At 44.4% G+C, this 72,089-nt stretch overlaps 2 protein-coding genes, 1 long non-coding RNA gene and 1 pseudogene across 3 annotated transcripts; 1 reads left to right on the top strand and 3 right to left on the bottom strand.

Moving 5' to 3' along the window:
• Positions 1-17,408: 17,408 nt before the first annotated feature.
• On the bottom strand, positions 17,409-20,444 carry LOC125519821 (uncharacterized). The gene is made up of 2 exons (XR_007288327.2): positions 19,880-20,444; positions 17,409-19,671 (listed from the first exon to the last, which is right to left on the bottom strand). It is a non-coding gene; the product is annotated as an uncharacterized LOC125519821 (long non-coding RNA).
• A 7,704-nt stretch (positions 20,445-28,148) lies between these two features.
• On the bottom strand, positions 28,149-30,830 carry LOC125524294 (ethylene-responsive transcription factor 1-like; annotated as a pseudogene).
• Positions 30,831-38,167: 7,337 nt separating this feature from the next.
• LOC147960754 (uncharacterized) lies at positions 38,168-38,551 on the bottom strand. Its single transcript, XM_087533531.1, has one exon. The coding sequence runs from the start codon at positions 38,549-38,551 to the stop codon at positions 38,168-38,170; it is 384 nt and encodes a 127-aa protein (XP_087389657.1).
• A 12,457-nt stretch (positions 38,552-51,008) lies between these two features.
• LOC147960753 (uncharacterized) lies at positions 51,009-63,218 on the top strand. The gene is made up of 5 exons (XM_087533530.1): positions 51,009-53,094; positions 61,205-61,269; positions 62,240-62,516; positions 62,602-62,682; positions 62,950-63,218. Exons 1-5 carry the CDS (start codon positions 51,009-51,011, stop codon positions 63,216-63,218), a joined length of 2,778 nt encoding a protein of 925 aa, XP_087389656.1.
• Positions 63,219-72,089: the final 8,871 nt, after the last annotated feature.

The raw sequence follows: 72,089 nt of genomic DNA, 5'->3' as shown, positions 1-72,089 counted from the left end.
ATACGAATCTACACATAGGTTTTCATGCTGGGATTTATCCATAAGAATTAGAAACATAGAAGTAGCATATGCAAGTAAGTTTGCTTCTTTACCTCTGGTTACAGGGAGGAGGGGAAGAGCAGAGACTCAAGGCGTGCTCCTGCTGCTCGAGGTGGATGGGGATGGAGGATGCGGGCAGAGGTGGAGCTCCTGCATCTCGAGGCGGACCTGGGGGCGGTGAGGCTCCTGCGTTGGCCGTTGGCGGTGGTCGACAAGGGGCAGCGCCGGTGGAGAGCAGTTGGGCGGAGGACAGAGAAGACGGAAGAGGAGGCGGGCATGGGTGGAGCTCCCGCGATGGTGGTTGAGGAGGGGCCGCGCCGGTGGCCGGCGGCGCCATCAAACCATAAATCGCGAGGAGGCCTGCTCGAGGAGGAAGCGCGCGAGGATGGTGGCTGCCGGTGGAGTGGCTCGACGACGACGGTGGTGCTCCCTGTCAAACGGGTGCTCGACGACGCTGCTCTGGAGTGGGGCGACGACGGTGGTGGCCGGGGGTAGTGGAGTGGTTGTTGGGGCGGCAGAGGATGGTGGAGGGGCTACCATGATGGGGGCGACGACGTCGGTGATTTGGTTGGAGGGCGGCAGGCGCTGGTGGTGGGAAGGTTTGGGGTGGCGGCGGCGGTCTGGTGGAGGGCTGAGAGAGATGTGAGATTGGGGATCGGGGATTGGGGATTTTAGTCGGGGGAGGGATAGCAATGGCCACCACCTAGCGGTGCGCCATAACTTTTTTTGGATAGCAATGGCGCACCACCTAGTGGTGCGCCATAAGTAACTTTTTTTGGATAGCAATGGCGCACCACCCAGCGGTGCGCCATAAGTAACTTTTTTTGGATATCAATGGCGCACCACCCAGCGGTGCACCATTAGTAATTTTTTTTATTTTTTTTATTTTTTGTTGCACCTAATAATTTTTTAGGAAATTAATATGAATATGAAACAGTAATAACTTCTTATAAAAACAGTAATAATTTTTTATAAAATATCATCAAATTTGTTATTTGAAAATATTTATGAATATGAAAAAATATCATCAAATTTGTTATTTGAAAATATCATCAAATTTGTTTTTTTGGATTTTTAGTTGCATTCATTTGTGAATTGGTAAAACATTTATGAATATGAAAAAATATCATCAAATTTAAAAAACAAATTCATGAATTCAAAACGTGCCCATGAAATTTAAAAATATTCATGAGTTCAAAAAATATTAACAAATTCAATACTTTTTGTGAGTTAGAAATTCAATACCATAATAAACATAAATAAATATTCATGAGGACTAGAAAAGAAGAAATATCATTTCAATATGTCGAATTACAATCAAGAAATGAAGACTATGATTTAAATACAATCGATCTTAGCTAGCTATCTTTTCAAAATCTTCTTACCCTTCTTTTTCGCAAATGGAGTTCTTCTATGGAACGGACGTCCTTTAGGTAGGGTGGTCCTGCTTCTTCTTCTGGTGTATGGCACTTCATTGTCGTCGTCATGTTCCATCTTCGGGTCGCCGTACTTGTCAAAGTCTTGCTCATTGGTGACTCCATCCATTCCGATGATCTTCCTTTTGCCTCTCCTCACGACAACACGATTGGGCTTTGACGGGTCAGTAATGAAGAAGCATTGGTCCACTTGGGAAGCCAGTACCCATGGCTCATTTTTCGCGGTGACGTTTGCGCCCGCGGTCTTGGATTTGGTTTCGGGTATAACCATGGTGGTGAAATACTGGTCTTCTTTTAGGACGCTCTTGGCCCATCTGACACGGAACATCGGGACCTTCTCTCCAGCGTAGCTCAGCTACCAGATCTCCTCAATCCTTCTGTAGTATCTGTCCTTGTCATTATCGGTGCAGGATTCCATCGTTACCCCGGAGTTCTGATAACCATCACTCTTCATGTCCTTGTCCTCGGTGTAGAATGTGTAGCCGTTGATATCGTACGCCTCATAGGACATCAGGTTGTGCTCGCCGCCCTATGACAAGGCAAATATGAGTTTTTCTTCCGCGGAAGAATCCTCATGTAAAGGGTATGACAGAAACTTCTCCTTGAACCAACGTGTGAAACATGAGTTGTGCTCTTTTATTATATCTCCGTTCGTCCTCTGTTGGCCTCGGTCATTGTACGTCTTCTCAATAAAGGTTTTGTGCTCTACCACCCAAGGATCGACCACGTCTATGTGTTATAGCGCGACTAGGTTTGCTCTTTCAAAGTGGGCGAGTCGACCCTCGAAATCGACATGCATTTCGCGACGACCATCGCGGTGACCCCATCCAGCGAGCCTGCCGAGGTGCCTGTTGACGGGCAGACCAATGGGGTTCTCGATGCCTAGATAATTCGTGTAGTAGGAGATGCACTCTTCGGTCAGAAAGCCCCTGGCTATGCTTCCCTCTAGACGTGACATGTTGCGAACGTATCCTTTGATGACACCATTCATCCTTTCGAACGGCATCATGCTGTGCAGGAACGTCGGCCCGAGTTGGATGATATCCTCCACAATATGGACCATCAGATGCACCATAACATCGAAGAATGCGGGCGGGAAGTACATCTCAAGCTCGCATAGTATCACCACGATCTCTTCCTGTAGCCTTCTGAGTTGCCTCACGCCAACCGACTTCCGAGAGATGACGTCGAAAAAGTTGCATTGGCCAAATAGCGTTTCACGGACGTGCGCGTCCATGATCCCACGGATTGCAACTGGAAGTATCTGCGTCATCAGCACGTGACAGTCATGAGACTTCATCCTGCTGAACTTCTGCTTCGCTAAGTCTAGGTATCTGCTTATCTTCCCCGTGTAACCGTAAGGAAGTTTTACTCCTACGAGACAGGTGAAAAACTGCTCGATCTCCTCCTGACTTAGAGTGAAGCACGCGGGAGGGTAGTCATTTCCGGTCTTCTTGGCCTTTTTGCCTTTGCGACGACTTTCCGTGTCCTGCTTCGCCTCATCATCATTATCATCATCATCATCATCATAATTAGCGTGAAGCTCCTCCCTGATGCCCATTGATTCCATGTCTGCCCTTGCTTTCGGCCCATCTTTGGTCCTCTCTGGCATGTTGAGCAGGGTACCAAGCAGACTCTCGCACATGTTATACGTGATATGCATGACATCAAGGCTATGAGACACACGGTGGATCTTCCAGTACGGCAAGTCCCAGAAAAGAGACCTTGTTTTCCATACCTTCAGCAGCGGCTCTGGCGCCTTTAGCTTCTTTCCCGGCTCCGGGCACTCTTTCTAATTTTTCAACAGCTCGTCTATTTCCTCGCCGCTCCTCGTATGCGGGCCTCTTCGGGGTTCGGTTTCACCATTGAACAGATCCTTGCATTTTCTCCATGGGTCATCATCGCGAAGCCACCTTCGATGTCCCATGAACACGGTTTTCGAATACCCGGGATCTCTATCTAGCTGGCGATACGTTGTGTAATCCATGCACCTGACGCATCCAGAAAATCCGTGGACCACATGCGTAACCGAGATAGTCGTGCACTGTCGTGAGCAGTGCAGCTCTCATAGGGAAATATTCTTTCTCTGCAGCGTCCCATGTATTGGCTGGCGTTTTCCACAGCGTGTCTAGCTCCTCTTTCAGCAGCCCCAGATACAGATTGATGTCGTTCCCTGGTTGTTTCGGAACTTCAATTAGCATACTCATGTGAATGTACTTCCTCTTCATGCACAACCAGGGGGAAGGTTGTACATCCACACAAACACAGGCCAGGTGCTATGTGTGCTTCTCTGGCTGCCAAATGGATTGACTCCATCGGTGCTCACGCCCAGCACGATGTTCCTTGGATCGTCCCCAAATTCTGGGTGTTCGAAGTTCAACGCTTGCCACTGGCTCGCATCCTTAGGGTGACTTAGCATCTTTTCTTTTTTATTTATCTCCGGATCATTTCCGTCATCTTCTCACTTCTTCTCCTCCCTATCCGTGTGCCAACACAGGAGCTTTGCTAGCTTAGGGTCCGCGAGATACCGCTGTAGATGAGGAGTGATCGGAAAGTACCACACCACTTTTAGAGGAGCTTTCTTCCTCTTCTTGTATCAAGTGACGCCGCACACCGGACATATGGTAGACTCCGCGAGCTCGTCCCGATAAATGATGCAATTGTTCATGCACACATGGTATTTCACGTGCGGTAAATCCAGAGGACACACGATTTTCTTCGCCTCCTCGAAACTGGTCGGGCACTTGTTCCCCTTGGGAAGACGTTCGTGCCAGAATGACATGTTCTCGTCGAAGCATGTGTCGGTCATTTTGTGTTTTACCGTCATCTCTAGAGCCATGAGCGTTACTTTCAGGCGGGTATCCTCGGGCCTGCATCCTTCATACAATGGAGTAACCACGTCTATCTCCAGTTGATCCAGCTTGGCTTTCTCTCGGGCGGCAGCTCTTGCATTATCCGTCTGCTTGAGAAGCAGCTCTTGAATATGAGGGTCCTGCACCCAGCCCATTGATGGTCCATCATCGTCTGCTCCGGCATCTTCATCTTCATGATCGCGCCCTTTGTCTTGATCTTTCTCATCATCATGTCCGGCATCTTCTACACGATGACTGTGTACTGCATCACCGTCGTGATCATGTCGTGGAGATTCTTCGTATTCTCGCCCGCCCTCGCCGCGCTGGTTGTCTTGCTACCCTTCCTCATTTCTTGCCCGGCCCCCATGGACGACTTCATAGTCATCTTCATCACCTTGCCACCGATATCCCTCCATGAAACCACGCAAGAGCAGGTGGTCCCGCACCTGCCCAGAATCCGGGTCCGCAATGAGGCTCTTCAGCTTGCATCTTCGACACGGACATCTTATCTCCGTCTCGTTCTTTTGAAGCATCTCGGCCTTCGCGGAGCTCAAAAACCTATTAACGATGCCTTCAGTCATCATGCGGACCATGGTCTCCTGCGGGGTAGAGCAAAACGATATTTTAGAACCAAGAAATTTTTTGGCATGACTTTGCCTAAAAAATAGGACCAAAAAGAATGCATAGTACCAAATTCTCGCCGAAACGGAAATGAATCAACATTCCGGCAAAATATTGGCAACTATCGCATTTCAAATACCGGTACCTGCAAACACAAACATATATGCAACACCACAAACAAATGCAACACCACAAACATACGTAGATCTACCTAGGCTATAAAAAGTGCATGTGCACGTTGTTGGAGGGAGAAAAAAGTAGATCTACAACATAAAGAAAGCTTTCCCCTTACTTACCTATCAAAAAAGGCAATTTAACCACTTAATTTGGGTGAATCTATGGTGCAAATGAGGTGAGGAGGAGGAGGCAGCCGAGACAAGCTTGGAGGAGGAGGTGGAGAGAATGAAGTGGGGAAAGTGAGTGGTAGGTGGCTATCCAAAATATCTAGCTGGTCTCAGGTTACTAATGGCGCACCACCTAAAAAAGCGCCATTAGTAACCCTGGTTACTAATGGTGCACCATTTAGGGGTACGCTATTACTAGTTTTGCAAACAAAAATTGTTAGTAGTGGCGCACCGTGGTTGTGGTGCGCCATTACTAGTTTGAACTAGTAATGGCACACTTCACAAAGGTGCGCCATTACTAGTTTTGAAAAAAAGTAAAAAAAAACAATTGTTAGTAGTGGCGCACAGAGCGTGTGGTGACTAGTAATGACGCACTGTGCCCTGGTGCGCCATTAATAGTTTTGAAAAAATAAAAAATAAATAAAATTTGCTTGTAATGGCGCACCGTGTGTTGGTGCGCCATTAGTAATGAGGACACTAATGGCGCACCTGTATCTGGGTGCGCCACTGCTATATAGCAGTGGCGCACCACATACATGATGCGCCATTAATGTCCATATTAGCTATAGCCCTTTTCCTAGTAGTGTCAGTACCACCCTCAATTGATGCAAACAATGACCAGCCTCACCTGGCCAGCATACCAGCCCAGACACAATTAAATCATTACAAGTACAACTAGTAAGTCACATACAGTACCAACACGTACTGCTGCAAATTCATCTTCAGAATCAACTTCAATATCATCTTCTTCAGATACAGCATCTTCAACTTTGACACGAGCACGCTTCTTCACACCTTTGTTCACCTTCGCAGGAGCAATTTTACGCTTCTTATTTTCTTTCAACAAAGAGCGCTCTGGAAGAGGAGACGAAGAAGGCTTCTTATTTCTCAAAACTCGTGGACTCCGACGAACAGGGGAGCCACCAAGTGTGCCTGGAACAATCCTCACAGCAACACTATCTCCATCAGCTTTGCTATTACTAGGTTGGGAACCAGATTTGACACGTGGGCTACGCCTTTGTGTGCCATCAGGATTTTGATCTGACATCTTCCTCTTCAAAACAACTTTCTTCTCCTTAACTGTATCACGAGTAAACACTTGCGTCAAACGAGTCTGCATCAGGTTTGTCTTCACAGGCATGTCACTTCCATGAGATCAAGCATCAACAGTTGAAAAGGCCGCGTCACCACCTTCATCACCTACACCTTTAGAAGCTTGAGCAACATCCTCATCACTTTGTTGCACGCAAGCAGCCTTTTGACGCCGTTCCAACTCCTTTCTCCTCTGGAAATCACACTTCTTCTTTCTTATCCTTTCATCCTCAAGCTGTAACTGCATAGGAACATCCTCAGCCCGAGTAACAGGCTCAGTGCCATCAACACTCTGTGACTGAGTAACAGACAACTGCAAGCTCCCATCACCATCTTCAACGTTAAGAGAATACATTCCATCATTAATATCTTTGACAACATCAGCAATGTCCTCAAGAGCACCATGGCTGTCATTAACTGCAAAAACCAATAACATAAGCACGCACAAATAAAATTAAAACACAATTAACATTGCAGAGACAAGATAAATAAAGCGCATAGCATCAGACACAAAACAAAAGGAACAACTGATGTAGATAAGATTATTTATGTATTCAAGGCTGATAAAAAAGAGCAAATATAAGGGAAACACCAGCAACACTCGCAAGTTCTTCTAGAGGATTTGGTGTCTCAAAAATAACATTCACAAGATCTGGAAAGTGTTCTGATTTGTCAGAATCAGGAGGCACCGACACTCCAACATCTGCAACAACATCATAATCAGCAAAAAAGTACATGAACAAGTAATCAGTTCAACTATATGAACAATACAAGCGCACCAAATAAACAAATATCAACCCACCATTGGCACAAAAAACTTCAAAATGACAACTCTTTCAACATCATAGTAGTTCTTCACCGACTACTATAGACTATTCAAATGCCAGGACAACAGTTCAAACTACACATGGTGATCAGTACTACAACCTGTCAGCGGGTCACATCAACCTAAAAACTATACACACCACACATTCCAGGGCAAAATTAACAGCTATCAAAATACATACAACTTATAAAGTCGATACGACAACACCTATACAACCTAAAAACCATATCTGTTAAAACATCATCCAAATTACAGGGAAAATTACCTGCATTCAACTTGTCCGAACTGGATGATGTACCCATTGAGATCTACAGACCTAAAATCTGCCGAACCAGATCTGCAAGACACATGAACAAAAATTGGGGCTCTAACCTATTTCAGAAATGAAGCACGCCATACAAAGCAAAACTCTTACCAGCAAACACAAAATCCGCCACGGAATCCAGTATCACTGTTGCGAAACGCTCATTTAAGAGCAAAGGAACCCTAGTGAATCCAGCCTGAGACAGCAAGAGAGCAATAGCTTAGAAATACAAGGAAAATTTGTACATAAGGGGACGCAAGGGCAGTCGATCGTAGAGCAAAAGGAGCAAACAGAGCACCCAGACCTCCACCCCTGGGGTTCAACCTGCCGGTCGATGCTCCCGCGGCGAAATAGGAGAAGCAACTTCTATGCGAGAAGAGAAGAGGAGGGGAACGAAGAAGGAATCGATTTGTGGAGGGGAGCGGAGTGGATCAGGGAAGAGCGGAGGTTAAAAGGTGAGTGGGAGAAAACTGACAGCTAAAGCCCACAATCGTGTCAAAGCCCACTATCTCTGAGCGGTTACTAAAGATAATAGCAAAAATTAAATACAATAAAAAATTTAATATGGAGGGAGAAAACAAACGGCTAAAGTACAAATAATAACTCACAACAGTACAATAAAAAATATCAAAAAAGTACAAATGAAATAATACTTCATAATAGTGCTGTTTTCCCCCCTAAAAAGCTAAGATAATGAGGACAAGTCATGTGACGGACTCGCCTCCGCATGCGACGTCGCAGCACGTCGGCCTCGCAAGGATGGGGGGGTCCCGACCCCCCTCCCCCCGGCTCGGCCTCGCGCTAACGCGGTAGTGCGCTCGTTTGACAGGCGCAGTGTGGTTATTCTGTTTCCCCCCACACGCACCCAAACACCCCTTAGATAGATAAAATTGGGGCAAGTCCATACAAGGAAAGATGTGTCAGTACAACTATGCCCCTTGGTGCGGTGCTGGTTTTTCCCCTAAAAAAGATAAGATAATGGGGGCAAGTCCATGCAAGGAAGATGTGTCAGTACAACTATGCCCCTCAGTGCGGTGCAGGGGCAAGTCATGTTACGGACTCGCCTCCGCATGCGACGCCGCGGCACGCCGCGTCGTCGCCTGCTACGGCTCGTTCCTGGATCGGTCTTGCCGGGATGGGGGAGGGGGGTCCTGACGCCCCCCCTCACCCCCAGCTCGGCCTCGCGCTAACGCGACAGTGCGCTCGTTTGACAGGCGGAGTGCGGTTATTCTGTTCCCTCCCCCCACACACACCCACACACCCCTAAAGATAGATTATGGGGGCAAGTCCATACAAGGAAGATGTGTAAGTACAACTATGCCCCTCGATGCGGTGCGATGCGGGGGTAAGTCATGTTACGGACTCGCATCCGCATGTGACGTCGCGACACGCCGCGTTGTTGCCTGCTATGGCTCGTTCCCGGCTCGGCCTTGCTGGGATGGGGGAGGGGGGTCGCGACCCCCTCCCCCCGGCTCGGCATCTGGCTAACGCGACAATGCTCTCGTTTGACAGGCGTAGTGCGGTTATTCTGTTGGCCCCCCACACGCACCCACACACTCCTAAAGATAGATAATGGGGACAAGTCCATACAAGGAAGATGTGTCAGTACAACTATCCCCTCGGTGCGGTGCGGGGGGGGGGAGTCATGTTACGGACTCGTCTCCGCATGCAACGCCGCGGCACGCCGCATCATCGCCTGCTACGGCTCGTTCCTGGCTCGGCCTCGTGCTAACGTGGCAGTGCGCTCGTTTGACAGGCGTAGTGCGGTTATTCTGTCCACCCCACACGCACCCACACACCCCTAAAGATAAGATAATGGGGGAAAGTCCATACAAGGAAGATGTGTTAGTACAACTATGCCCCTCGGTGCGGTGCGATGTGGGGGCAAGTCATGTTACGGACTCGCCTCCGCATGCGACGGCGCGGCACGCCGTGTCGTCGCCTGCTACGACTCGTTCCTGGCTTGGCCTGTCGGGATGGGGGAGAGGGTCCCTCCCCCTCCGCCTCGGCTCGGCCTCGCACTAACGCGGCAGTGCGCTCGTTTGACAGGTGTAGTGCGGTTATTTTGTTCCCCCTACATGCACCCAAACACCCCTAAAGATAGATAACGGGGGCAGTCCATACAAGGAAGATGTGTCAGTACACCTATGCCCCTCGGTGCGCTATGTGGGCAAGTCATGTTACAGACTAGCCTCCGCATGCGACGCCGCGGCACTCCACGTCATCGTATGCTACGGCTCGTTCCTGGCTCGGCCTCGCCAGGATGGGGGAGGGGGGTCCCGACCCCCTCCCCCCGGCTCGGCCTCGCACCAACGCGGCAGCGCGCTCGTTTGACAGGCGCAGTGCGGTTATTCTGTTCCCCGCCCCCCATACACACAAGCACCACGCCACGCACCCACACGCCCATAAAAAAGATAGATGTTCTTCAGTACATACAAAAAAATCTATAAGTACAAGAAATGCCACTCGGTGCGGTCCCTATATATCTTACCCAGATATTCATTAAAAATCCAAAAAAATGCCGAGAAAGAATGACAACAAAGAGAAAGCGAGGGAAACACACTCTAAAAAATGTCAGTTCAAGTAGGGGACAACATTCAGTACTTCAAAAAATGCTTATATTAGGCAAAAAAATCATAAAAACTAGAAAGAAAAAATGCTAAGGATCAAAAATATTGACCGCCCCAAGGGATAGGTCGGCCCAACACAGGTGGGTACTAGGACTCAAGCCAACCACGAAACAACCTAGAATCCTTTGTGAACCAGACTGCGGGGGCCACCACACCAGGAACCACAAGTGATGACAGAGGGCGAGCACCGTGTATAATGCTCAGGTAAGTATTCAAAGGAGTTCGACCAGTGAGCCTCGGCTGCGCTTATAAATAGTTCTAGAGCCCCCTCGACTAGCGAGGTGGGACTAAATGTATAGCGCACGTGCACGCCGCACTGCACAGCCGCGTGGATGAGCTATCTGGGCCGAAAACAATGATTCTGGCGGATGGCCCAACACAGTAGTTCGCCCCATTACAAAATTCCAGCCGATCACGCACGACAAAAATAAAAAATAAAATACATATAATTTTAAAAAAACCTCATAAGAAATCAGTTCAAAACAAATAATGTAAAAAGTTCAAACACATGTTAATTGTAAGAACTAAAAAAATAAATATATATTTTTTGGAAAATTAAGCGTAGAAGATTGTAATAAAATTTCCAGAAACAAATTTATAAAAAGTTCAACTACTACAATTCATAAGGTTCAAGTAAAATTAGTACTGTGCAGCAAAGATTAAATTCTTTTTATTTTAAAAAATACTAGAACTGTCACTATTCAACTGGAAAAAGAAAAATTGTGCTCTAAAATTCATGTAAAGAAGTAAGAAAAAATGCTATACCACAAAACTCAAAACCCAAAAGGGGTCCTACAAACATCATTAGCGTATATTTTCCGTCTACGAGCTATGTACATGAAAATATCCCAGTCAAAACAAAGGATGCCCATCAGTTCAACTATAATTGTTCTAGTTCAAATATAAAGAATATATAAAAAACTGTTATGCTTGAGCAAAAAAATAGGAAAAGCATTACATAAATTGTTCCAAACCATCTGATAATACCATAGAATTCAACCATCTCACATGCGTTGTTTTAAAGAAAAAAATACTGCAACATAATAAAACACACACAAATCTCACAACCAGCGTCATTTGCCACATTTATACCTACAGCACATAGATTCTGAACGTCAGAGAGTCATCTTCCTTGGAGAACATAACCGTAACCACATCACCATCCTCAAACCCAGACTCTGCCACAAACTCCTTCCACCTAGTAGTGAGGTTGATGCAACCATCAAAGTCGATGTGGTAGGCAACTTCCATCAACTGATACCCATTTTTGTCTGAAGTCTCCATCTTCAGTATCCCAAAACTAGGAGCAACAATCCTGATCCTGGGTGACATTTTCTGCAAATGGGCATGGGAGTAGAAAACAAATTGAACACCTGACATAACTGAATTTTTACACAGATCTATGAACGGTTGCATAACAAACTGAAAAGAAAAAATCTGAACCAAAACAAAAACACCAAACTAACTAGTCATATGAACTGACTAAACTGAAGAAATATATATATCAATACACCTACAGTAAAAACATCTGACAAAAAACAGAGCAAGGATTATACAAAAATGGATAAAATACTATTAAGTAATGAACAAATACACACACAAATCCCTATTGTTAAATTCTAACAAAACCAAATAGAGAATATAGACAAACTATTGATAAAACTAAACTACAGATTCAGTCCATGGGATTCAAAATGAGACCTACAAAAAGAAGAAAACAAAACGAATAGAAACACATACCCATGATTCCTTCAAGTCCCCAACCGTCAAGCGGCAAACATAGGGTGCACGAAACCCATGGTTGCAGTACCGCAGACAAGAAAGTTGCCCATGGCGCTGAGTCTCGGTGAGCTCCAAACCAGATTCGTACACACAACCGCCAGCTATGCGTGCCATCTTTGCCAGACATCCGCATGAACAATCTGAAGGAAATCTTCCCTAGAGGCAATAATAAAGTTATTATTTATTTCCTTATATCAAGATAAATGTTTATTATTCATGCTAGAATTGTATTAACCGGAAACATAATATATATGTGAATACATAGACAAACAGAGTGTCACTAGTATGCCTCTACTTGACTAGCTCGTTGATCAAAGATGGTTATGTTTCCTAACCATAGACATGAGTTGTCATTTGATTAACGGGAACAAATCATTAGGGGAATGATGTGATTGACTTGACCCATTCCGTTAGCTTAGCACTTGATCGTTTAGTTTGTTGCTATTGCTTTCTTCATGACTTATACATGTTCCTATGACTATGAGATTATGCAACTCCCGTTTACTGGAGGAACACTTTGTGTGCCACCAAACGTCACAACATAACTGGGTGATTATAAACGTGCTCTACAGGTGTCTCCGAAGGTACTTGTTTGGTTGGCGTATTTCAAGATTAGGATTTGTCACTCCGATTGTCGGAGAGGTATCTCTGGGCCCACTCGGTAATGCACATCACTATAAGCTTTGCAAGCATTGCAACTAATGAGTTAGTTGCGGGATGATGTATTACGGAACGAGTAAAGAGACTTGCCAGTAACAAAATTGAACTAGGTATTGAGATACCGACGATCGAATCTCGGGCAAGTAACATACCGATGACAAAGGGAACAACGTATGTTGTTATGCGGTTTGACTGATAAAGATCTTCGTAGAATATGTAGGAGCCAATATGAGCATCCAGGTTCCGCTCTTGGCTTAAAGTTCGATGATGGTTATATTATGAGTTTATGTGTTTTGATGTACCGAAGGAGTTCGGAGTCCCGGATGAGATCGAGGACATGACGAGGAGTCTCAAAATGGTCGAGACGTAAAGATCGATATATTGGATGACTATATTCGGACATCGGAAAGGTTCCGAGTGATTCGGGTATTTTCGGGAGTACCGGGGAGTTACGGGAATTCGTATTGGGCCTTAATGGGCCATACGGGAAAGGAGAGAAAGGCCTCAAAGGGTGGCCGCACCCCTCCCCATGGGCTGGTCCGAATTGGACTAGGGAGGGGGGTGCCCGATTCATTCCTTCTCCTTTTCCCTTCCCTTTCCTTCCCTCCTACTCCTACTACTTGGAAGGGCTCCTAGTTCTACTAGGAAAGGGGGAATCCTACTCCCGGTGGGAGTAGGACTCCCCTAGGGCACGCCATAGAGAGGGTCAGCCCTCCCCCACCTCCACTCCTTTATATACGGGGGCAGGGGGCACCCCAAAGACACAACAATTGATCTCTTGATCTCTTAGCCGTGTGCGGTGCCCCCCTTCACCATAATCCACCTCGATCATATCGTAGCGGTGCTTAGGCGAAGCCCTGCGTCGGTAGAACATCATCATCGTCACCACGCCGTCGTGCTGACGAAACTCTCCCTCAACACTCGGTTGGATCGGAGTTCGAGGGACGTCATCGAGTTGAACGTGTGCAGAACTCGGAGGTGCCGTGCGTTCGGTACTTGATCGGTCGGATCGTTAAGACGTATGACTACATCAACCGCGTTGTGCTAACGCTTCCGCTTTCGGTCTACGAGGGTACGTGGACAACACTCTCCCCTCTCGTTGCTATGCATCACCATGATCTTGTGTGTGCGTAGGAAATTTTTGAAATTACTACGTTCCCCAACAGTGACATCCGAGCCAGGTTTTATGCGTTGATGTAATATGCACGAGTAGAACACAAGTGAGCTGTGGGCGATATAAGTCATACTGCTTACCAGCATGTCACTTTGGTTCGGTGGTATTGTTGGATGAAGCGGCCCGGACCGACATTACGCATACGCTTACGCGAGACTGGTTCTACCGACGTGCTTTGCACACAGGTGGTTGGCGGGTGTCAGTTTCTCCAACTTTAGTTGAACCGAGTGTGGCTACGCCCGGTCCTTGCGAAGGTTAAAACAGCACCAACTTGACAAACTATCGTTGTGGTTTTGATGCGTAGGTAAGAACGGTTCTTGCTCAGCCCGTAGCAGCCACGTAAAACTTGCAACAACAAAGTAGAGGACGTCTAACTTGTTTTTGCAGGGCATGTTGTGATGTGATATGGTCAAGACGTGATGAGATATAAGTTGTTGTATGAGATGATCATGTTTTGTTGAAGTTATCGGCAACAGGCAAAAGCCTTATGGTTATCTCTCTATTGCATAAGATGCAAGCACTAACTAATTGATTTACTTTATCGATATGCGATAGAAATTGTTGGCGATACAACCATGTGACGACACATTGATATAGATCAAGATGATGGAGATCATGGTGTCATGCCGGTGACGATGGAGATCATGACGATGCTTTGGAGATGGAGATCAAAGGCACAAGATGATGATGGCCATATCATGTCACATATTATGATTGCATGTGATGTTTATCTTTTATACATCTTATTTTGCTTAGTTCGGCGGTAGCTTTATAAGATAATCTCTCACTAAATTATCAAGGTATAAGTGTTCTCCTTGAGTATGCACCATTGCGAAAGTTCTTCGTGCTGAGACACCACGTGATGATCGGGTGTGATAGGCTCTACGTTTAAATACAACGGGTGCAAAATAGTTGCACATGCGGAATATCAGGTTAAACTTGACGAGCCTAGCATATAACAGATATGGTCTCGGAACACGGAGACCGAAAGGTCGAGCGTGAATCATATAGTAGATATGATCAACATAGTGATGTTCACCATTGAAACTACTCCATCTCACGTGATGATCGGACATGGTTTAGTTGATATGGATCACGTGATCACTTAGAAGATTAGAGGGATGCCTGTCTAAGTGGGAGTTCTTAAGTAATATGATTAATTGAACTTTAATTTATCATGAACTTAGTCCTGATAGTATTAGCATATCTATGTTGTAGATCAATAGCTCGCGATGTTGCTCCCAGTTTATTGTGTTCCTAGAGAAAAATTATGTTGAAAAATGTTAGTAGCAATGATGCGGATTGGATCCATGATCTGAGGATTATCCTCATTGCTGCACAGAAGAATTATGTCTTTGATGCACCGCTAGGTGACAGACCTATTGCAGGAGTAGATGCAGACGTTATGAACGTTTGGCTAGCTCAATATGATGACTACTTGATAGTTTAGTGCACCATGCTTAACGGCTTAGAATCGGGACTTCAAAGACGTTTTGAATGTCATGGACGATATGAGATGTTCCAGGAGTTGAAGTTAATATTTCAAGCAAATACCCGAGTTGAGAGATATGAAGTCTCCAACAAGTTCTATAGCTAAAAAGATGGAGGAGAATAGCTCAAGCAGTGAGCATGTGCTCAGGTTGTCTGGGTACTACAATCGCTTGAATCAAGTGGGAATTAATCTTCCAGATAAGATAATGATTGATAGAATTCTCTAGTCACCATCACCAAGTTAGTAGAACTTCTTGATGAACTATGATATGCAAGGGATAACGAAAATGATTCCCAAGCTCTTCGTAATGCTGAAATCAACGAAGGTAGAAATCAAGAAAAATATCAAGTGTTGATGGTAGACGAGACCACTAGTTTCAAGAAAAGGGCAAAGGGAATAAGGGGAACTTCAAGAAGAATGGAAAGCAAGTTGCTGCTCAAGTGAAGAAGCCCAAGTCTGGTCCTAAGCCTGAGACGAAGTGCTTCTACTGCAAAGGGACTGGTCACTGGAAGCGGAACTGCCCCAAGTATTTGGCGGATAAGAAGGATGGCAAAGTGAACAAAGGTATATTTGATATACAGATTATTGATGTGTATTTTACTAGTGTTCGTAGCAACCCCTCGGTATTTGATATTGGTTCAGTTGCTAAGAGTAGTAACTCGAAACAGGAGTTGCAGAATGAACAGAGACTAGTTAAGGGTGAAGTGACGTTGTGTGTTGGAAGTGGTTCCAAGATTGATATGATCATCATCGCACACTCCCTATACTTTCGGAATTAGTGTTGAACCTAAATAAGTGTTATTTGGTGTTTGAGTTGAGCATGAATATGATTTGATCATGTTTATTGCAATACGGTTATTCATTTAAGTAAGAGAATAAATTGTTATTCTGTTACATGAATAAAACCTTATATGGTTACGCACCCAATGAAAATGGTTCGTTGGATCTCGATCGTAGTGATACACATATTCATAATATTGAAACCAAAAGATGCAAAGTTAATAATGATAGTGCAACTTATTTGTGGCACTACCGTTTAGGTCATATTGGTGTAAAGCGCATGAAGAAACTCCATGCGATGGACTTTTGGAATCACTTGATGCTTGCAAACCATGCCTCATGGGCAAGATGACTAGGACTCCGTTCTCCCGAACAATGGAGCGAGCAACTGTCTTATTGGAAATAATACATACTGATGTATGCGGTCCGATGAGTGTTAAGGCTCACGGCAAGTATCGTTATTTTCTAACCTTCACAGATGATTTGAGCAGATATGGGTATATCTACTTAATGAAACACAAGTCTGAAACATTTGAAAAGTTCAAAGAATTTCAGAGTGAAGTGGAGAATCATCGTAACAAGAAAATAAAAGTTTCTACGATATGATCGTAGAGGTAAAATATTTGAGTTAAGAGTTTGGCCTTCAGTTAAAACAATGTGAAATAGTTTCACTACTCACGCCACCTGGAACACCACAGTGTAATGGTGTGTCCTACCGTCATAACCGTACTTTATTAGATACGGTGCGATCTATGATGTCTCTTACCGATCTGCCACTATCGTTTTGGGGTTATGCATTAGAGACAATTGCATTCACGTTAAATAGGGCACCATCTAAATCCGTTGAGACGACACCGTATGAACTATGGTTTGGCAAGAAACCTAAGTTACCGTTTCTTAAAGTTTGAGGTTGCAATGCTTACGTGAAAAAGTTTCAACCTGATAAGCTCAAACACAAATCGAAGAAGTGCGTCTTCATAGGATACCCAAAAGAAAATGTTGGGTGCACTACACAACAACACTGATGTAAGGACAGAAAAACTGCCGGGAGAAGTCTCTTTAAAGGGCAAATAAACTGCCGGGACAGTAGTTCTCCCGGCAGATAGAACCGCCACGAGAACGGCTGCCGGGGATTACTTGTCCCGGCAGATAAACTTCTCTCGGCAGTTAATCTTCCATGGCCCATTTATTTGCCGGCAGTTTTACTGCCAGCACAAACAAGTTTGCCTGGCAGATAATACGCCATCATGCTTTGTTTCACCAAGAATCTAGGCTGTTCTAGGAAACACATCCCCGATTTAATTAGTATCCAATCACAATATGCCCAGGCATCGTACATCAAATCACTCAAGATTCAATAGCAGAGGCATCGTACATCATTTCACTCGAGATTCAATAGCAGACCTGAAACATATTCAAACTACAAATTCAAGATTTCAACATCCATAGATGTGTTCAGTAGCCACCAACCACATCGGTAAACATAATTTACATGTGACAATAAGATGTCATGTCTTCAAACTAAGCTACACTAACGGTTTGATCTTGACATATGGCTACAACTATGTCTAGGAAACAATGGCATGTTCACACTTGTGTATATTTCAGCTCAGCCGTTTGCCAAATGACATTGCCATTTTCATGAGATGTTCTGAATACCAGACTCGCCATCATCATGTGAAACTGCATTATTCAAAGAGGGCCCCATGTATCCAGCAGAAGAGCACCAAACTTGCAATGCTTGAAAGATCACAGATTGATAGCCTCACCCCACTTGATTGTGATGTCACTATGAACAGATGAATCACCATGTAAACATCCTAGTTCACTAGTACAACTACATGTTTCCCAGAATATCTTCCAGTGTGATGCCAACCTGAACAGATAAGATGGTACAGATGAAAGCTGCTGAATGTAATGAGATAACCATTTAAAGAGAACTTTGGATTAATATAGCCACTAAAAGCATTGAATCTTTACAACATGGAGCACTGGCAATGAATGTTTGCAATAATTGATTTCAGAGAATTAAAACGTTATATAAAGCTAACAAATTATATGTCAATTAATGTGTTTTGTTTTAAAAAATCATAACATAAAAGAAACAACATGTGTTCAGAGATGAGAACCATGTTACAAAAAATAATTCTGCTAACTTAGATCAAAGCTCAAACAATAACTCGAAAGAAAGTATACGTGCTCCTGATTCTAGTTTCCAGCTACTTCTATAAAATCTGTGCCAGATCAAGGAAAACTGTTAGTTTGATCACTTGACAGCACAATGAAGTTTCTCCCTAGTAAAAACAACAAAACAAATAAGTTGTACCTAAGAGTGTAAAATACAGTAATAAAAGAGCATTTGGTATACTTTTAATGGCGGAATTCATTAACTGGGTGATTATGGGAGGATAACAAATTGCAAAATATCATATATGAATCATGTTTTAAATATAAAATAGTGCAGATAGCAATCAGAAGCTTTAGAGTATCTTACCATTCCATAATCCATTATGATCATCAACACATAATCAGAAGGGGTCGCACCATAATTTAGATGTGCAAAATTGTTTCCATGAAACTTACTAAAATTTAATGTATCTAAGAAAGTAAACCATAGATGGTATTCAGGTACATACGTGAGATTTAAGAACAAACCAAAACATGACTTCAATTCCAGTTCATTAGACCAAGAAAGCATACAATAAATTAGATGCAATGTACAGTAGTAGATATTTATGTGTATAGATGAGGACATATTCCTGACATGTATTGATTACGGCCTCTGTTATTAGGGGAAGGCATTAGGAGATAGTATAGCAGCACGTGAATGAGTATACTTTCATGTGAGGTTACACACAGACTTGCAAGGTAGCAGAGAGTGCCCGTCTAGTTCGGTCCAAAGCTACTGTAGGCTATTACTGAAGCCACATTTTTCATCAGAAAATAAGCATTATTATTCTCTCATCTGCTCAGTTTGGACAAAATATTATTCCCTTTTTATCATAAGCGATCTGTACAATTGCAGCAATGCATAGCTGCAATAAGACATGTCATATAAAATTATAACAAATGTAAATGAAAAGAAAGGGAGATTACTTACTGTTTCTTTTACATCTACATCTACACATAACAGAAGGATGCAACTCTAGAATCAATGAACCTGCTCAGAAGTTACATAAACCAAATACTCTCAAGTATCCGCCGTCAACCTACAAAACCGTTAAGAATAGTTTTCTGAAATTATGAGAACAAGGTATGAAGTTTTTTTTAGAGAAAGCACTGCAGTCCAGTCCACAACTGAGCGTACAAATTTTACAGAAAAAGTAACCTTTATTAATCCACAACCTGTTACAAGTTTAGGCAAAATTAAAGATGGGGGTTCTTCTAGCGACCTATTCAGAGAGGAGCAGTACCTATAACTGAAAAAGACGTAAAAAATGTTTAACATGCACTGAATTAATCAGGTGAGCATGAGGAGAATTAAGATATTGAGGAACTAGCATGTATGTGCATGATGAATTGATGATAGCAACTGCCTCTGTAACTGAACCCCCCTATACATCTCATTATTCTACATACAAATCCTTCAAAGACAAACAGGGGAAAAGGATCCCAACATTCATTAGATGTCTTCAGTACCTGTAAACAGAAAATCTATGAGTACAATTCCTTTCGTGATAATTAGATCAGCTCCTCCGAGCAACCACAACAATCAATAGCAACCCAAAAAGGAATATCCTCCATGAGGAGGGCCACGGGAAAAGGGAGAGAACTGGTACAGGGCGTGCTCGGTATAAGATTCCGCATAAGGAGAGGAGAGGTTCACAGCCTTAGAAGGAAAACTCACTTGCATCTGGTTTCCACCTTGACAGATCTGAGCGGCCTTTTGTACCAGTGTAGTGAGGAGCACGCACTGCGCTCGCCGTTGGGGTTGAGGAAGCCCGCCCATGGTCGTCAGATGTAGATCAGCGTGGAGGCATGGTGGTGGCGCGACGACCTAGAGATGGTAGAGGAGCCAAGAAGCACCGCTTCCTCATGTGCTTGCCGTCGGCGGGCTTGCAACACGATGGAGGGGCTCGGTGCTGTCGTGGGATCTGGTGCTGAGGAGGGAGGCAAGCGTCGAGCACCGACGGCGTTGACCAATCTCGATGGCGGAGCCTAAGGGAGGAAGTCGATGTCCACCTCGCACACCAGATGGGTGTGGAGGGAAGCGACGTCGACCTCGATGCGCCGGCACCATTAATATTGGTGGAGGTTGAACAGGTCAGCGGTGGAGGGGGCTGTAGAGGGCGGAGGGGCTCGGCGGCGGCGTTGGTCCGGCGGGAGGGCTGGGATGGGAAGGAGGATTCGATTTGGGGCAGAACTGGTGGGGGTGGCGCCTATAATGTTTTTCTGTGAATATATTTTTAGTCCCTCGCGCGCTCTCTCGCACCAGCGGGTTTGGGCAAAATAATTTCAGTCTCGCGCCACGGGGGCAGTCTCGCTCGGGTGGGCCATGCTCAAATTCTCCCGGCAGTTTATCTGCCATTGAGTCCTTCTACCGGCAGTAACACAATCCCCGGCAGATGATTTGCCTTTAATCTAGTATTTCTCCCGGCAGTTAACTGCCCCTAATTAAGTGTTGTGGTGTAGTGGGCACACCTTCTATCACAGATCCGAAGGCAAGATATTCGTTGCTGAGAATGGATCCTTTCAGAGAAGGAGTTTCTCTCGAAAGAAATGAGTGGGAGGAAAGTAGAACTTGATGAGGTAACTGTACCTTCTCCCTTATTGGAAAGTAGTTCATCACAGAAATATGTTCATGTGACTACTACACCAATTAGTGAGGAAGCTAATGATGATGATCATGTAACTTCAGATCAAGTTGCTACCGAACCTCGTAGGTAAACCAGAGTGAGATCCGCACAAGAGTGGTACGGTAATCCTGTTCTGGAGGTCATGTTACTTGACCATGACGAGCCTACGAACTATGAGGAAGCGATGATGAGCCCAGATTCCGCGGGCTTGAGGCCATGAAATTTGAGATGAGATCCATGTATGAGAACAAAGTATGGACTTTGATTGAATTGCCCATTGATCGGCGAGCCATTGAGATTAAATGGATCTTCAAGAGGAAGACGGACGCTGATAGTAGTGTTAGTATCTACAAAGCTAGAATTGTCGCTAAAAGGTTTTCAACAAGTTCAAGGTGTTGACTACGATGAGAGTTTCTTACTCGTATCTATGCATAAGTCTGTCCGAATCATGTTAGCAATTGCCGCATTTTATGAAATCTGGCAAATGGATAAACAAAACTGCATTCCTTAATGGATTTATTAAAGAAGAGTTGTATATGATGCAACCAGAAGGTCTTGTCAATCCTAAAGGTACTAACAAAATATGCAAGCTCCAGCGATCCATCTATGGACTGGTGCAAGCATCTCGGAGTTGGAATATACTCTTTGATAAGTTGATCAAAGCATATAGTTTTATACAGACTTGCTGTGAAGCCTGTATTTACAAGAAAGTGAGTGGGAGCACTACAACATTTCTGATAAGTATATGTGAATGACATATTGTTGATCGGAGATAATGTAGAATTATTCTGCAAAGCATAAAGGAATGTTTGAAAGGAGTTTTTCAAAGAAAGACCTCGGTGAAGCTGCTTACATATTGAGCATCAACATCTATAGAGATAGATCAAGATTCTTGATAAGTTTTTCAATGAGTACATACCTTGACAAGATTTCGAAGTAGTTCAAAATGGAACAGTCAAAGAAGGAGTTCTTGCCTGTGTTACAAGGTGTGAAGTTGAGTAAGACTCAAAACCTGACCACAGCAGAAGATATAGAGAGAATGAAAGTCATTCCCTATGCCTTAGCCATAGGTTCTATAAAGTATGCCATGCTGTGTACCAGACCTATTGTATACCATGCCCTGAGTTTGGCAAGGGAGTACAATAGTGATCTAGGAGTAGATCACTAGACATTGGTCAAAATTATCCTTAGTGGAATAAGGATATGTTTCTCGATTATGGAGGTGACAAAAGGTTCGTCGTAAAGGGTTACGTCGATGAAAGTTTTGACACTGATCCAGATGACTCAAATTCTCAATCTGGATACATATTTAAAGTGGGAGCAATTAGCTAGAGTAGCTCCGTGCAGAGCATTGTTGACATAGAAATTTGCAAAATACATACGGATCTGAATGTAGCAGACCCGTTGACTAAACTTCCATCACAAGCAAAACATGATCACACCTTAGTACTCTTTGGGTATTAATCACATAGTGATGTGAACTAGATTATTGACTCTAGTAAACCCTTTGGATGTTGGTCACATGACGATGTGAACTATGGGTGTTAATCACATGGTGATGTGAACTATTGATGTTAAATCACATGGTGATGTGAACTAGATTATTGACTATAGTGCAAGTGGGAGACTGAAGGAAATATGCCCTAGAGGCAATAATAAAGTTATTATTTATTTCCTTATATCATGATAAATGTTTATTATTCATGCTAGAATTGTATTAACCGAAAACATAATACATGTGTGAATACATAGACAAACAGAGTGTCACTAGTATGCCTCTACTTGACTAGCTCGTTGATCAAAGATGGTTATGTTTCCTAACCATAGACATGAGTTGTCATTTGATTAACGGGATCACATCATTAGGAGAATGATGTGATTGACTTGACCCATTCCGTTAGCTTAGCACTTGATCGTTTAGTTTGTTGATATTGCTTTCTTCATGACTTATACATGTTCCTATGACTATGAGATTATGCAACTCCCGTTTACCGGAGGAACACTTTGTGTGCCACCAAACGTCACAACGTAACTGGGTGATTATAAAGGTGCTCTACAGGTGTCTCTAAAGGTACTTGTTGGGTTGGCGTATTTTGAGATTAGGATTTGTCACTCCGATTGTTGAAGAGGTATCTCTGGGCCCACTCGGTAATGCACATCACTATAAGCCTTGCAAGCATTGCAACTAATGAGTTAGTTGCGGGATGATGTATTACGGAACGAGTAAAGAGACTTGTCGGTAACAAGATTGAACTAGGTATTGAGATACCGACGATCGAATCTCGGGCAAGTAACATACCGATGACAAAGGGAACAACGTATGCTGTTATGCGGTTTGACCGATAAAGATCTTCGTAGAATATGTAGGAGCCAATATGAGCATCCAGGTTCCGCTATTGGTTATTGACCGGAGACGTGTCTTGGTCATTTCTACATAGTTCTCGAACCCGTCGGGTCCGCACGCTTAAAGTTCGGTGATGGTTATATTATGAGCTTATGTGTTTTGATGTACCGAAGGATTTCAGAGTCCCGAATGAGATCGGGGACATGACGAGGAGTCTCGAAATGGTCGAGACGTAAAGATCGATATATTGGACGACTATATTCGGACATCGGAAAGGTTCCGAGTGATTCGGGTATTTTCGGGAGTACCGGGGAGTTACGAGAATTTGTATTGGGCCTTAATGGGCCATATGGGAAAGGAGAGAAAGGCCTCAAAGGGTGGCCGCACCCCTCCCCATGGGATGGTCCGAATTGGACTAGGGAGGGGGGCGCCCCTTCCTTCCTTCTCCTTTTCCCTTCCCTTTCCTTCCCTCCTACTCCTACTACTTGGAAGGGCTCCTAGTTCTACTAGGAAAGGGGGAATCCTACTCCCGGTGGGAGTAGGACTCCCCTAGGGCGTGCCATAGAGAGGGCTGCCCTCCCCCCTCCACTCCTTTATATACGGGGGCAGGGGCAACCCAAAGACACAACAATTGATCTCTTGATCTCTTAGCCGTGTGTGGTGCCCCCCTCCACCATAATCCACCTCGATCATATCGTAGCGGTGCTTAGGCGAAGCCCTGCGTCGGTAGAACATCATCATCGTCACCATGCCATCGTGCTGACAAAACTCTCCCTCAACACTCGGCTGGATCGAAGTTCGAGGGACGTCATCGAGTTGAACGTGTGAAGAACTCGGAGGTGCCGTGCGTTCGGTACTTAATCAGTCAGATCGTGAAGACGTATGACTACATCAACCACGTTGTGCTAACGCTTCCGCTTTCGGTCTACGAGGGTACATGGACAACACTCTTCCCTCTCATTGCTATGCATTACCATGATCTTGCATGTGCATAGGAAATTTTTGAAATTACTACGTTCCCCAACACAATCCTCCATGGAAGACACAGGAACAGGGAAAAAACAACAGAGAGAAGAGGGAGAAACCTAGATCTGATTCTGGAAGAAGGAAGAAAAAGGAGGGGGAGACTGAGCCACACACCACACATAGATAGATAGAATTTATAGCCAGGGAGACTCGTAGATTATAAAAATAATAAATAGGCAGGTGGGCAGCCAGCTGGTAGGAAATAGTTATTATACAAGCCATGCAACATTTGACCGCAAATCTGTTCAACTTTAGATAAACCAACAGTTCAAAAGTGCACATAACAAACATATGCAGATAAAAATACATTCAGAGGTAGATAGTTGAATTAATTTAGTCATTTAAACATCTGCTCCCTCACAACACAATCTTAAAAACATAATATTCAGTACTTTAGTCATAACGATAAAAGAAACGACGCCATTTGGCCCTGGTGGATGGATGTGGAGCCGTGGCTGCTCTCGCCCTAGCCCAACTGATGATCTGAATATGGTTCCTTCCCCTGCCCTTTGGGAAAAGAAGCTCCAGTTCATTGGAGTTGCAAGTATCCATCACCTCGCGCGCAAGGCGTCTGATGAACTCTGCCTCCACTTCCTCCTCGGCAGCACGTCGTGCCATCTGCCTACGCCTGCGCCTCCTCCTCCTCCTCCTCCTCCTCTGCTCCGCTACTGCAGCCCACACATCGACGGCATCCCCCTCCTCCTCTATGACCTCTCCCAGCTTAGGATCCATCTCACTTTTCTTTGGTTGCAGCTGGTGGAATGAAACTGACAGAGGGCTCGGGCTTTTATACTCAAAGTGCAGACGTATGGGTAGGCAGCCAGTAGAAAATACTTACTCCGATGCCAACGCACAGTAATACAACTTTGACACAGAGCAGTCCAACTACACATACGGCAGCAATTGAAACAACACTGAAAAACACGCAACTTAATTACACTGTTTGACCAGATTACAAGAAATCGCAGGCTACAGTCAGCTGCCATACACCACCTCCGCCAATGACCAAATAATATGGGAATCCGGGGTAGAAACAACTCAAATAAGAAAAATTGAAAACGCAAATATTTTCATACAATCCTCATATCTCTCCCTGCAACGCCAATTTGAAAGTAAAACAACAGAAAAAGAAGAACACATTTGCATGGCGGGCGTGGAAAAGGACCAAGAACACCAAAACTTGTAATCAGAAATTATAGATGAAATTAATCTCCAAAAACTCTAACACACCGGTAATTCTCACATCCAAAAACAACAAACCGAACGTAAAATTGAGGCCTACGAACACTACGGTAAACACCAACGCCCAAAACACGTCCACCGTCAAATGCCCACGCCGTCACCTCCGGTGCCTTGAGATCGCAAAACACGACCATGTGAGCGCGCGCACGTGCGGAACCCCTTACATGTCTCCTCTGGCAACGAATGGCCCGCATCACCGCCCCGGAGAACGCCCGGAAGCTCCATGTTGCATCCCATGTTTCCGCCCGTCGTAAACGCAGGAAGATCAGTTCAAGTTGAAAACCACGCCAGTCCAACCTGTAAAGTACGTCAGTTCAAGTAGGGTAACAGAATAATATGCTGTTACACGAAACAGAATAGCCAAGATGTATATGTATATATATACACACATGTTATTCTACAGTAGACAGAGTGAGTCACACGGCTTATTAGCAGCAATCGTCTATGTTATCATTGGTCTTCGCACACATTTCTGATTACGGACCTATTTGTAGCGTATCACACACATCTTGTTCAGTTGAACCGTTTCCATTGTGTTGCTAATCACACACAGTTCATCCTAGTGAACCATATGCTATATATCACACATGCCTTCATCTGCCTGCCCATTTCTTTTGTTCCTCCTCACCCCAAATAGTTAATTGAACTGAACCATATGCCCTGCATCGCGCACGCAACTAAAATCTGAACCGTGTTTGATGCATCCGTCATCGCAAATGTTTTACACCCTTTTTGATGGGTTTTTACACCACCGTTTGCGATTATGGCATCGCACACAGTTTCGTCGAAGGGTCTCTGATCATAGTGTCGCGTTTGGACCATCCTGTAGTAGTGCTTCCTGAAGGCACTGTCTTGGAGCCCACGGTTCGTCGTGTGTGGCTTCATCTCTTCGTGGTGGCGTGCTCACTAGTGGAGCCCCTGGATGCTCTTGTAGTGCTAGTGGCCGCGTTGCTGCGCTCAACGCCTTTGTATCCCGCCTTGGGTGTGTGCGTGTTTTGTGGTGGAGTGCGTGTGTACCAGGATGTTGTTGACTTTGCTTTATATATAAAGCGGGACGAAAGCCTTCTTCACGGATAGCTAATTACTACCAGTACTTGATAGACACCTTTTTATTTTGAGCAATGGCTATCATGGCTAACTTTATTAATGGTGATTAATAGTTACATCGTTTATTGACCAAGAATGAAAGTAGGGGGATCATCGTCCCACGTACAAGAACCTTTATTGATAAAACTAAAATTTTCTAGCTCATGTGCCACCATGTTTACTTCCTTACTACAAAGTTTATACTCTACCATCTCGATTATTGTAGCTGTATCAAGGAAATCAACATGTAGTTCTTCACATACACCTGGTTACAACAGGGGCCTACTTCATGATAGTGCGCGGATAACGAAACCCAACCTCCAAGTGAGTAACAAAATTGCCTCCGTGGAAACTACATAGGTGAACCAACTTTTGGTGAATGCCATGGGATTGTCGAGTACTAATAATATAACATACTCGCCATAAGAAGGCGACGTGCATTACTAATGCCAACGTCGAATCAAATCAAAGACCTAACATGAAAGTGACATGAGACCACCAATTTGGTGAACGTTCTAGTAATAAATCAAGTGAAACTTATATGTGGTTCACATGGTTTCTCACATCAAGAGGGATTGAGGGACAATGCAATGCTTTTCTTTAAAAATGCATTGAAATGGAACAGATCCCTCAACTCATGAATTCGGCCCACTAAATGCTTATGTAAGAACTACATCGGTGAGACGAACTACACATGGAAAGAATGACTCCGTATGGTCACACATCTAGTAACAAAGAATAGTAAATCTAGTTTATTTTGTTAGCCGTAATATTGATGTTTTTTGTGTCTGCATGTTTATTTCATTTCTGCATGAGTTAGTGTCATGCAGGGACAATGCATATTAGTAGATGTATGTGCAAAACATAGGATTAATGTCTTGGCTGAAAGGCATGTATCGAGGAGTTGCCAAGGTGCTGCATGATGCGGGAGTCGTGATGTATGAAGCACATTGCTGCATGCGAGCTGGGATATGCAGTGGCACGCATAGGCGTTGAGTTAGCTAGGATGCTTTTTGACTGGACATAAAGCAAAGACATTTTATAGTTGTAATGACCACTAACACCACTAGCTTCAAGTATTTTGAAATGGCGATTAGTATTTAAGTTGTCATCATATTTGCTTTATGTCAAGTGAAATAGAGAGAAGAAAAGACGTTCGGCTGTGTTGAAGCAGTACATCCGCAAATATCTTCTATCTCCATTGGTTTGTGTGTGTTGTGAGAATCAACCAAGAGAAACAAAGTGAGTTGAGATAGTTAGCTCCAACATATTTGGCAGAATCTGAAGTGAAGAGGTATAATATAGAAGACACTCCGGCTTACCACACCCTTTTTTGAAAAAGAGGTTGAAACTTTCGGCCTCTGGATCAATATGATGCACATAACCATAAAATTACCACACGTGTACAGCAGAAATTCTGCAAGTAGCCAGGAAAATCCATATTTAACAAATAATCTTAAGCTGAAAAAATTAGAATTATAAAGTATATAGATTACTTCTATCACCAATTAAACACCCACAACTAAAGTGAAAAAGCGATCAAGCACACAAATTAAAGCAAACTGAACACAGATTCATGATGTTCACATTCAGAAATGGTAGTTATGACATAAAAGTTGAAAAAAGATAAATACCATGGTTCATCAATCTACTAAATGGTTGCCACACAGAGACAATGAACTAGGGAAAGGGTCGATTACAAAAGAGACTTGGGATGCAACTCTTTTACATCTAAGCTTGGACATAAGCATATGCTGGCCGAAGGTGACAATAGGGTGCTTCCCAATCTCCCATAGTCTTATTCCTGAAACCCGGAACAAAAAGTTCAATGTAATAAAAACATTATCAACCTCAGACTGAACATCCAAATTGGAAAGGCTTACCCTTTGTCCCGATATATAGGGTTTGAATCCCTCAGACAAATTCTCCAGAGACGGGCATGTCATCGAAGCTCCAAAGGTCCATGTTGCCAATGACATCCTGAGGCTCATCAAAATTCACTAGGCCATCAATCAGCTCATCCACATCGTCATCCATAAGATATCTCATCCAAGGTTCAGAACTGGCAGCATTATTCTCCATAACAGGAGGCACCAGTGAGTTCTAGGTGTTATTCTCGACAAGCGTAGATTATGTTCTTTCGGCAATGGTAGAAATGGATCATATATCTAGACTCTTGGTCTCATACTCCCAGCCCAAGTCAGAGTAGCCAAAAGAGTTGCTTCCCTGGTCAGAGTACATATCCATAATAGGAGCTTCAACAGGGGCAACAGAGTTCATTGCAGGAACAAGTGGCTGGATTGATGCAAAGTCGACATATCCTGTTGGTTCCTCTGGAAAGTTAACCTTGGCCTTCTTACCATAGATTTGGCGTGCTTCAGCATCATAAGCTCTTCCAGCTTCTTTAGCACTGTTGAAAGTATCGAGCCAGACACAGACACCCTTGCTAGGATCTTTGATTTCAGCAGCCCACTTACCCAAGGGGCAGTGACGGATACCCTTGAGTTGGTTCTTTCTCTTCCTTTTTGCTGACCTTTCTGCAGGACCATCAAAACCAGCAATAGGCATGGTGCTTAAGTCATCTGCAATAGAAGATCAATGTCAATGCTAAGAGGGACCAACACAGATAAATTTCTCTCACACATAGTAAATAATTTTTTCATGAATTTAAATGAAAAATATAATAATTGTAATGAACACCGAACCATGATGGGTCGGGTTCGGGTGAAAACATCATCAGTCACCAACAAAACAAATAAATAAAAATAATAATAACAACTTAATAAAAAATCCAAGGTTCTGATAAACATACCTCATGTTATAAATTTTTGACATCATTTTGCAATTATTAATCTACAAATTCATTATAGACGATGCAGAATCAAGGATATTCTTTTTCAGTCTGATTCAATGATTAGTAAAGTAATCATTTAGACTAATAAATGAACCAAGCCTAGAACAATCCTTGGTTCCTCAGCCACACCTACAACCATCTAACAAGGAAACAATTCAAGAGGCCAAGACCTCGGCGGAAATAGGCTACTAACCGAACACAACAGAGAAATGGAAAAGCCTAACCCTTCACCCAAATTACTGCATGATAGCACATCCAATATAAAATCTCTAAAAAATAGGAGTAACACCACCCAAACACAGCCTTCCAATAGCCACCCCTACAAAAAATTCTCATCCTACCCAATCGAACGACCAAACCGGTTTTGAACCAATCAGACAATCTCCTATTTCTACTACCTTAGCCCTAGTTTACTAGTCCCCCTTGTATTTTTGGTCATACTTTTTTACCATGATTTTAACCAATAAAATATAAGTTAAACGTAGCAAAAATAATAGGAAAACTACACTCAAATAAGAATCCAACAATATAAATTTTATGACATGCATTAATATTATACTAGTTAATTATGTGGTCAAACTTTGACCGAGAATACGATGGAGACTAATAAACCAAGATGGAGGTAATACATAGTCAAGCGCTAAAGGTGATGATACGTATATTAAAAACCTGTCCAAGCGACCAAGGGCTATTACCTACAGAGAGGGACCTCTTGATGGCGGCAAAGGGCTTGATCTCGACTTCCTCGTAGTCATCATCCTTCTCGGCCACCCCACCGCACCCGAGCTCCAAGTCATAGTCCCTGGAGTCGGCCAAGAACTTCTTGAAATCGGCCTCAAAGTCCTCCTCGTCGTAGTCCAGGCTGAGTCCCCTGCGCCCGCCATGCCGCGTGAAGTGATGGCCCCCGCCACCTCCTCGCTGGGGCTTCTTCTTCTCGGGCCGCATCGTGACCTCCATCACCTTCCGCGTCACCGTGGGAACCTTGACGTCGGCGAGTAATGCTCTACCAGACATGATGGCTGCTGATACCTCATCGCAGTCGTCGTCGGGGAAGGGGCCTCGTCGGAATTGGTAAATGTACAAAGATTTTAATAAGCAAGGCAACAGGTGTGGGTTGGTAGGTGGGGGTGACCAGTCCCCTATATACAAGGTGGCCGCGTGATGGTGCAAGAGGGCATGTGGTGGGCCCACGCGTCAGCGAGGGGCCGTGCGGTGGGAGGAAGGCATGAGGCAGGTTCCAAAAGCGAGCGTTTTGGGAATCTTGCATGCTATTCCCTTGAGAGAACTGCTATTTCTTGCATTGTGCCTTGCGAATGAACAGATGGATGTATGTTTGACTTTATTTATTTGGAGGCAAGCCAACATTTGTTAGCTCAAGATTGTTCTACCACACACCTGTAGTACGATTGTGCCACTATTGTCATACACTCTCCATCTGGGTTTATTGGATGGGTTCAATGTTTAACCAAAAATCGTCTCATAAATGATTGTGTATAATGCTAAGATTTTTGCAAATCACTCATGGCTTGTTACGTCATTTATTAGCTCAAGATTGTACTACACGCCTATAGTATGACTGTACTATTACTATTGCTCTCCCCTTTCGCGTCTATTGGACGGGTTCGTTCAACCGAACATTTAACCAAAAATCTTATCATAAATGATTGTGTGTAATGCTAAGATCTTTGCAAAACCAGTCATAGTTATGTCATTTATTAGCTCAATATTGTACTACACACCTGTAGTATCAGTCTACCGTTGTTGTACTCTCTTCGTCTGGGTTTATTGGACAGGTTCATCCAACCAAACGTTTAACCAATATCTTCTCATAAATGATTGTATTTAATTTTAAGATTCTTGCAAATAAATCATAGCTAGTTACAACATTTATTAGCTCAAGATTATACTACGCGACGTAGTACAACTGTACTACTACCGTCGTACACTCTCAGTCTTGGTTTATTGCATGGGTTCATCCAACCGAATATTTGACCCAAAAATCTTCTCATAAATGATTGTATGTAATGCTAGGATCTTTGCAAATCACTCATAGCTAGTTACATCATTTATTAGCTCAGGATTATACTACACACCTGTAGTATGACTCTACTATCGTCGTAGTCTCTTCGCCTAAGTTTATTGGACAGGCTCATTAAATCAAACATTTAACTAAAAATTGCCTCGTAAATGATTGTTTGTAATGCTAAAATCTTTGCAAATAACTCATAGCTAGTTATACCATTTATTAGCTCAAGATTATACTACACACCTCTAGTATGATTGTACTACTATTGTCATACATCTCCGTCCGGGTTCATCCAGTCGAATGTTTTACCAAAAATCTTCTCATAAATGATTGTGTGTAATGCTAAGATCTTTGCAAATCACTGGCTCGTTCCACCATTAATTAGCTCAAGATTGTACTACACACAAGTAGTATGACTATTGTTTCCGTACTCACTTCATCCGGGTTTATTGGGTGGGTTCATCAAACCAAATGTTTAATCAAAATCTTCTCATAAATGATTGTGCGTAACTCCAAGATTCTTGTAAGTCACTCATAGCTACTTACTTCATTGTTCTCAAATAGAAATACATTTACTCCATTAAGTTACTAGCATGTAGTTTATGTGCAATTGTTAGCATTATTATGCGATAATTGTATGAATTATAAGTTAGCATTGTAATTTTCTCATCATATTCTTGATCTAACCATGTATATGGAGATCCAACATTCGTTTTTAAAGAACATGACATCGACCTTGTATCCTACTTAATATTCAACCAATATCCCCTTATAAATGACTCTATAACTCTATGATTAAATTATACATATCTACTTACCCCCATTGACTTACTATCAAGTATGTGCAATCATTAGCATTATTATGCAGTTAGTTTACGAATCCAGATGAACATTAAAACTTTTTATAATGTGTTCATGATCTAGACATGTATATAGAGATTTTAAAAATGTGAATTAACATGGCAACATTGATTCGCGACTTTGTGCATCTTGACACCGAGAAGAAATAATTTGAGAGTAGTTTTGTTTCTTCTAATAGGATGTGACGGCCGATGCATGAATGAAGCAACAACTCTCAGCCAAAACACAGTTTTGGGTACAAAATCTACACCTGAGTATTTTATAGTCAAGTAGCATAAATATTGTGTAAACCATACATGGAAAAATTAATAATATCTCAGAACTTTCAACATATTATGTTGTTTACAACCTTGTATCCTAACTAACAATGGCAAAAATTAACTTTGTGGTGGTCTTTCTGGGTTGGTTGATGCATAAATAACGCTATGGATCAACACGTAAATTTGTGTCGCCATTCTTTGAGAAATAAAATGAGTGTAAATCGCCTAAAATCGAAAAACATACATGCCTAAACTGCATGAAACATGGAAATGTAAGAGTGTAAACCACGTGAAAATAACAAACTTCTCTTGCGGGTAGGCTTATCTGGCATGGTGTTACCTATAGTCAAGGGAGGAGCCAGGTTCACACTAGGCAATGGGCCTATTGTGGTTCACTAATATGCTATACATGTGTCCATGGATGTCACGCCCCAGATGCAGCCAGGAGGTCGGGTCCCAGCTCCGCCTTGGGCTATGATCTAAGAATATATTGAAAGCTTTAACAACATAAGCAAATATTTAACCCCATAAAAAAAATGAACCATAGGCGGTTTCAAACATTTCTGTCCTACCTAAAAATGAGAAAATGTGATACTACGGTATCTTCTACAAGACAAGGACGGAAATTATTCCTGATACTTGGATTAAAACCAGTTTCAGCGACATGGGGCCAATACCTTTGGAGAGGGGCCCTTGACGGTGATCAACGGATTGATCTCGATGACCTGGCGCAATTATCCTCCTTAGCCAGCTGGCATGACCGTCCGTTCTGATTTTGCGAGGGGGTAGAGAACTAGGGAAGGATCTGGTCAATTATATATGACATCCGGACGTTTCACGTTTTCTCAGCGTGAACACACACTATCAAGCAAAGACTCCATGCCAAAACATATCACCTGCTCGCACCGCTTAATATAGTATAGTGTAAAACAACAAATGAAGAATTCGGGTTTGCCGAAGGGGACACATGGAAAGGTACCTTTCGTGCCACATGGTACTACACATTATACTCCCTCAGTTCTAAATTACTCGTCGTGGTTTTAGTTCAAAACCACGACGAGTAATTTGGAACCGAGGGACTAAGTGCAGACGAGACGATCGACGAGCACGGCATGTAACACTTTCCCTGTTTTTTCATTCTGTCAACTGATCGAAGGAACCAATAAGTGGAACATATACATAGCGGCGAGAGCGATGGCCTTGCTCTGTGCGCGGATGATGGCCGGTGAACGGATTTCTCCGGTGCAGATGGACGTGTCGTCCTTGCGTGCTTGCGGTCGTGGGACGGCGCAAGGCACGTACGAACATAGGCACGTCGGTCGAACACGTACGTAATTTTGTTAGACTGGCGTGACTCCCAGTTGGCGCTTGCTGCTGCCTGCCACACTTGGTGCTTGCCGCCGAGCTAGCACAGCTTTGCTTCGATCGGTACGTGCAGATCCACTTGCAGTGGATAGGCTCAAGGACTGCTCACTTGGCTACCTTGGGGAGGCGTTCTTGGTTCTGAGTGTAGAGAATGATTTGATGCATTGATAATTGATTGATCATGCACTAGGCATATATATATAGGTACAAGGGATGCGACCGGTATCTTGTCTCCTAAGATACACGTACATACAAAGAGAGATAGATACTACAGGTACTGCATACAAAACTCAGACCTACGTACATGTACACATATTCAACACCCCCAGCAGTCGAAGCGTCGCCGGTGACGCAAAGACTGGACCGAAAGCCCTCGAAAGTCGAGGTGGGTAGTCCCTTCGTCATCACATCGGCGAACTGCTGATCGGTGGGCACATGTAGAACACGAACACGACCAAGTGCGACGTGCTCCCGGACAAAGTGGATGTCGAGCTCAATGTGCTTCGTCTGTCGGTGATGGACAGGGTTGGCAGCAAGGTACATCGCGGAAACGTTATCACAGTAGACGAGCGTCGCCTTGGTGACCTCACATAGCAACTCCTGGAGTAGCTGTCGTAGCCAGGAACACTCCGCGACGGCGTTGGCCACGGCCCGATACTTGGCCTCGGCGCTCGATCGTGAGACCGTGGGTTGTCGTTTAGACAACCACGAAATCAGAGAGGGCCCGAGGTAGACGCAGTAGCCGAAAGTGGAGCATCAAGTGTCGGGACACCCAGCCTAGTCGGCGTCGGAGTAGGCGACAAGGTTGGTGTCTGGCGAGGCCGTCAGGGTGAGACCCATGGCAGTGGTGCCACGTATGTACCGAAGTATACGTTTCACGAGAGCCCAATGGGTGTCACGAGGAGCATGCATGTGAAGGCACACCTGCTGGAAAGCATACTAAATGTCTGGACGCGTCAGTGTGAGGTACTGAAGCGCACCAACGATGGAGCGGTAGAAGGGAGCGTCGGACGCCGGAGAGCCCTCAACGGCGGACACCTTAGCCTTCGTATCGACATGCGTGGAAGCAGGCTTGTAGTTAAGCATGCCCGCTCGCTCCAAAAGCTCGTAGGCGTACTTCTGCTGGTGCAGGAAGAAGCCAGTAGCCCGGCGCACGACCTCGATGCCGAGGAAGTAGTGGAGAGCCCCCAAGTCCTTGAGGAAGTAGGAGGTACGCGACGGCAGGGCCCTGGTGATAGACAACCAGGGGGCATTGGACCGTGTGGACCGGAACCCCTGTTGCTGGAGGAAGGCCGCGATCCGCTGGTACCAGGCCCGAGGTGCCTGCTTCAACCCGTAGAGAGAATGGGAGAGCAAGCACACGTGGTACGGATAGTCGGTGTCGACGAAACCAGTCGGCTGCTGACAGAACACCTGCTCGTCAAGATGGCCATGCAAGAAAGCATTAGACACATCGAGCTGGTGGACAGGCCAAGCGCGAGAAACAGCAAGCTGGAGAACGGCGCGAATCGTGTCCAGTTTAACAACCGGGGCGAAGGTGTCGGTGAAGTCCACGCCGGCGCGCTGGCGAAAGCCGCGCACCACCCAACGCGCCTTGTAGCGCTCGAGAGAACCCTTGGGGCGAGTCTTGTGGCGGAAGACCCACTTGCCAGTGATGACATTGGCACGGGGTGGCCGCGGGACAAGCTGCCACGTACGGTTGCGCTGCAAGGCATCAAACTCCTCACGCATCGCAGCTAGCCAGTTCGGATCCAGAAGGGCTGCGCAAGTGGAGGTGGGGAGCGGGGACGGCGTCGAGGTAGAAGCCGCGCATGCGTACTCGGCCGAAGAGTAGCGCATGCTAGGGCGCAGGGTCCCAGTCCGAGCCCGAGTGACCACACCGGTGAGGGGTGCGGCCACGGCGACGGGAGCCGCCAAGGGAGCCGCGGTGACGGGAGCCGCAGCGGGGGCCATGGAGGGGGCCACAGCGGGGTCGGCCGAGGGGGCCACAACGACGGGGGCTGCGGCGGGGGCGGCCGAAGAGGCCGCTGCGTCGGGGGCCGCTACAGGGGCCGCAGCGCCAGGGGCCGCCGACACGGGGAGCGCGGGCAGGGCCGAACCCGGGGCGCGGCTGGGCGGTCCGCCAGAGGTGGAGGCAGGGACGAACCGCGCCGCAGGAGACTCCGAGGGTGACGGTACCTGCTGAAATGGGAACACGAGGTCATCAAAGTACACATGTCGCGAAGTGAAAACGCGGTGGGAGACTGGATCATAGCACCGGTAAACTTTGGTGTTGGGAGGATAGCCAAGGAAGATGCAAGGAAGTGACCAAGGTGCGAGTTTTTGAGGAGCGGTGGATGCGGTGCTAGGATAACAGAGACACCCGAAAATGCGAAGGCCATCATAAAATGGAACCGTACCGAAGAGGAGCTGGTGAGGTGTGTAGTTCCAGCGGGAACGACAGGGGCGAATGTTAATGAGGAGGCTGGCGGTCGCGAGCGCGTCCGGCCAGAACCGAGCAGGTACATAGGAGTGGAAGAGCAAAGTGCGGACACAGTCATTAAGCGTGCGAAGGACGCGCTCGATGCGACCATTCTGCTGTGACGTGTAGGGGCAGGTGAGGCGAAAGATGGTGCCGTGAGACGCAAGTAAATTGCGGACAGCGATGTTGTCAAACTCCTTGCCGTTGTCAGTTTGCAACGCGAGAATAGGACGATCGAACTGTGTGGTGACATATGAATAAAAGGCGGTGAGTGTGGCAAGAGCGTCAGACTTGCGACGGAGAGGGAAGGTCCACACATAATGAGTAAAATCATCCAATATCACCAGATAGTATAAATAGCCCGTGTTGCTAACAACCGGGGACGTCCAAACATCACTATGCAATAACTGAAACAGAAAGGTGGAAATGTCTGTAGACTCGCTAAAGGGAAGACGAACGCGCTTGCTAAGACGGCAAGCCTCACAAGTGTGATCGTCAACCTTATTACATGAGAAGGAAAAATTCTGAAGAATCTGACGCATAACGGTGGAGTTGGGATGACCAAGACGGGCATGCCAAAGATCGACACTGGCGGAGAAGGCGGCGGGGAGACGAGTGGTGGTGGCGCCGGAGGGATGCACTGGATAAAGCTCATCCGGGCTATCACATCGGTGGAGCACCATCCGTGTACGGGCATCCTTCACAGAGAAACCGATATCGTCAAATTCAACAGTTATAGGATTCTCACGAGCAAGGCGATGAACGGAAACAAGATTAGTGACTAAGTCAGGAGACACAAGAACATTAGACATATGCACAGGAGTGGAAGTAGAAGGAAAAGACATATGACCGATGTGAGTAATGGGTAGGGAGGAATAGTTACCAATGGTGATACGGGTGGGAGTATGAACGGGAGTGGCAGATGTGAGGTTGCCGGGATGAGCAGTCATGTGAGCAGTGGCGCCCGAGTCCATGTACCAGTCACGACCACCACCATAGGAGCTCGGTGATGGGGCGGGGTGCAGTGCAGCGAGCAAGGCCGGGTCCCACAGCGGCGGCACATGAGGAGGGTAGAACCGTCCGTAGGCCGGCGCGGGAGCAGCCCCGAAGACCGGAGCGACGGCGGCGCCATAGGCCGGCGCGGACCCGTAGGCGGGCGCAGGCGGGGGGCGGCACCATAGCCACTGTAGGGAGCGGCGTTCTGCGCGGGGAAGAGGGCCTGGTGACCCACTAGGCGGGGCCCAAGGATGCCCGGAGCCGGAGCCGGAGGGACTGGCATGGAGTACGCGTGGATGACGCCGGTCCACTGGTTGGTGTCGTACATCCATGGGGGAGTCACCTGCTGCTGCTGCTGACGAGGGCCCCCCCCCGGCGCCTGTTGCTGCTTGCGGCCGCCCCCGCGGCGGTTGCCGCGGCGCCTGCCACCCAGCTGCTGGGGGGCAGCGGGAGTCGCGGGCGGGAGGGGAAGTACACCGGAGGCGCTGGTGGCGCGACACAGGTGGGGCGGTCGGTGGAGTGGCGTCGCGGGAGGTGCCGGCGGCGTGGGCGTGGTGCTACACACGTTTCTTGACCCCCTTGATCCGGCGCTCCTCCACCCTCAAGTATGCCATAAACTTGGGGAAGGAGGGCTTCGGAATCAAAGTGAGGTTAGAGGCGGCGTTGCCGAAGTCCTCGTTGAGGCCGGCGATGAGGGTGCTGAGGAGGAGGTCGTCGTCCACCTTGGCTCCAATGTCACGGAGCTCATCCACCAACTTCTTTAGGCGGCGGCAGTAGTCATTAATGGACTGTTCATCTTGGTGACAGTCAAAAAAATCCTACTGCAAAAAAACGCGGCGCTGAAGCTTGTTGTCGGTGAAGAGGCCGTTCAGCTTGACCCACATGGCGCGGGCGTCGTCACCAGCGCTCACGACCGTGTGGAACAAGTCCTTGGAGATGGTGGTGAAGAACCACCGGATGATCGTGGCATCGATCGCGGTCCACTCGGCGTCGTCCACCATGGCGCGGGAGTCCACGGTGCCATCCACATGATCCACGAGATTGTTCTCGCGGAAGAGCAGCGTTAAGTACGTCTTCCACGCGAAGTACATGGAGTTGGGGGCGTCGAGGATCACGGGGACGTGTGCATTGACGTTGATGCCACGGATCTCGGCAGGGTTGACGGCGAAGGGGTTGGAGTAGGTGGAGGCATTGGAAGACATGGCGATGAGATCGCAGGGAGGGAAGTGGCGGCGCGGCTGAGAAGAGGCGGCGCAGCGGCGGGAAGCAAGCGGCGCGGCGGGAAGGGGCGTGATACGTCTTCAACGTATCTATGATTTTTGATTGCTCCATGCTATATTATCTACTGTTTTGGACATTATTGGGCTTTATTATCCACTTTTATATCATTTTTGGAACTAACCTATTAACCGAAGGTCCAGCCCAGAATTGCTATTTTTTTTGCCTATTTTAGGGTTTCGAAGAAAAGGAATATCAAACGGAGTCCAAACTGAATGAAACCTTCGGGAACGTGATTTTCTCACTGAACATGATCCAAGAGACTTGGACCCTACGTCAAGCAACCAACAGGGAGGCCACGAGGTAGGGGACGCGCCTACCCCCCAGGCGCGCCCTCCACCCTCGTGGGCCCCCTGTTGCTCCACCGACGTACTTCTTCCTCCTATATATACCTACGTACCCCCAAATGATCAGATACGGAGCAAAAACCCTAATTCCATCGCCGCAACTTTTTGTATCCACGAGATCCCATCTTGGGGCCTGTTCCGGAGCTCCGCCAGAGGGGGCATCGATCACGGAGGGCTTCCACATCAACACCATAGCCTCTCCGATGAAGTGTGAGTAGTTTACCTCAGACCTACGGGTCCATAGTTATTAGCTAGATGGCTTCTTCTCTCTTTTTGGATCTCAATACAAAGCCCCCTCTCTTGTGGAGATCTATTCGATATAATCTTCTTTTGCGGTGTGTTTGTTGAGACCGATGAATTGTGGGTTTATGGTCAAGTTTATCTATGAACAATATTTGAATCTTCTCTGAATTCTTTTATGTATGATAGGTTATCTTTGCAAGTCTCTTTGAATTATTAGTTTGGTTTGGCCTACTAGATTGATCTTTCTTGCAATGGGAGAAGTGCTTAGCTTTGGGTTCAATCTTGCGGTGTCCTTTCCCACTGACAGTAGGGGCATCAAGGCACGTATTGTATTGTTGCCATCGAGGATAACAAGATGGGGTTTTCATCATATTGCATGAGTTTATCCCTCTACATCATGTCATCTTGCTTAAGGCGTTACTCTGTTCTTATGAACTTAATACTCTAGATGCATGCTGGATAGTGGTCGATGTGTGGAGTAATAGTAGTAGATGCAGACAGGAGTCGGTCTACTTGTCTCGGACGTGATGCCTATATACATGATCATACCTAGATATTCTCATAACTATGCTCAATTCTGTCAATTGCTCAACAGTAATTTGTTCACCCACCGTAAAATACCTATGCTCTTGAGAGAAGCCACTAGTGAAACCTATGCCCCCCCGGGTTTATCTTCATCATATTTAATCTTCCAATACTTAGTTATTTTCATTTCTTTTATTTTACTTTGCATCTTTATCATAAAAATACCAAAAAAATTATCTTATCATATCTATCAGATCTCACTCTCGTAATGACCGTGTAGGGATTGACAACCCCTTATCGCGTTGGTTGCGAGGATTTATTTGTTTTGTGTAGGTGCGAGGGACTGGCGCGTAGCCTCCTACTGGATTGATACCTTGGTTCTCAAAAACTGAGGGAAATACTTACGCTACTTTGTTGCACCACCCTTTCCTCTTCAAGGGAAAACCAACACAAGTGCTCAAGAGGTAGCAAGAAGAATTTCTGGCGCCGTTGCCGGGGAGGTCTACGCAAAATTCAAACATACCGAGTACCCATCACAAACCCTTATATCCCGCATTACATTATTTGCCATTTGCCACCCATTTTCCTCTCCCCCACTTCACCCTTGCTGTTTTATTCGCCCTCTCTCTATCCTCCCTCTCCTTCTCTATTTGCCTCTTTTTGCCCGTTTCTTATTTGCTTGTGTGTTGGATTGCTTATTTGTCAAGATGGCTCAAGATAACACTAAATTGTGTGACTTTACCAGTACCAACAACAATGATTTTATTAGCACTCTGATTGCTCCTCTTACCGATGTTGAATCTTGTGAAATTAATGATGCCTTGCTGAATCTTGTCATGAAAGATTCGTTTTCCGACCTTCCTAGTGAAGATGCCGCTACCCATCTAAATAGCTTCATTGATTTGTGTGATATGCAAAAGAAGAAAGATGTGGATAACGATATTGTTAAATTGAAGCCATTTCCTTTTTCGCTTAGATATCGTGCTAAAGCTTGGTTTTCGTCTTTGCCTAAAAATAGTATTGATTCGTGGAATAAGTGCAAAGATGCTTTTATCTGTAAGTATTTTCCTCCCTCTAAGATCATCTCTCTTAGAAATGATATTATGAATTTTAAACAACTTGATCATGAACATGTTTCACAAGCTTGGGAGAGGATGAAATTAATTATACGTAATTTCCCTACTCATGGTTTGAATTTGTGGATGATTATACAAAAATTTTATGCCGGATTGAATTTTGCTTCTAGAAATATTTTAGATTCGGCCGCATGAGGCACTTTTATGGAAATCACTTTAGGAGAAGCTACTAAACTCCTAGATAATATTATGGTTAATTATTCTCAATGGCACACTGAAAGATCTACTAATAAGAAAGTGCATGCGATAGAAGAAATTAATGTTTTGAGTGGAAAGATGGATGAACTTATGAAATTATTTGCTAATAAAAGTGTTTCTTCTGATCCTAATGATATGCCTTTGTATACTTTGATTGAGAATAATAATGAATCTATGGATGTGAATTTTGTTGGTAGGAACAATTTTGGTAACAACGCGTATAGAGGAAATTTTAATCTAGGCCTTATCTATCTATCTATACCTATACTAATTCTTGACTTCCTAGAAATTCCTATATTAATTAGAAAATAGGGACAATTTATCTGGTGGGACCGAATTATTATGGTGTAGATTAACTCACGCAATCTTTTTTCCCTACACAATTTTTTTCTAGAGAACTCACATGATTTTCCCACGGTTGGACTCTATATGGTCTCCACGATTCCATCTAGGGAAAACACATATTTCACGGTGAGACTCTATATAGATGCCAAAAAGGATCGTTTATCCCTCTACCTGTTAGTTTCCACTAAAAAAACTAGACGTTAGTTAATATTTCAAGAAAAAAACTTCTGCGATAGATGCCAAAAGATTCCTCCCTTGATCTCCTATTCGCACGTCTCTCCCTTACCTATCTTATTCCCTTCGTTCGTTCCTATGAAACCACCAGCGATGCGCATCATCGAACGATGCTAGCCATCTGCATCAGTCTCTGCATGCCATGCATACTGCTGTGCTCAACCTAATTCTCCATTAATAACAAAAGGCAGGGCAAGGTTCAGTCTAGCATCTCCCCGACTACCTTCAAGAATCCAATCTAGGAATCTTCAGTTTCCATGATCCAATCCATCATCTTTCTCTAGCCCTGCTTAATAAAAAGAATCTCAGTATGGTTGTTGCCGCAGAGTAGGAAATCAGTCCGCAACAGTCTGAAGCACATGGGAGAAGACGAGTAGGAAATCCATCCACTACACGGCTGTATGAAATCATTGGGTCGACCATTACTACGGCAGAATCTGGTAGGTAACTCTATATATAGCACTAAATTGTCTTGAACTGGATCATCTGCTATCTATACCTATACTAATTCTTGACTCAAATAAATCAGTTTTGTATCAATGAGCATTTAGAACTGCTGCTGATTCTGTTATACCATATAGGGAGGAGAGAAGAACCAGGTGACGTTTTCTGAATCACCTATGACAGTTAAACAGATTACCTGCTGTACATCAACAATATTGAAACTCCAGCCAGCCAGTTCACTGCCATATTAATAGCTCAATGTACATTTGATTATCCATGTTGTTCTATGTTTGCCAAAGTAGTTAATTAGTTGATTTTTCAAACAAAGGCTCATGGCTTTAGTTTACATAAGTTATACTGTGTTTCTTTTGCTATATCATGATTAAGTCTTTGACAGCTGTCGGTCATATGCAAATTCTTCACTTGAGTTAAAGAATTTGTTGTGATTAATCTTGGACAATGCATACCACATGTTGCGTACAATTTCTGCAGTTCAGAGAAACCGTTAGCATGTATGTCCACCTTTCTTTGAATTTTCAATTCAGTGCTCCTGCTAGCTAGCTGTCTATATATGTTGTATAGCAAGTGAATTCATGGCTAACTTCCTTTACCCAATAACCACAAATTCCCGCATTAATTATCATGATGTGCTAAATAACTTACCTCCTTTACTGAATACGTGTGTTAAATTATGCTTAGGAGCAGAAAGTATATTAGTACCCTGTATTTTAATTTTGACCAGGATCTCTTGAGGAAGTGGGAGAGGTGACGCTAGCCAAAGTTCTGATTGCTCTTCTTATATAGATTATAGAGTACTCCAGATTATATATGCAGAAAGTATATTAGTACCATATATTTGAGTTTGGACCATGATCTCATGAGGAAGTGAGAGGGGTGACACTAACCAATGTTCGGATTGCTCCTCTCACACAGATTATATATGCACTACATGCTGCAAGAAATGCGCATTTTTCCTCATATTTAATATGCTCAAGAGTAGAATCAGTCACAAAAATTGTTGATATGTATGCAATAATTCTGCCGAACAATAAGACCATTTGATCATATAATCAAAGACTGTATCTTGAAAGCCTTGAAGAACTGGTAACAAAACTTATACTGAACGGCGATTGATTAGCTTGAGACAATAAGTTAACGATATGTCTATCTATCTATCTATGTTTTTTCGGGGGATTTATCTATATATCTACACTAATTACAGACATGCAATCCTCGAGCTGCCAAGTTAAATTATGGACCATCTATTTGTTCGTAAATTTAGTTCAACTGGATACATTGATCAACTTCTGTGCCAATCTATAATAGATCGTATTGCATACGAACTACTGTCCTCGCAGTCCTTTTCTTTTGACATGTCGTTGTCCGGATGGTTGGATCGGATCTTGAAATTTTTATTCTGTTTTTTGATGATTTATTTTTGGTTTGTGCAGGGGTGTGCGCCGACCTATGATCTATCTGGAGCTACAATTTCAGTTGCATCCCATGCCCGTGATGTTGTGGACGATGTCAATTTTCTTATCCATCTCACATGAAGGCTTGCATTTGCCTTAGTCTGCCTCCTTGACATTGTGCAATCGAAATCTGCACCCACATCTACCTCTGAACCCTGGCTTCATACTTTATAGTTGCAATCTATAATTATTCACCATCACCTACTTTATGGCACCTGACGGCCGAGTCGTTTTCACTCATCCATCAATCATACTGTCTGATAACCCAGTGCCTGCTTCTTTTCTGCAGGTTTGTGCTTGCTTTGCCCACCCATGCATTACTAGTGTGTCAAGATGCAAGTGTCCTGAGCTTTTAATGCATGGTTTTTCTTCTGCTCTCACACAACCTTTGGGGCATGTCCAGTGACGTTTATGCAATTTTATCTCATTACAATATAATTAATGGACTGGATTGTTGAAATTTTGTGGTGCATATGTTTTCATGACATTAGGCTAGATTTGGTGCAATAATTCAGTCAAATAGCAGCTCTTATTCCTTTTTTATTTCATGTGAGGTCAACTAATTAATAGAATAACAACTAGAACATTTATCTATATACATAACGTGGCTTGAATCTTTATTTGTTAGTAGAAATGATAATCTTTTATTGGGGGATGCATATGATAGACTGTGAGACACTTCAAGAGTTAACTGAAATTATTGTACAAATGGTTTCTCTCAGTTGCACAATAGCCTTTTTTTTACAACATTGGCTTGATGTTCTCTATTTATACACTTGAGAAAGAATGCCAACATTGTATTGATATTTCTTTGCTACTGTTACTGAAGGCAACAGATCAAAAAAATTCAATATCAATATATGATGTCATGGTTCATGATAGTATACTCCCCCAAAAAATCAATTCACCTGGATGGATTTGCTAAATTGGTCTATAGATTCTGGCTTCTAAATAGACATGTCTGCCGCACACTATACTAGGCTGACTAAAGTAATGCCCACCACCATATGTACTGCATTTCTTGAATGGAAAATCAATAATCATCATGACGACAAGAGTATGTCCGTGCTAGCGTATTAGTAAGTTTCTTAAAAAATTATCAATATGGCATTTGTTGGCTGATAAATTATCAAACAAATAATTTTAGCAATATTAAAACTACTTCTAATTTTTTTATGCGTGCAATATTTGGTAAACGATGACATAATTGTTTTTTCCTCTCTAACACCAGGTGAGTACTTGGTTGTTTGCAAATTTTGTTCCTGCTATTTAATTTGTAACCGTAGCTTGAACTGCTTTGTATCATATTACCTATGTAGCTTGGCCTGTTCTACCTACCAAGTTCTATCCAGTTAGACACCATCATATCATGCAAGTAGATAACGCAAAGTGGTCCCTTATTGACCGCAATTCTCTTTTATTTTCATGAGTAGCATCATTGGAATGGTCTGGGACTGTTGGACAGCTATAATTGGAAAGATTTGATACGGATAATGAATTGATAACTTAGTGTGCACCTAAATCTTCAATTATGTTTAACAGCAAACCATCTCTCAATGGAGTGCTAATTTTGGTAGAATCGAGGCTGAAGAAACCGAAGGAACACTTGCTGTGCAGTGTTGCTACATAGTCTTCTCCTGGATAATTCAGTAGTTCGGTTTTAGCATTACATGTATTTTTTTACCATAGAGTACATAATTAAGATCTTTAGGTTCCTCTCAAATGTATGCCGGCATGAACTGTTGAAAATTTTCCATCAAATTCAATGTTAAATGTGCAAAATCACTTGATAATACCAAATAAATTATTTATATAGCTCGGTTTCATTTTATGTAATTGGTGTAACAATAATTGATTCAAGAATTTATTGTCTTAGTAATATAAAAATTTCTTAAGAGTTATGAAATAGTTGAACCATAGTTGTACTTAACTAGCCCGTGCGAATGCACGGGTTGGCGACTAGTCCTAGTAATTCCTCTAATAATTATGGTAATTTCTACAAAAATTCTTATGGAAATTATAATAAGATGCCCTCTGATTTTGAATCTAGTATTAAAGAATTTATTACTTCGCAAAAGAATTTCAATGTTTTGATTAAAGAAAAATTGCTTAAGATTGATGAGTTGGGTAGGAACGTTGATAGAACTTCTATTGATGTTGATTCTTTGAAACTTAGATCTATTCCACCTAAGCATGATATCAATGAGTCTCTCAAAGCCATGAGAAATTCCATTGATGAGTGCAAAGAAAGAACCGCTAGGATACGTGCTAAGAAAGATTCCTTTATAAGAGCGTGTTCTTCTAGTTTCCATGATAATAAAGATGAAGATCTAAAATTTATTGATGTGTCCCCTATTAAATATTTGTTTTGCAATATGAATCTTGATAATGATGGGACTGAATATGATCCACCTTTACCTAGAAGGCGTTCCAAAAATTCGGAGTTTTTAGATCATGATGCTAAATTTGATAAAAGTGGGATTGAAGAGATCAAAACTCTAGATGTTAATGAACCTACTATTTTGGATTTCAAGAAATTTAATTATGATAATTGCGCTTTGATAGATTGTATTTCCTTGTTGTAATCCATGCTAAATTGTCCTCATGCTTATAGCCAAAATAAAGCTTTTACCAAACATATCGTTGATGCTTTGATGCAATCTTATGAAGAAAAACTTGAGTTGGAAGTTTCTATCCCTAGAAAACTTTATGATGAGTGGGAACCAACTATTAAAATTAAAATTAAAGATCATGAATGCTATGCTTTGTGTGATTTGGGTGCTAGTGTTTCCACGATTCCAAAGAATTTGTGTGATTTGTTAGGTTTCCGTGATTTTGATGATTGCTCTCTAAACTTGCACCTTGCGGATTCCACTACTAAGAAACCTATGGGAAGAATTAATGATATTATTATTGTTGCAAATAGGAACTATGTGCCCGTAGATTTTATCGTTCTTGACATAGATTGCAATCCTTCGTGTCCTATTATTCTTGGTAGACCTTTCTTTAGAACGATTGGTGCAATTATTGATATGAAGGAAGGAAATATTAGATTCCAATTTCCGTTAAGGAAAGGCATGGAACACTTTACTAGAAAGAATATTAAATTAACTTATGAATCTATTATGAGAGCCACTTATGGATTGCCTACCAAAGATGGCAATACCTAGATCCATCCTTGCTTTTTATGCCTAGCTAGGGGCGTTAAACGATAGCGCTTGTTGGGAGGCAACCCAGTTTTATTTTTATTCCTTGCTTTTCCTCCAGTTTATTAATAAATAATTTATCCAGCCTCTGTTTTAGTTGTGTTTTTTGTGTTTAATTAGTGTTTTCTCCAAGTAGAACCGTTGGGAAGACATGGGGAAAGTCTTGTTAGTCTTGCTGTAAAAAATAGAAACTTTAGCGCTCACGAGAACTGCTTCCATTTTTAGTTGGAAAGTGATATTTAGTCAATTCTTTTTGCATATGATTAATAGATAAATTCCTCACGTCCAGAAATTTATTTTAGAATTTTTGGGGTTCCACATCTTCCGCTAGCTACAGATTACTACAGACTGTTCTGTTTTTGACAGATTCTGTTCTTCGTGTGTTGTTTGCTTATTTTGATGAATCTATGGCTAGTAAAATAGTTTATAAACCATAAAGAAGTTGTAATACAGTAGGTTTAACACCAATATAAATAAATAATGAGTTCATTACAGTACCTTGAAGTGGTCTTTTGTTTTCTTTCGCTAACGGAGCTCACGAGATTTTCTACTTTAAGTTTTGTGTTGTGAAGTTTTCAAGTTTTGGGTAAAGATTTGATGGATTATGGAACAAGGAGTGGCAAGAACCTAAGCTTGTGGATGCCCATGGCACCCCCAAGATAATCTAAGGACACCTAAAAGCCAAAGCTTGGGGATGCCCCAGAAGGCATCCCCTCTTTCGTCTACTTCTATCGGTAACTTTACTTGGAGCTATATTTTTATTCACCACATGATATGTGTTTTGCTTGGAGCATCTTGTATGATTTGAGTCTTTGATTTTATTTTACCACAATCATCCTTGCTGTACACACCTTTTGAGAGAGACACACATGATTCGGAAATTATTAGAATACTCTATGTGCTTCACTTATATCTTTTGAGTTATATAGTTTTGCTCTAGTACTTCTATCGTGGAGTTGACACGGCAGATGTCCTAGAGCAAGGACTAAGTCGTAGGGCCATCGCACTAGGAAGCTTAGAGGGGTTGATCGGGACAAAGGACACACGAGAGAGTTTTTATACTAGTTCGGCCCCTTACGATGAAGGTAAAAGCCTACATCTAGTTGGGATTGGTATTGCTGAGGTTTCGATCTCCAAGGGGATACACTCGCCGGCTTGGTTATCGACTTGGTTGTTTTCTGCTCTAAACCGCCACCGAGTCGTCCCCTTATATACATGGGTTGACGCCTGGTGGCCTACAGAGTCCCGGCCGGCTCATAATCGTGTCCGGCTCGGTGACCTTCTTTACATGCCTTTCTGTACAAGTATTTCCTTACATACGACGTTTATTATATCAGGCCTTAAACCGGCCCCAGGCCTTTGGGCCTTCTATAAAACTTAATAAACTACAATCTTTGAATGTTTATTGGGCTTCTTGTGTAACCCGCCATTGAAGCTGACCCGGCCCCTCCTGGGCGGGTCTCAACTGATAGTAATATCCCCAACATTAGGCCCCAGGTTGACTTTGAACCTTCTTCTTTGTCAATCTTCCATACTTAGCCAAAAAATCCATCTTCTTATCTTTACTGAAATTTCCTTGTAACCCGCCATGATGTCATCTCTGGATTTTTCGGAAACTCGCCACTACGTCATCTTTTTAACGGATCTTTATCTTTAATGCCTTCCTGAAAATCGAGGCGCCTAGGTAGCTGGATAACCATGTTTTGGTCTCCTCGTTTCTCGCGCCCACTTATCAGTCTTTTCCTTATAAATAGGCACGACCTAGGTCTTTTCCATTCTCCCCCTTTGATCGTCTTCTTCCTCTCGCTGCTTCTCTGCAGCTCAAGCTTTGCCACCACCGCCGCCCCAGATCTTGTCTTCATCGAGTCAGGCCACCGCATCAACCCGATTTGACCTGAAGAAAACGCAACGAACCTCCGCTGCAACTCTGCATCTGTAAGTCTCTTTCCTCCTCGTTATTAGATCCGCATTAAGACCTTCGAGTTCCTTGGTGTTCTTCACTGTTCGTCATGAACTCTTCATAGATTTCATCACCATCGCCATTTTTGATCTTTGGATAGTATAAAACCGATGCGGTAGTTATTTTGCACTCACTTCAAATGCAAACAAATTCATTTTCCTGTTCAGAGGCTTTGTTTGGAACTGACGAACTCGCCTGTATTAGATATTTAGGTCTAGAGTATTTTTCTTTTCAGAACAACCATTTGATCCAAAATAATAATGATAGCTTGATGGAACTTGTTTATGCCAATACTTAGCTGTAATTGCTTTCCGAGGAAGTCCCATAGTCATGGCGGCTTATCTCTCCGGCTTCCTTTTCCTTATATGCCATTAGCCCTTAGTTAAGCCGCCGTTACTTGTTTTACAACTTCAACCTTTAACTGTTAATTGAACCGGCATTTTGTTTTTCCTTTTCTAGTCCCCTGTACATCATGCCGTCAAAGACACCCACCATCTCCAATTGGGTCCCCTCAACCATAACTGAGGAGCATCTGAAAGAGTTCTTCCTCATTGGATTTCTGCCTTCAAGAAACATCATGTATTCCCGTGCTCCTGACCCAGAAGAAGAATGACCCAATCCAAAAGACGGTGAAGTGATCGTCTTTACTGATCACATGAACCGGGGCTTCTCACCGCTGATACGTCCATTTTGCATCATGCTTTTATATCGATATTTATTGCATTACAGACTGTTATTTCACTTTATGTCACAATACTTATGGCTATTCTCTCTTATTTTACAAGGTTTACATAAGGAGGGAGAATGCCGGCAGCTGGAATTCTGGGCTGGAAAAGGAGCAAATATTAGAGACCTATTCTGCGCAACTCCAAAAGTCCTGAAACTCCACGGAACATCTTAAAATAAATAAACGAAAATCCTCGCCAAAGATGAAGGCCAGGGGGCGCCCCCCCTAGGGCGCGCCCCCTACCTCGTGGGCCCCCTGGTGGCTCTCCGACGTCCATCTTCTCCTATATGAGGTCTTTCGATGAGAAAAAAATAAGAAGGAACCTTTCGAGATGAGACTCCGCCGCCACGAGGTGGAACCTTGGCGGAACCAATCTAGAGCTCCGGCAGAGCTGTTCTACCGAGGATACTTCCCTCCGGGAGGGGGAAATCATCACCATCGTCATCACCAACGCTCCTCTCATCGGGAGAGGGCAATCTCCATCAACATCTTCACCAGCACCGTCTCATCTCCAAACCCTAGTTCCTCTCTTGTATCCAATTCTTGTCTCAAAGTCTGGGATTGGTGCTAGTAGGTTGCTAGTAGTGTTGATTACTCCTTGTAGTTGATGCTAGTTGGTTTATTTGGTGGAAGATCATATGTTCAGATCCTATATGGATATCATTACCCCTCTGATTATGAACATGAATATGCTTTGTGAATAATTACGTTTGTTCCTGAGGACAAGGGAGAAGTCTTGCTATTAGTAGTCATGTGAATTTGGTATTCATTTGATATTTTGATAAGATGTATGTTGTCTAGCCTCTAGTGGTGTTATGTGAACGTCAACTACATAACACTTCACCATTATTTGGGCTTAGAGGAAGGCATTGGGAAGTAATAAATAGATGATGGGTTGCTAGAGTGACAGAAGCTTAAACCCTAGTTTATGTGTTGCTTCGTAAGGGATTGATTTGGATCCATATGTTTCATGCTATGGTTAGGTTTACCTTAATAGTTTTGTTGTAGTTGCGGATGCTTGCAATAGAGGTTAATCATAAGTGGGATGCTTGTTCAAGTAAGGACAGCACCCAAGCACCGGTCCACCCACATATCAAATTATCAAAGTATCGAACGTGAATCATATGAACGCGATGAAAACTAGCTTGACGATATTCCCATGTGTCCTCGGGAGCGCTTTTCCTATTATAAGAGTTTGTTCCGGCTTGTCCTTTGCTACAAAAAGAATTGGGCCACCTTGCTGCACTTTATTTACTTTTGTTACTTGTTGCTCGTTACAATTTATGTTGTCACAAAACTATCTGTTACCACTTATTTCACTACTTGCAGAGAATACCTTGCTGAAAACCGCTTATCATTTCCTTCTGCTCCTCGTTGGGTTCGACACTCTTACTTATGGAAAGGACTACGATAGATCCCATATACTTGTGGGTCATCAAGACTCTTTTCTGGCACCGTTGCCGGGGAGTGTAGCGCCTTTGGTAGGTGGAATTTGTTAAGGAAAAATTTATATAGTGTGCTGAAATTTATTGTGACTTGTTACTATGGAAAGCAATTCTCTGAGGGGCTTGTTCGGGGTATCTTCACCCCGTCCAGTAGAGAAAAGAGTTGCTCCTCAACCTACTGAACCTATTGAAAACGAAACTCCTTTTGAATTTCCTTCGGGTATGATGGAAAAACTGCTAGCTAACCCTTTTACAAGAGATGGAACAAAGCATCCTGATGAGCACTTAATATATGTGGATGAAGTTTGTGGATTATTTAAGCTTGCAGGTATACCCGATGATGTTGCTAAGAAGAAGGTCTTCTGTTTATCTTTGAAGGGAGACGCATTGATATGGTATAGGCTATGTGATGATATGAGATCATGGGACTATAAAAGATTGAAATTGGAATTTCATCAAAAGTATTACCCTATGCATCTTGTTCATCGTGATCGCAATTATATATATAATTTCTGGCCTCGCGAAGGAGAAAGCATCGCTCAAGCTTGGGGGAGGCTTAAATCAATGTTATATTCATGCCCCAATCATGAGCTCTCAAGAGAAATAATTATGCAAAGTTTTTATGCTCGGCTTTCTGAAAACAATCGCACCATGCTTGATACTTCTTGTGCTGGCTCTTTTATGATGAAGACTATTGAATTTAGATGGAATTTATTGGATAGAATTAAACGCAACTCTGAAGATTGGGACATCGACGAAGGTAAGGAGTCAGGTATGACACCTAAGTTTGATTGTGTTAAATCTTTTATGGACACCGATATTTTCCGTAAGTTTAGCACTAAATATGGACTTGAATCTGAGATAGCAGCTTCTTTCTGTGAATCTTTTGCTACTTATGTTGATCTCCCTAAGGAGAAGTGGTTTAAATATCATCTTCCCATAGAAGTAAAAGTAGCTGCACCTATTAAAGTGGAAGAAAAGACGGTCACTTATAATGATCCTGTTCCTACTTCTTATGTTGAGAAACCACCTTTCCCTGTTAGAGTGAAGGATCATGCTAAAGCTTCAACTGTTGTTCATAAAAGTAATATTAGAACTTATACACCTCCTGAGCAAGCTAAAGTAGAACCTAATATTGCTATTGTTAAAGATCTCTTGTCTGATAATATTGATGGGCATGTTATTCAGTTCGAAGGTGAAACTGCTAGAATTGCTAAACCTTGTGCTAAAGATAAACATAGACCTGTGGTAGGCGTGCCTGTTATTTCTGTTAAAATAGGAGATCATTGTTATCATGGCTTATGTGATATGTGTGGGAGTGCTAGTGTTATACCTTATGACTTGTATAAAGAAATCAAGCATGAAATTGCACCTGCTGAGTTAGAAGATAGTGATGTCACAATTAAACTTGCCAATAGAGATACTATTTCAGCGATGGGAATTGTTAGAGATGTTGAAGTCTTGTGTGGGAAAACTAAATATCCTGCTAATTTTCTTGTTCTTACTTCTCCGCAAGATAGCTTTTGTCCCATTATATTTGGTAGACCCTTCTTGAACACTGTTAATGCTCGGATAGATTGCGAAAATAATGCCGTTACTATTGGCATGGATGATATGGTTCATGAGTTTAATTTCTCTAAATTTAGTAAACAACATCGTGAGGAAGAATTACCTAGTAAGGATGAAATTATTTGTCTTGCTTCTATTGCCGTACCTCCTAGTGATCCTTTAGAACACTATTTGCTAGACCATGAAAATGATATGTTCATGAATGAAAGAAGGGAAATAGATGAAGTATTCTTTAAACAGGAACCTATTCTACAACACAATTTGCCTGTTGAAATTTTAGGGGATCCTTCTCCACCCAAGGGTGATCCCGTGTTTGAGCTTAAACCGTTGCCTGATAATCTTAAATATGCTTATCTTGATGAAAAGAAGATATATCCTGTTATTATTAGTGCTAATCTTTCAGAGCATGAAGAAGAAAGATTATTGAAAACTCTGAAGAAGCATCGTGCTGCTATTGGATATACTCTTGATGATCTTAAGGGCATTAGTCCCACTCTATGTCAACATAAAATAAATTTGGAGGCAGATGCAAAACCAGTTCGTGATCCTCAACGACGTCTGAATCCTAAAATGAAAGAAGTGGTAAGAAAAGAAATACTAAAGCTTCTGGAGGCAGGTATAATCTATCCCGTTGCTGATAGTGAGTGGGTAAGTCCTGTCCATTGTGTCCCTAAGAAGGGAGGTATTACTGTTGTTCCTAATGATAAAGATGAATTGATTCCACAAAGAATTATTACAGGTTATAGGATGGTAATTTATTTCTGCAAATTAAATAAAGCTACTAAGAAAGATCATTACCCCTTACCTTTTATTGATCAAATGCTAGAAAGATTATGCGAACATACACACTATTGCTTTCTAGATGGTTATTCTGGTTTCTCTCAAATACCTGTGTCGACTAGAGATCAATCAAAGACTACTTTTACATGCCCTTTTGGTACTTTTGCTTATAGACGTATGCCTTTTGGTTTATGTAATGCACTTGCTACCTTTCAAATATGCATGATGGCTATATTCTCTGACTTTTGTGAAAAGATTTGTGAGGTTTTCATGGATGATTTTTTCGTCTATGGTTCCTCTTTTGATGATTGCTTGAGCAATCTTGATCGAGTTTTGCAGAGATGTGAAGAAACTAATCTTGTCTTGAATTGGGAAAAGTGCCACTTTATGGTTAATGAAGGTATTGTCTTGGGGCATAAAGTTTCTGAAAGAGGTATTGAAGTTGATAAAGCCAAGGTTGATGCTATTGAAAGGATGCCATGTCCCAAGGACATCAAAGGTATAAGAAGTTTCCTGGGTCACGCCGGATCTTACAGGAGGTTCATTAAGGACTTCTCAAAAATTTCTCGGCCTCTGACTAATTTATCGCAAAAAGATATACCATTTGTCTTTGATGATGATTGTGTAGAAGCGTTTGAAATACTTAAGAAAGCATTAGTCTCTGCACCTGTTGTTCAGCCACCTGATTGGAATTTACCCTTTGAAATTATGTGTGATGTTAGTGATTATGATGTAGGTGCTGTTCTAGGGCAAAGAGTTGATAAGAAATTAAATGTTATTCATTATGCTAGTAAGACTCTAGACAATGCTCAAATAAATTATGCTACTACTGAAAAAGAGCTTTTAGCACTTGTATTTGCTTGTGATAAGTTCAGACCTTATATTGTTGATCCTAAAGTAACTATTCAAACTGATCATGCTGCTATTAAATATCTTATGGAAAAGAAAGATGCTAAACCTAGACTTATTAGATGGGTTCTCTTGCTACAAGAATTTGATTTGCATATTGTTGATAGAAAGGGAGCTGAGAACCCCGTTGCAGACAACTTGTCTAGGTTAGAAAATATTCTTGATGACCCACTACCTATTAATGATAGCTTTCCTGATGAACAATTAAATGTTATAAGTACTTCTCGTAGTACTCCATGGTATGCTGATTATGCTAATTATATTGTTGCTAAATTTATACCACCTAGCTTCACATACCAACAAAAGAAAAAGTTTTTCTATGATTTAAGACATTACTTTTGGGATGACCCACATATTTATAAAGAAGGAATAGATGGTGTTATTAGACGTTGTGTACCTGAGCATGAACAGGAACAGATCCTACGCAAGTTTCATTCCGAGGCTTATGGAGGACACCACGCTGGAGATAGAACTGCACATAAGGTATTGCAATCTGGTTTTTATTGGCCTACTCTCTTCAAGGATGCCCGTAAGTTTGTCTTGTCTTGTGATGAATGTCAAAGAATTGGTAATATTAGTAGACGTCAAGAAATGCCTATGAATTATTCTCTTGTTATTGAACCGTTTGATGTTTGGGGCTTTGCTTATATGGGACCTTTTCCTGCCTCTAATGGATACACACATATTCTAGTTGCTGTTGATTATGTTACTAAGGCCTCCTTTGGTTTAGAGGAATTTCATAGGAATTCTAGAGGATAGGATTCTTATAGGATTTTTTCCTTTAGAGCCCTTTGGTTCATAGGAATGGATTCCTATTCCTACATAGGATTGGTTCCTATCCTCCACATTTCATAGGAAAATAAAAAAGAGCCTAGACTCAATGGAAAAATTCCTTTGGTGTCAACCAAATGACATCTTGTTTCCTATTCCTACTCATAGGATTTGAGATACATGTCATCTCATTTCCTACAAGATCCCTATTCCTATGACAATCCTATCCTATGAACCAAAAGAGGTCTAAGTGGGTAGAAGCTATTCCAACTAGTAGTGCTGATCATAACTCTTCTATTAAAATGCTTAAAGAAGTTATTTTCCCGAGGTTTGGAGTCCCTAGATATTTAATGACTGATGGTGGTTCACACTTTATTCATGGTGCTTTCCGTAAAATGCTTGCTAAATATGATGTTAATCATAGAATTGCATCTCCTTATCACCCACGGTCTAGTGGTCAAGTAGAGTTGAGCAATAGAGAGCTCAAATTAATTTTGCAAAAGACTGTTAATAGGTCTAGAAAGAATTGGTCCAAGAAACTTGATGATGCATTATGGGCTTATAGAACTGCATACAAAAATCCTATGGGCATGTCTCTGTATAAAATGGTTTATGGAAAAGCATGTCACTTACCTCTCGAACTAGAACATAAGGCATATTGGGCTATTAAAGAGCTCAACTATGATTTTAAACTTGCTGGTGAGAAGAGGTTATTTGATATTAGCTCACTTGATGAATGGAGAACCCAAGCTTATGAAAATGCCAAGTTGTTTAAAGAAAAAGTTAAAAGATGGCATGACAAAAGGATACAAAAGTGTGAGTTTAATGTAGGTGATTATGTATTGCTATACAACTCTCGTTTAAGATTTTTTGCAGGAAAACTTCTCTCTAAATGGGAAGGGCCCTATGTTATCGAAGAGGTCTATCGTTCCGGTGCCATTAAGATCAACAACTTTGAAGGCACAAATCGAAGGTGGTAAACGGTCAAAGAATTAAACATTATATCTTAGGTAATCCCATAAATGTTGAAACCAATATTATTGAAACCGTAACCCCTGAGGAATACATAAGGGACACTTTCCAGAACGTTTTAGACTCCGAAAAGGAATAGGTATGTGGTACAGTAAGTAAACTGACTCCAAAACAATTTTTAAGGCAATATTTCTCCGTTTTGGAATATTTAGAAAAATAGAAAAATAAGTAGCAGTCCGGGAAGGACATGAGGGCCCCACGAGGGTGGTGGGCACGCCCTACCCCCCTGGGCGCGCCCCCCTACCTCGTGAGCACCTCGTGTGCCTTCCGGACTTTGTTTTCTTGCACGATACGTATTTTGGTCGGTAAAAATTCATTATATAACCTCCCGAAGGTTTTGACTCCCGTATTACGCAAATATCCTCTGTTTTCGTTTCGAGCTATCCCGTTGCAGATTAAATCAACATGTCTTCCCAGGATTTGGAAGGAGAAAGCTATGTGGATGATTACTTAGCAAATCCCAAGGTCTATGGAGATGTGGAACACGATAGATGGACTACGAAGGAAAAAGAGGACTATGAACCCAAGGGGAAGGAGGAGACGAGCTCAGATGAAGATGAAGCACCATTACCTCAACCTGGGGACATGCACGTGGAGTTCAAAAAGTCAAGTCTCCCTGATAGGGTAAAGAAACCCAAATCGAGTTTATCCCTTTTCGTCTCTTGCAGGAAAATAAGCAGGACCTATGCAAAAAGATATTAACCCTGGAGTGGGAGATTGATGATCTGAGGGATCAAAATTCCGTCCTCAAGTGCAAATTAAGGGAGAAGCCTAGGCCATCAACTAAGCCAACGTCACCACCACCTTCTTCACCGACAAAGGAGATATAATCACGTGGGTATGGGCACTCCCCTTGGCAACTGCCAAGCTTGGGGGAGGTGCCCGGTATCGTATCACAATCACAACTCCTATCTTTACCGTTTTTCTTAGTTCGATCCTATTAGTAGTATCTTGATCTAGTAGAATAAAGTTTATGGCATGATCTAGTTTTGAGTTTTCTTTATGATCTCTCTTTGTAATCGAGTCCGTGAGCTATATATAATAAAGATTAGTGTTGAGTCAAGGGCTTGATTATTTTGCCATGATCTTGGATGAATAAAAGAAAGAAGAAAAGAATAAAAAGAAACAAAGAGTTCATATTGATCTTATTGAGAGTAATGACTTCACATAGAAAGAGTATGATGATTAAAAGTTGTTGGGAGTTGGCAAACATAGCTTTGGTCATTGTTGCAATTAATAGGAAGTAATAAGGAAAGAGAGGTTTTCACATATAGATATATTATCATTGACATCTTTTATGATTGGGAGCACTCATTAAAATATGACATGCTAAAGAGTTGATGTTGGACAAGGAAGACAACGTAATGAGTCATGTCTTTCTTATATCTGAGATAAAGTATGTTGTCATGGATCCTCTAACTTGTTGAGCTTGACTTTCCCCCTCATGCTAGCCAAATTCTCAGCACCAAGTAGAAATACTACTTGTGCTTCCAAATACCCTTAAACCAGTTTTGCCATGAGAGTCCACCATATCTACCTATGGATTGAGTAAGATCCTTCAAGTAAGTTGTCATCGGTGCAAAGCAATAAAAATTGCTCTAAATATGTATGATTGATTGGTGTGGGAGAAATTAGCTTTATACGATCTTGTGATGTGGAAGTAATAAAAGCGACAAACTGCATAATAAAGGTTCATATCACAAGGGGCAATATAAAGTGACGTTCTTTCGCATTGAGATTTTATGCATCCAACCATAAAAGCGCATGGCAACCTCTGCTTCCCTCTACAAAGGGCCTATCCTTTATTATTATCTTCTACCTTATGCAAGAGTCATGGTGATCTTCACCTTTTGTTTTTTTATTTTATCCTTTGGCAAGCTCAGCATGTTGGAAAGAAAATGATATATATATATATATATCTAATTGGATGTAGGGGAGCATGAACCATTATTGTTGACATTACCCTTGAGGTAAAAGGTTGTGGGGCAAAACTATAAGCCCCTATCTTTCTCTGTGTCCGATTAAAACTCCGTAACCACAAGTATCGCGTGAGTGTTAGCAATTATGGAGGACTAAATGATAATTGAGTATGTGGACTTGCTTTTTAGCTCTGACATAGACTCTTTCTGATGTTATGATAAATTGCAATTGCTTCAATGACTGAGAGTATAGTTTGTCGGAGCCCAATAAGGTTTATGATTTATACTTTTGCATTGTGAATATATCATCACTTGAACATAAGTAATCATATGACAAAATCTATATATGTTGCTGTTATGAGAATAATCATGATGCCTTCATGTCCGTATTTTTATCGACGCCTCTACCTCTAAACATGAGGACATAGTTATTGTTATCGGCTTTTCGCTTGAGGACAAGCGAGGTCTAAGCTTGGGGGAGTTGATACGTCCATTTTGCATCATGCTTTTATATCGATATTTATTGCATTACGGACTGTTATTTCACTTTATGTCACAATACTTATGGCTATTCTCTCTTATTTTACAAGGTTTACATAAGGAGGGAGAATGCCGGCAGCTGGAATTCTGGGCTGGAAAAGGAGCAAATATTAGAGACCTATTCTGCGCAACTCCAAAAGTCCTGAAACTCCACGGAACATCTTAAAATAAATAAAGAAAAATCATCGCCAAAGATGAAGGCCAGGGGGCCCACACCCTGCTCACGAGGGTGGGGGCGCCCCCCCCCCCAAGGCGCGCCCCCTACCTCGTGAGCCCCCTGGTGGCTCTCCAACGTCCATCTTCTCCTATATGAGGTCTTTCGATGAGAAAAAATAAGAAGGAACCTTTCGGGACGAGACTCCGCCACCACGAGGCGGAACCTTGGAGGAACCAATCGAGAGCTCCGGCAGAGCTGTTCTGCCGGGGATACTTCCCTCCGGGAGGGGGAAATCATCACCATCGTCATCACCAACGCTCCTCTCATCGGGAGAGGGCAATCTCCATCAACATCTTCACCAGCACCATCTCATCTCCAAACCCTAGTTCATCTCTTGTATCCAATTCTTGTATCATAGTCCGGGATTGGTGCTAGTAGGTTGCTAGTAGTGTTGATTAGTCCTTGTAGTTGATGCTAGTTGGTTTATTTGGTGGAAGATCATATGTTCAGATCCTATAAGCATATCATTACCCCTCTGATTATGAACGTGAATATGCTTTGTGAGTAACTACGTTTGTTCCTGGGGACAAGGGAGAAGTCTTGCTATTAGTAGTCATGTGAATTTGGTATTCGTTTGATATTTTGATAAGATGTATGTTGTCTAGCCTCTAGTGGTGTTATGTGAAAGTCGACTACATAACACTTCACCATTATTTGGGCCTAGAGGAAGGCATTGGGAAGTAATAAATAGATGATGGGTTGCTAGAGTGACAGAAGCTTAAACCCTAGTTTATGTGTTGCTTCGTAAGGGGCTGATTTGGATCCATATGTTTCATGCTATGGTTAGGTTTACCTTAATAGTTTTGTTGTAGTTGCGGATGCTTGCAATAGAGGTTAATCATAAGTGGGATGCTTGTTCAAGTAAGGACAACACCCAAGCACCGGTCCACCCACATATCAAATTATCAAAGTATCGAACGCAAATCATATGAACGTGATGAAAACTAGCTTGACGATATTCCCATGTGTCCTCGGGAGTGCTTTTCCTATTATAAGAGTTTGTTCCGGCTTGTCCTTTGCTACAAAAAGGATTGGGCCACCTTGCTGCACTTTATTTACTTTTGTTACTTGTTGCTTGTTACAATTTATCTTGTCACAAAACTATTTGTTACCACTTATTTCAGTACTTGCAGAGAATACCTTGCTGAAAACCGCTTATCATTTCCTTCTGCTCCTTGTTGGGTTCGACACTCTTACTTATTGAAAGGACTACGATAGATCCCCTATACTTGTGGGTCATCAACCGCTTGGCTCAAAAAAATTCAAAGAAGTTCTTCACCTTTTCAAACTCCATCCTCAGGATATTGGGCCCAATGCCATATCCAATATTTGTAACTTCCAAGTGCTCTGTGAGGTATATCTTCAGCAAGAGCCGACTGTGGAACTATTTAGAGAGTACTTCTATCTGAACCGGCAAAACGAGTGCACCAATGGCCTCAGTTTAGAACTTGGAGGCATCTCGATTCAGCGACGGCAGGGTGCAGTTTTTCCTCTCATAGTTTTACCAAGTCACCCAAAGGACTGGAACCAAACTTGGTTTTACTGTCAGGACGTCTCGCCCACCAATGAGAAGCCACTGCTGGGTTACTGCCCCGATCATCTTGACACCAAGTTCGCCCTGCCAGATAAACTTACTGTTGCTGAACGCAAAAAACTGATTCCATCTATCAGGAGAATCAATGGTTTGTTAGGGAACGGTTTAACCGGAGTCGATCTAACCCGCTGTTGGATCTCATGGCGGATTATTCCATTAAGTCGTCGTTCCAAGTTGATGTATGAATATGATGGAGACCCGGATGACTCTCTCCGTCATACCCCGGTTCAGCTAACCAAAGAAGATGTTGTCACAATGTCAAATGGTCTGGTGAATGCGAAGTACGAAGATTGTAGTGTTGTTGGGTTAAATCCTTCCTGTAAATTTAACCCGGTACTAGAAGTAAGAGCATTCTGATCTTTTTCCTTTATATTTTGTCCAGCCGTATTGTTTATCACTGATCCTTCCACTTGTCTTTGTAGGCCAATTCTGACTTTTGGAAAGTAAAATACAATCACGAAGCTGCCAAGAAGGCGAAGCTTGCCGCCACGAACGCCAAGAAATCAACCCGGAGAACAAAGAAGAAAAAGAAAACCACCGTTGAAGATTTGATGAAGCTTGATGACCCGTCTGACTCGGAGGTAGCCCTTGATTCACTTGGCCAACTTTTTAACAATCTTATTGACATTGATCCTTACCAGGATGACACTGGGCTAGTCAAGCCGGGGAAGCAGGGGTAACTATCATTTCCTCCGATTCAGAGCCCTTTCCAAGACACAAAGTCCGACGAGTGATCCGTAAAGTAAGGTTTTCTAACCCCTTAGCTCACTTGGATCCCAACTTTCATTTGAAAAAGCAGCAGCATGAAAGCCGCCGTGAAGTTGAGGTTGAAGATGAGCCGGCTGTCGTCCTTGAACAGACCCCTCGGAAACATCCAAACGAGGTTTACTTACTACTGTCCTTAACTTGTTTTAATGAATCCTACTCCTTGCATTTCCTTTAAATCCTTTCTTTTACCTTTTAGGAGGTGTCTCGTTCCTCAGGCGACTCATCCCAAACACAATTTCTGACTTTCAAGACTGCTCCAGGGTAATTAAAAATCCTCTTTTCTTCCGTGTTTGATCAATTGTTATCTTAATGCTGACTATCCTGCAATATTTTTCTTTAGCGGTTAGGCTAAGTCCAAGAAGGCGAAGGCAACAAAACCAGCGGAAGACCCGCCAGTACTGGCATCTAAGCCGGCTAGGCCACCTTCTCCATTAACTGTCGCCCCAGAAGACCCGCCTATTGTCCATGAAGCAAATCCTCCAGAGCCATCCCTTGTCAAAACCACTATTAACCCTTCTACGGCTGGTCCATCAAGCTCAACCGACCCACCGTCTCCCCGTGTTCAAGATGTTCAAATTACTAGGAGCCGCTTTGTTGAGCCGGGGAACCCGATGGTATTGGCACGGTGCACCGCTAAGCAAGAAGCTTTGTAGAGGCGGAAGGTTCGTCTTGATGTTGCCAACTATGACCGCCTTAATGCCAGTGATATCTTATCCGGCTATCTCAGTCATGTACACTCCAGTCGTGATTCTGAGATTGAGATGGTCAAGCACCTTCAATTGAAGTATGAGGTACGTAGTTTCCGCTTTACCAGTATTCCTTCAGCCCCCAAGTCTGTAGATTATGAGAGAAACGGAATAACCTGTAGACTTGAAATATAGGCCAAGACCTTTACTTCTGAATCTTTGCCTGATATCGATAGAACAAGACTTCACCCATAGTCCCCAAGGACCGGTTTAGTTTGATCATTAATGAATCGGTACTTAACATTCCGGTTTATCCTTGATAAACTTGCTGAACTGCATACATTAGCCCCCAAGTGCCAAGTGTTGTTACTTTGTAAAGGACTTGGGACTTCAAATATGCTGGTGGAGTTGTAAAAAAAATTGGATTTGGCATACATTAGCCCCCAAGTGCCAAGTGGTTTATTTGTAAAATACTTGGGACTTGAATCTTGAATTTGGATACTGGATTATAAAACCAAGTCTTGACTTATCTGAATGTTTCACAGAATGCATTGTCTGAACTAAACTCTCAACTGACTAACGCAAAGACCCGGCTAGCGAGTCAAGAGTCAGAAATCAAGTCTTCCACCTCCAAGCTGCAAATAAGCCCTTCTGAAATGGAGAAATTGAAGACCAACTTTGCTGTCAAAGAGAAAACTTGGGAAGATGAGAAAACACTTCTGACCCGGCGAGCTAAGACAGCCGAAACAGCTTTGAAAGAAATATCAACCGAGCTGAACGGTTTAAAGGGCCGGGTGTCTCAGATGGTCACTGCTATCTTTGGTAAACTGCCTTGTTTTGACCTTTTTGTGTACTTTATGCCAAACCGGAGTTCAATCCGCCCACTGACTCTGTTAAATATATGCAGGTCCGCGAAGCAAAAATCTGTGCCAAGACCCGTTGATTAAACTGAAGGCCGTATACACCTTGGTTGAACAACTGTACATTGGTACACAATGGGCTCTGGACACTATCTCTCCTACAAACCAAGGACCCAACCGGCTTAGCGATGTCTTGAAGAAGCTGTCCATCCTTCCTGTGAGATTCCAAGAAGTAAAATGCTCCTGCGCGCGAGCCGGAGCTTTGACTGCCCTAAGCCGCTCCAAGGCTTGGGTGCCAGACCTAGACCCGGCAGACGTGGCAAGAGGTTACCCTACTGTGAAGGAGGACGGGTCTCCATTTGATCAGGATGATTTCATAGCGTGTGTACGCGAAGTCCGGCCTCAAGCAACTAGTCTTGGAGAGGACACCAATGTGGACAAGTACCAGCCGGGTTTTGATAGTGAAAATAAGAAGATGGCCACTCCTTCATATAAAATAGCAGATCTGATCCCACCTGTGAGAGAAGATACCTTTGCTCCGGAGATTGACCTGGTCGGCCTGATTGACGACGAAGCCGAATTTGTCGCCATGAACAGCTTTGATTCGTCAAAATCCAACTTCCAGCAAACAGAAGGTGATGAACCGGCGAGGGAGGGACAGTGATCATCTTCCTAGGCTTATAAAGCCTTGTAATAACTTTAGTTAAAACACTGCATGTTTGCTTATGCCATCATGCATAAAGTACCTCTTTATGTGAATCTGTGTTTCAGATGTCAATGTACGCATTATTTAATGTTTGTCTTCTGCAATGGTTGAACTCTGTTCTTGTGAATACAAGGAAAAAACTCGCAAGGCGGTTTAGAACCAACTAGGCTTAAACACCTAATGTACCACCCATAAATTTACCTCAATAAGGAAAATAGAGACAAATGTAAATAAAGGATAAGGTTTAATCCAAACTCTTGAGTTAACACAGCAGGGAAGCGTGTATAAGTAAAAAACCATACCTTATCCTTGTTGATCCTTAGATCGCCGGTTTAAATAACCCAGGTGATGAATTGATAATTCAATATGTATGAAAAGTCAATAATCCTTGAATACTTAATGATCATCATATCTCAGTAGCTCGTACCCTTGAACCATCGGCTTGAATAACCCAGGCAGCTGTGTTGTCCAATAATTGAGCCGGCGAAGAAAACCAGGCTATCTTATTTGTAATATTGAAACAACAAAAGCTCAAAGACAAGCAACAAATAATAAACATAATTTTAACTCTGTATTCAAAAAGTTGGGGGTTTCTGATTCGAATATGATCAGTAAACCGGACCAAAGGGGTTAAGCTAAGGTTCGAATACGACCATATAGCCCCCAGTGGCTTTGGCGTTGCGCCGATCAAGAGGGTACCGACAGCTATGTTCTCTTTGGTTCGAATACGACCTATGTTTGAACAGGAAGCCCCCAAATGACCTTGAGAGGTTTTTAACGACCCTGATTTGAATACGATCCAAGTCAGACTTAAAAGGGGTTAAGCTATGATTCGGATACGATCAAGAAGCCCCCAAGTGAGCTTGGCCTTGAGCCGATCAAGAGGGTTACGACAGCTATGTTCTCTTTGGTTTGAATACGACCTATGTTTGAACAGGAAGCCCCCAAGTAACCATATGATTTACAGCTAGATTCGAATACGATCATGAGCTGGACTAAAAAGGTTAAAACTTGATTCAAATATGATCAGCTCCTTAATAGTCATTTGTGAATAAAAAATAATAAAGATACATAGTCTTTGAAAGGAAAAGAGACCGATGGTGTTACTTTATTGCTTATCATCGTATATACAATGTGAACGTATGTACATGATGAGAGCCGGTAGCTCAGGTGTAGTATGGCCGAAGTTGAGCGATGTTCCACGGCCGGTGGGTCTCTTCCTCCGACTTGCATGAGTCTTTGTGCTCTCGAACGTCAATGAGGTAATATGACCCGTTGTTTAAGTTCTTACTGACCACAAAGGGCCCTTCCCAAGGCGGGGATAACTTGTGTGCGTCTGATAGATCCTGGACGAGCTGGAGCACCAAGTCGCCTTCCTGAAAAGTCCTGGACTTAACCCGGCGGCTGTGATAACGACGTAGGTTCTGTTGATAAATTTCTGACCGCGCCGCTGCTAAGTCTCTTTCTTCGTCTAACAAGTCAAGCGCATCCTGTCTGGCTTTTTCATTGTTAGCTTCAACATAAGCCGCCACACGGGGCAAGTCATGACGGATGTCACTAGGCAGCACTGCTTCTGCTCCATAAACAATGAAGAAAGGTGTGTAACCCGTAGACCTGTTGGGCGTGGTGTTGATGCTCCATAGCACTGAGGGTAACTCCTCTACCCAACAACCCGGCGTTCGCTGTAAAGGAACTATAAGCCGGGGTTTTAGGCCCTTTAGAATTTCCTGATTGGCTCTCTCCGCTTGACCATTGGATTGAGGATGAGCTACAGAAGAAACATCAAGCCGGATGTGTTCTTGCTGACAAAATTCTTCCATAGCCCCTTGGGATAAATTAGTGCCATTGTCTGTGATGATATTGTGTGGAAAACCAAAACGGAAGATTACTTTTTTCATGAACTGAACCGCCGCGGCTGCATCACACTTACTCACAGGCTCCGCCTCAACCCACTTGGTAAACTTATCAACAGCCACCAAGAGATGTGTCTTTTTATCTTTAGATCTTTTGAAAGGTCCCACCATGTCAAGCCCCCAGACCGCAAACGGCCAAGTGATTGGAATCATCCGGAGCTCTTGAGCCGGCACATGCGCTCGTTGTGCAAACTTCTGACACCCATCACATCTGCTGATCAGATATTCTGCATCAGCATGAGCTGTCAACCAGTAAAACCCATGACGAAACGCCTTGGCCACTAAAGATTTTGATCCGGCGTGATGACCACAATCGCCTTCATGGATCTCACGAAGGATTTTTTGGCCTTCTTCGGGGGAAACACACCATTGAAACGCTCTGGAAACACTACGATGAAATAACTCTCCATCCAAAATCGTCATGGACTTAGACCGCCGAGTTATCTGTCGAGCCAGGGTCTCATCCGCTGGCAACTCTCCCCGGGTCATGTAAGTTGTCGGTGTACTAGAGTAGGGGTACCCTAGTATCCCGAACTTGTGCACGGGCAGTCGCAGCATCCCACGGCAAGGCTTGCCGGGTGACCGCCAAGGTCCTCCGTGGTTCCTTTGGAGCCATTCAAGGACGAAGTATCCAAGCCAAGGAGACAAGACCCCGGCAAGAGGAGCTTGCCGGGAAGGCCAACCAAGGCATCTCAAGGAACTTGCCACAACACGCCACGCGTCCCAGCAAGGCCCGGTGAACGACAAGCTCCCGGACGCGACAAGACAACGACCGCGGCAAGGCGCTTGCCGCGGCAAGCCACCACTCTGTGTCCGCGCTCCAGCACATCCACCAACGTGTCGCTCTGGGACCATTCCAGGCGTACGTGGCGGGAGGCTGTGCAGCCAGCGGTCGGCGCTGACAAGATTGCCATCGTGGCGAGCGGTGGCGTCCCTGACGGTCCCTTTTGCACTATTTAGGCGACGCAGACGGGCATTTAATGCCCTTGTCCCCTGCCGTCAGGGTTAGGTATGATACACTGTAGCAGGTAGCTGTACCAACCGCAGCACCTTTCCATTTTTACCCTTGTCTACGTTGCCACCTATCGGTGACCCCTTGAGCATATAAAAGGAGGCCCATGCGCAACGTAGAGAAAAAAGAGGAAGAGAACACTCACGCTCGGTCTCGTTAGCTGCTGGGGTGTACTGTAGCACTCCGCGCTCCCGAGCAAGAACTCAATAAAAACCACAAAGCAGGAGTAGGGTTTTACGCATCCGTGCGGCCCGAACCTGGGTAAACTGCTCGTGTGCTTCGCCTCGATCCGCTCTTTGTGCGACCCTCGCCCCCGCCGAACCGAAAGGGACCCGGTCCGCCGGTCCCATAGGTGTTCGTGGATTAGTCCCCCGGCATCTTTGGCGCGCCAGGTAGGGGCGTCGAGGTTGTGTGAACCAGATCCGGCGTTCACGCGAGCTAGATCTTCATCATCTTCATCGACATGCCGCCGAAGAAGAAGGCTTCGGAGGCGGCTGCTCCGTCCGCGCCGAACCCACCACCGCCGGAGCAAACGGCTGATGGGGCAGACGCCGGCGGAAGAACGGGCGTCGACGAGGGAGCTCACGGTGCTGCCAGGTCCAAGGACAAGGCTGCGCTGCCCATCGGCGGCGTAGCCGGCTCCCACAACGACCAGGCGCACTCCAAGACCTCGGCGTCCGTACATGCACCGCGCCCATCTCAGGAGGCGCGGGACCGGCAGCGTCATGGTACTCACAGTACCATGCGTTTGCTGGACCAAGATCGAGCTGGTGGATCTCGGAGTGCTCAAGACCAGCATGCACGCCAACATGCTGGCACGAGCGAGGCACGATCGCCTGGACGGGATACTGCTCCTTCTAACATAGTTAGAAGTCCGAGCATATCCCGCTACTCGCATCGTTCGCCACCGCCACCCGCCACTACAGCAGAAGCTTTGGCGCGAGCTCAACTACTCCTGGACTACCCTCCAACGGCAGACAAGATCGACGACTGGAGGGCCACCATTCAGAGTCTCATCGGCTTCGCCAACGGCGACACTCAACGGCAGCCGAGCATGTCGCAGCCGCGGCAAGTCAGCCAGACACGAGCCGGTGGCGACAAGACCGGTGGGGGTGCAACCACTGTGCACTCTCCGCCTCGAAGGCCAAGATCGCCGACTCGCCGGATCCACCTCGACAGCGACTCCACCGCGTCATCAGATCCACGAGCTCGTCGCAATCAGCGCCAAGTTCTTCACGAACGGCAGCAAGAAGACGCTCGTACTCGCATCGAGCGCCGAAGAGAAGCGCGACGTCAATCGGACCAGCGCGCTGGGCCCTCTGTCGACATGCATGCGCCAGGGGAACCAGGCGACTTGCCGTATGCGGTAGGTTGCCCTGCGTTTACTCGTGAGCTGCGGCAAGTCCAATGGCCCAGTACGAAGAATTTCAAGCCAGACGTACCAGAGAAGTACGACGGCAAGTCGCATCCGTCGGAGTTCCTCAGCATCTACACCATCGCGGTGCAGGCTGCCGGGGGACGGGACGACAAGATCCTTGCCAACTACTTCCCGCTGGTGCTGAAGCCCAACGTCAGGTCCTGGCTCATGCACTTGCCGGACAACTCCATATCCTCCTGGGCAGACCTATGCCATCAGTTTGTCGGCGCCTTTACAGGCGGCCACAAACCTCATGGCCAAGAGAGTGACCTTCATATGCTCGCCCAGAAGGAAGGAGAGCCCCTGCGCAAGTACATTCAGAGATTCAACCGTGTACAGCACAACATCCCAGATGTCCACCCTGCCGCGGTCATCAACGCGTTCCATCAGAACGTGCGTAACCGCATGATGCGGGAGGAGATGGCGATTTGCAGGATCAGAGACATCAGTGAGCTGTATGCCCTGGCCGACAAGTGTGCACATGCTGAGGAAGGGAGGAAACTCCCCGGAGAGAATACAGGAGCAGGAGGATCTAACAGCGAGGATGCTGCCCCGGCAAAGAAAAACCGGCGGCGGAACAACAGGAAGAAGAAAGGCAAAGATGTGCTAGTCGTTGAGCAGTCCGACAACGAAGGTGGCGCCAAGAAAGCCAAAGCTGGTAGCTCCGGCAAGGAGATTGCCGCATGCACCAACTGCCAGACTGTGGCAGTCGCCGACAAGCAGGACGGCACCGACAAGCAGTACTGCAAGATCCACCGCACCAAGGGCCATGACCTCTAGAGCTGCAAGAAGGTCGAGCAGCTTGTCTAGCAGCAAAAGGCTGAATACGAGTGACGCGACAAGGAGAGGGCCCAAGGAGGCGCTGGAGAATCCGGCAAGAAGCGCGCCGGCCGGGGAGGACGCCGCGGCAGGGCCAAGCAGCGGCAAGGAGACAGACCTCCCCGCGGCCGCGACAAGGATGAAGATGACGACGACGACGAAGACATGGATGATGTCGAGACCAGTGAGCAGGAGTTCCAGAAAGCCACAAAGGTCTTGTGCGTTGACGGCGGTGCTTCTCTGCATACTTCGCACCACCAACTCAAGCAGTGGGTGCAGGAAGTCAATGCGGCGGAACCACCTGTCGAGTCACGCAAGCTTCTGAAATGGTCCAGCACGCCTATCATCTTTGATATTGAGGACCACCCTGATCGCACAACTGCGGTCGGGTGCTTGCCGATGTTGGTTTCACCAACTATCCGCAACCTCAAGGTCACTAAGATGCTAGTTGACGGCGGGGCCGGCTTGAACCTGATCTCCTCCGCTGTACTCCAGAAACTCCAGATTCCTGACAGCGAGCTTGAAGAGACCGGCACATTCCAAGGAATCAACCCGGGAAGGAGCAAGCCGAAGGGGAAGGTCACGCTGCCGGTAACATTTGGCAGCGAGGTGAACTTCAGGACTGAGAGGGTCACTTTTGATGTTGCCGATTTTCCATTGCCTTACAATGGGATACTCGGCCGTCCAGCACTCGCCAAGTTCATGACAGCCTCTCAATACGCATACAACATGCTGAAGATGCCAGGCCCGATAAGCATCATCTTTGTCCCTGGCGACAAGAAGGATGCTCTTATCTGCGCCGACAAGATCTACCGGGAAGCGGCAGCCCCAACAGATCACAAGTCACCTGCCGTTGAAGCTCCCGGGGGGAAGAAGAAGACCAAGTCCGGCAAGAGTTCTGATGCCCACTCCGGCAAGCGCACCTCTTCGGAGTGCTGCACTGCCGTCGAGGACGCACCATCGAGCTCCACCGACAAGTGTAAGAAGACAATGGCAGCTCCGCCAGAGACCAAGAAGGTGTCCGCCAAGGAGGACGGCACTGGTGGTACCTTCACCATCAGTGCCACTCTCGACCCTAAATAGGAAAGCGCGCTCATTGCTTTCCTGCGGGCGAACGTCGACGTGTTTGTGTGGCAACCGTCTGACATCCTCGGTATTCCCAGGAAAGTAATTGAGCACCATCTTGCCGTTTGTCCTCATGCGCGGCCCGTCAAGCAGAAGGTCAGGAAGCAAGCAGTGGAGCGCCAAGAATTCATCGCAGAAGAGATCAAGAAGTTGGAAGCAGCAGGCCTTGTCAGAGGAGTGCTCCATCCTACGTGGTTGGCCAATCCTGTAGTCGTGCGCAAGGCAAACGGGAAATGGAGACTTTGTATTGACTTTACCAATGTTAACAAAGCTTGTCCCAAAGACCCATTTCCTTTGCCGCGCATTGACCAGATTGTTGACTCCACGGCTGGATGTGACTTGCTTTCATTTCTTGACGCATACTCAGGATACCATCAGATCTTCATGGCAGAAGAGGATGAGGAGAAGACCGCATTCATCACTCCATGTGGCACATACTGTTTCATACGGATGCCTTTCAGTTTAAAAAATGCTGGTTCAACATTTGCAAGGGTAGTCCATGTCGCTCTTGAGCCACAAGTACACAGAAATGTGGAAGCCTACATGGATGACATAGTGGTCAAGAGCAAGGACAAGGCAACTCTGATTCAAGATTTAGACAAGACCTTTGCAAATCTGCGCAAGATCAGCCTCAAGCTCAACCCCGAGAAGTGTGTGTTTGGAGTCCCCTCCGGCAAGCTTCTCGGGTTCTTTGTGTCTCAGCAGGGAATCGAAGCCAATCCCGACAAGATCAAGGCCATTGAGCAGATTGAAGCACCAAAGCGCGTCAAGGATGTACAAAGACTTGCCGGTTGCGTGGCTGCTCTCAGCAGGTTTATCTCTAGGTCTGCTGAGCGCGCCCTGCCGTTTTTAAAAATATTGAAAAAGGCAGGTCCAATGAAATGGACTCCGGAAGCGGAGGCTGCGCTGCAAGACTTGAAGAGATACCTGTCCTCCACTCCAATACTTGTCGCACCTAAGCCACAAGAGAAGTTGCTGCTGTATATAGTGGCAACCAATCAAGTGGTTAGTGCTGCGTTAGTAGCAGAGAGGGAGGCAGATGACGAGCCAGCAACCACGGCAGGCGCATCCAGCGACAAGCAGGGGGCTTCCCCGACAAGCTCTGGTCCCGACAAGGATGGATCTGCGCAGATGCGCGAGGAGATATAGAAGAGAATGGTACAGCGCCCAGTTTACTTTGTCAGTTCCCTTCTGCAGGGAGCTAGGTCAAGGTACTCTGGCGTGCAGAAATTGCTTTTCGGCCTTCTCATGGCCTCGAGAAAGCTGCGCCATTACTTCCAAGCACATGAGATCACAGTTGTCACTCGTTTTCCGCTCAAGAGGATACTACAGAATCCAGAAGCGACGGGCGGGATTGTTGAGTGGGCACTGGAACTGTCAAGCTTTGGCCTCAAGTTTGAGAGTACTTCAACTATCCAAAGCAGAGCATTGGCAGAATTCATAGCAGAATGGAAGCCAACACTAGATGAAGAAATTCCAGAAACGAGCATCCCCGTCGAGGAAGCAAGCAAAGAGTGGCTGATGTACTTTGATGGTGCCTTTTCGCTGCAAGGCGCCGGCGCTGGCGTGCTGCTTGTCGCACCCACCGGAGAGCACCTCAAGTACGTAGTCCATATGCACTTTCCCAAGGAGCAAGCAACAAATAATACTGCAGAGTATGAAGGCTTGCTTGCCGGTCTCAGGATCGCGGCAGACCTTGGGATCAAGAAGCTCATTGTCAGGGGTGACTCGCAGCTTGTCGTCTGCCAAGTAAACAAGAGCTATCAGAGTCCATTGATGGAAGCTTACGTCGACGAAGTGAGAAAGCTAGAAGAGCACTTTGACGGCCTACAGATGGAGCATGTTCCAAGAGCTCAGAACACCATTGCCGATGGCCTATCAAAGTGCGCCGCACTTAAGTTACCTGTGGAACCAGGGATCTTTGTGCTCAAGCTGACTCAACCGTCTGTAACGCCATCAACTGGACAGAGCAAGAAGAGGAAGTTGATTTCTGGTGACTATTTTCCGGCAGAGCTTCCCGAAGCCGCCGCCAAGAAGGTCCCCAAGATCAACGCCAAGAGCGCTGAGGAGCAGTCTGCTCCGGCAAGCCCTAGGGTTTGTCCCGTTGAAGCAGAAACTCCCGACAAGTTTTGCTCCGGCAAGCTTGCCGGGGAACGTCAAGCTCCGACAGAGCCGCAGGTTCTCGCCGTAGAAGCGGATGTTCCCGCAGCAGCAGATTTGCCTTTAGTCCTTGTTGTCGAGCCACAAGCTCCAGCATGGGCACAGCAGATTGTCCGTTTCCTTCAGACAGGAGAACTTCCCGAAGAGCAAGAAGAAGCGGAAAGAGTAGCCCGGCAGTCAAGTATGTACCAGTTTGTCGACAACACACTGTACAGAAGAAGACTCAACGGTGTGAAATTGAAGTGTATTCACCGGGAAGACGGACAAAAGCTGTTGGCAGAGATACATGGAGGCATATGTGGTCACCACATTGGCGCAAGAGCACTTGCCAGCAAAGCATTCCGGGAAGGTTTCTTTTGGCCGACAGCCCTCCAGGATGCAAC

This window comes from Triticum urartu, chromosome 7A (assembly GCF_056163025.1).
Source record: "Triticum urartu cultivar PI428250 chromosome 7A, HENAU_Tu73, whole genome shotgun sequence".
Classification (NCBI taxonomy): domain Eukaryota; kingdom Viridiplantae; phylum Streptophyta; class Magnoliopsida; order Poales; family Poaceae; genus Triticum; species Triticum urartu.
Note: the sequence above shows the minus strand (reverse complement) of the source record. Positions and strands in the feature narration are given on the sequence as shown.

Coding starts and splice junctions, on each gene's coding strand:
- LOC147960754 (XM_087533531.1), bottom strand. CDS start 38,551: ATGTCTTCCAATGCCTCCACCTACTCCAACCCCTTCGCCGTCAACCCT.
- LOC147960753 (XM_087533530.1), top strand. CDS start 51,009: ATGGAAAGCAATTCTCTGAGGGGCTTGTTCGGGGTATCTTCACCCCGT. Junction 53,095..61,204: donor ACTAAAGCTTCTGGAGGCAG/GTATAATCTATC, acceptor TTTACCTTTTAG/GAGGTGTCTCGTTCCTCAGG. Junction 61,270..62,239: donor ACTTTCAAGACTGCTCCAGG/GTAATTAAAAAT, acceptor AATGTTTCACAG/AATGCATTGTCTGAACTAAA.